Source organism: Coptis chinensis, chromosome 3, assembly GCF_015680905.1.
Source record: "Coptis chinensis isolate HL-2020 chromosome 3, ASM1568090v1, whole genome shotgun sequence".
NCBI lineage: Eukaryota > Viridiplantae > Streptophyta > Magnoliopsida > Ranunculales > Ranunculaceae > Coptis > Coptis chinensis.
Window position 1 is genome coordinate 102147483 of NC_141458.1, and position 72089 is coordinate 102219571.

The 72089-nt window shown below is 35.7% G+C and overlaps 2 protein-coding genes across 7 annotated transcripts; one reads left to right on the forward strand and one right to left on the reverse strand.

Annotated features, from left to right (window-relative positions):
• Positions 1–2166: 2166 nt before the first annotated feature.
• Positions 2167–29194, reverse strand: LOC147512276 (putative F-box protein At5g55150). Of its 6 annotated transcripts, none has more exons than XM_086595249.1 (2): positions 28940–29194; positions 2167–3572 (listed from the first exon to the last, which is right to left on the reverse strand). In XM_086595249.1, exon 2 carries the CDS (start codon positions 3570–3572, stop codon positions 2439–2441), a length of 1134 nt encoding a protein of 377 aa, XP_086451375.1. In that variant the 5' UTR covers positions 28940–29194; the 3' UTR covers positions 2167–2438. The 6 variants fall into 6 exon arrangements, with proteins under 6 accessions (XP_086451375.1, XP_086451376.1, XP_086451374.1 ...); XM_086595250.1 differs by having other exon boundaries at positions 2167–3575; XM_086595248.1 differs by having other exon boundaries at positions 2167–3657.
• Positions 29195–39023: 9829 nt separating this feature from the next.
• Positions 39024–39560, forward strand: LOC147512277 (uncharacterized). The gene has a single exon (XM_086598693.1). The coding sequence runs from the start codon at positions 39024–39026 to the stop codon at positions 39558–39560; it is 537 nt and encodes a 178-aa protein (XP_086454819.1).
• Positions 39561–72089: the final 32529 nt, after the last annotated feature.

A 72089-nucleotide genomic window follows, 5' to 3' on the forward strand; every position in this document is an offset into this window, starting at 1 on the left:
TACTTGGGATCACGGATCACTTTCGTGACGAAAAGAGTGGAAAGTTGTGGCTTTCTCGAAAGCTACATTGAGAAAGGTGTTGAAGAGATTGACATGGATCAAGCCGAAGCGGTCGGTTATCCGCTTGGTGGCGGTTTCGCATGACCAAAGAGATGTGTCCTAAGGGTGAGCATGAGCGGTCGGATGAAAAAAGATTCCTTATGCATCCGCGATGGGGCGGTTTGATGTATGCCATGGTGTGTACTAGGCCCAGATATTGCTTTTAATTCGTTGGGGTGGTAAGCGATTTACATCAAAACCGGGTAAAGAACATTGGGAAGGTGTTAAGTGGATATTGAGATATCTCAAAGGCACTTCCAAATCATGTTTGTGCTTTGGTGGAATTAAGCCCTTACTTGAAGGCTACACCGATCGGACATGGCGGCGGTGATGTTGACTTCGATGAAGTCCACCTCCGGTTATCCGGTTACTTTTGCGGGGAGCGGTTTCTTGGCAATCTAAGTTGCAAAAGTGTGTTGCCCTCTCCACTACGTAGGAGTATATTGCGCCCCGAAAGTGTTGCAAAAGAGTTGCTATGGATGAAGAGGTTCTTCGACGAACTAGGGCTAAAGCGTAAAACAGTTTGTAGTTACATGTGACGGTCGAGGCGCCATCCACTTGAGCAAGAATCCGAAGTTTTCATTCTAGATCCAAGCACATACACGTCGCGTTATCATTGGATTAGAGAAGTACTTTCGAAGACAAGCATTTGTGTATCGAGAAGATCCATACCGACAAGAACGGGTCGGATATGATGACCAAAGTCTTACCGAAAGGTAAGTTTGATGTTTGTTGTCTTTATTGCGGAATGGCGACACCCTCCCCGCTGATTGATTTAGCAATTGCATGGAGGTAGCCCCCTCACCGCTGTTCGGGGGAGATTGTCGAGTTATCCCTCACATGAGGAGAGAAAAACCGAGTCGATTTAAACGGGCCGAATTCGCATCGCGATAAGTCGCCAGCGCTCGAGATAGAAAGCGACTTCGCGCTTCGAGTTCTAGTAACATAGGGCGGCCAGCGCTCAAAGTGGCGCGCCAGCCTCGGCTTCCAGTCTTCAGCGACGACTTCAAAAGGGGCGCCAGCCAGCATAAATTTTGTGGGCCTTGCTACAAGATTCCATGAAATTTGGTTTTGGAGATAAAACCAAAAATCAAGGTTTTGGAAAACCTAACCTAACCTAACCGCACAAGTCGGGAAGGATTGGAATCCGGACTAAAACAAAGAGAGAACCTTTACGAGATACAACCCTCAGAAAAGAGATAAAGAGTGATCTAGTAAGGTGAGAGATAGTAAGGAGAGATTGTAATCTTCCTTCCCATTTTATTAAAACGGGCTCTTGTGGAAGTAGGCATCATTGGCGAACCACGGTAAATCTTTGTGTTGTGGTTTGTTGTTTAACCTGCTTTTACATTATTATATGTTGTTGATAGTTGTTTAGTGAGTTGGGCATGTTAGTATAGGTTGTAGTTGATATTTAGATTTTGTCCGGAGTTGAAGTGTGTTCATACAAGTTATCTGTGTAGTGGGGAACCGATTGGTATTGGTGTAATCCCCAACACTTTGATAGCACATCTAGCAGAACCATGTTTTCTAGTGTAACTTCACAAAATCTCATGAGCAAACAGAATGTTCTCTTGAATCGAACGTCCAGGAATAAATGCAGATTGACTAGGAGCAATAAGTTTATCCATGAAAGGTTGCAATCTCTGCGCTAAAAGCTTAGCAACACACTTGTAGATCACATTAGTACAAGCAATAAGTGGAGAACATTGTAAATGTGGAGAAGTTGATATAAGTAATACCAAAGATGAAAATTGTATATGTCGCTTTTGTCTAGTGTTCTTTTCTTGGACAAGTTGGTGACAAAAACGTCTAGGTAGCTTTTTCAGCTTTAATGGTTTCTGGTTCTTTACCATTAAAATGTTAGAACAGAAGAATTTGTTTATTTTCTTGTGGTTTCTTGGTGTTATTTCATTCTTTTATTTTCTGCGAGCTTATTCCAATCTAGCCAATAAGAGATGGGGCAAAAAGTGGAGGGATACCAGCAATTTCGGTTTGGCATAACAATTTATAAAAATCTTCCCCCAACCACGTTCTTAGCTAATATAATAAATCAAACATCTGTCATGGATTTTATCAAGATGTTTTACTATCATTAAAAACAATTCACCAACATAATGCATGTTAAAAAGAGCCCGAGAAAGACATCGGAGCAATTCCTAAACTCACCACGCCATGAACTTGTTTTCTAGCAAAATCATTGCATATGCTACCTTGGTTCGCTCTGCATTAATTTTGTTGCTGGCTTCGGTGGAAGGTGCCAATAATGTAGAATTTGTCAAGCAAAGGAATACATAAATGAAAAAATAAAAATAAATAAACAAACGCTAAAGTTTCCTCTAGAGCAGATGTGGAGTAATCCAAACTGGTGGAGAGTAGCGAGAAAGTGAATCATGACCCTCGTACAAGCGCTCAATTTCCACTGTATCCATATTAAAAATTCCCATATCATGACCAACTAAACGACCAGAAGCTTCATTGTGGTCATCGGTGAAGTAAATGCAACTAGGCTTGCATCCTGGGTAGTCCGAGGCCTTCAAAGAAAAAGAGTTATTACTACCTATGAAGATAGCATGGTCCCCGAGATTTTGCAGCTTTTCCCACTTGCGGGTGCAGAAATCACACTTGTAGACTTCAATAAGTTTGGTCTTCAGTAGATGTTGGAATTCTATAGCCGGCATATCAGTACCAAAATCCAGAACTCTTACAACCAAGTGCAACTCCCCTTGCAGTTCCAAAATGTAAAACCTATCAACGCCTTTTACATTAGGTGGGGGACGTGCAAAAATAGTTGACTGTGAACTAGGAAGACCATAGGTATCACAGAGATGAACAAACCCCCAACTATTGACTGCATAGAATTGACCATTGAAGTATAAGGCATCAAATACAGTTTTTGTATGACATAGCATCGGAGTCCAAGTTTCATCACCCGGTCTAGCAAAAGCCAGTGAGTTGCATCCTCCGTAAATTATTAAAACCAAAAATTGTTCCTCAGCTATTGAAGAAGAAGATACCTTGGCGACAACTGCTTTAGTTATGTAAGACATGCGATTCTTTCCAGGGGATTTAGCATCAAAGTACCTGTCATTAAATGCAGATAGTGGTGGGAGTGGAAGACTAGCACGTGAAAGAGGATTCAACATATGGACTTTGTGATCAAAGGCTACGGTGACCACCCAACCAAAAGGAGAACCCCAACAATGACATCCACTAGCCTTAGGCAAGTTTAGACGGTAAATTTTGTTCTCAAATGGACTAAAGAAACTTCGTATTTCTTCACCATCGTTGGCGGTAAGCATTAACCATGGCAGTGGCTTTAAAAACAAAGAGAAGTGACGTTTATCAAGCGTAACAGATCTCCAGGATTTACAAACGGCACCAACCCTTATAAAATCTACTATTAAATCGATCTTTTCAGCTATCAACCTCAGAATATCCTCGTGAAGTCCAGAAAAACTGTTTAGAGACATCTTCTTTCACAAGAGCAATAAAAGAATTCACCAGGTCAGCAAGCAACAATACAATCAGTATACAGCATTCAGTAAACTTTGACAACTGCAAGTACATACACTTTTCTTGTTTAAAAGTCAATGAGAGAACACGGAGAAGAACAAATCAAAGAACACATGCTTGTGTGATGAACTAAAAATCAACATTAGAATTAGTCTAGTCAATATTTACTTGGGCCATCTCCATACACACGAAGTTTAAAAAAAAAAAAAAGATGCGAATTCAATATTTCTGCTGGTGTGAAAAATCAAACTAAAATCAATTAGCATTGCACTGATTCTGCATGGGATACACAAATTATTTTAATGTGAAACAGCTTGTTTCTTCAATAAACTAACTTCGTAAAGTTTCAGGTGTTTTATTAATACCTGCTACAGAAGAAAATATAACCAAAATGTGATTATAAAACTGCTACTAAAGATGGATTTTTGAGGCAAAAAATGCACCAAAATTTTAAAGCAAAACCACCTAAAACCAGAAGAAGGAAAATAAATTTACCACGATCAGTTGAGTTTGAAAAAGATGAAAACAGTCGCATCCATTCATCCATCTCCTTTTATCCGTACAAGGCATTTTGAATTTTTTTCAGTGACGAGTCGCGGTAGACGGGATAAGTGGATTACTTAAGCAACCCAATAATTTTCCCGTGAACGAACCCTATGACCACACTTTTCTTCGGTTATGTTTCCAAAATAATTTTGGCGTCACATAGGCCAAAATTCTATGTATTTTACAAGATATCTTTTAAAATCAACGTAATTTATTATCGAAAAAATAAAAATAAATAAAATAAACGTAACGTGCACGGATCTAAAGTTTTGCCATTATCATCCTTTTTGTTGGGAAAGCATTATTTTAACTTCAATATCTTATCCAAACAAATTTTATCATTTCGGAAATAACGGACACTTGTCCCACATCCAAACATTCCCCTCAGAAAACCATACCTATGTCTCTCTAACAACTCACCATCTCTGGCAATGCCACTCGAGACACTACTGGTGCCTTAGCTTCGAGCTCATTTTGCCAGAAAGGTAACCCCTTTTGGGCTCTCTTCACAACCCAACGCCACCTCTCTCGATCTATCCCTGATCATTCTCTATGAAGCACCCTTGGATACAAAGCAAATCCCTGATCATTCTCTATTAATAATTCGCACGTACGTGGTGGAATGTCACTCTAGTATTCTTAACCGTGACTGTGAGTCCGTAAGACTTGAGATTATATTCCCTCACATGTACTATATCTTTACTTCCACTAGCTCTGTAACCACGATACACAAATTAACAAAGAGTTTTAGTTACTCTTGATTAAAAACTACTAATCCAACAGATAACCACTCATTTCAATCTGGTAAGGGCCTAATTTTCCAATTTGTTTTTTCAATCGATCAGTTCTTGGTAACAGCAATACATGTGAACTCAGTCCTAGAGTCTTTCAAATGGATTTAAAATTTCACAAATTTTCATGTGATCAGTCCTCCTTCATCAATCGTCATTCATCGAAAAAGACACTAACTAATTTTCTCCAGTAGTTAATAATTAACTGACATCTAGAGGCTATAGTGGATACAGGATCACAATCATATATTATTTCACAAAAGAATAACTACAGCGTTGCAGAACGAACTTGATAAAAAGGATTCAGAACAGAGTTTTATAACATAGACACGAATTTCTCGTGTTTTGGGAACTAGTCCAAAGATGAGGTTAGATACCATTATAAACTGATCATGTAGAACTCGTGAGCAAATGAAATAAACAGAAAGAAAACACAAAAATAAAACAAAGATTCTACACTAAAACAGATTCCGCGTTATCCAAACATCTAATAGAAACTGGGGTACTATTTCCCTTAGAATAATGACAGTATGACACCAGTGGTCGTTTGTTTTTTAGCGTCTGAATACTGAATGTTGAAGTGTTGAACTCTAAAATATAAATTATGTGGACCATTATATATTCTACCCTATGAAATTATATCCTCTTTTTAATAATAAGATCATTATATTTTGTTTGCAAATAACATATCATTAAAATAAATGTTGGAATAAATTGTGTAAACTAAAACTTGCCCGTTATATGAACTCTACTTATACGAACTCCAAAAAAACTCCACCATGAAAGACAATGAATTAGAAGTTGATTTTTGGTGAAGATGTTCTCCTCACAATATAGATCATCTTTAGAAAAAATCAGTGCATTTGAAGATGTCTAGACATATCAAAATTTGCTTACAATGTTATAAATAAAATATCCAACGGTCCAGATTTTTCAGATTACATAACAACTTTTGACAAAGTTAAATATTTTTGTTTTGTATGTTGGAATATTATACAGTGAGATGTGTGATGGGTTATCCAGTCTTTCTTCATTCAGGGTTGTTTACCTAGAGGATTGAACTCAAACTTTATTGCTTTGATCCCGATAGGATAACAATGCCAAGACACTCAGCCAGTATAGACACATATGCATGGGTAATTTTCTTTTTAAGATCATTACTAAACTTCTGTAGCTGCGGCTTAATGAGTTGGTTGATGATATTATTACAAAGGAGCAAACTGGTTTTGTTCCTACAAGATGTTCTCAAACCAGCATCTCCATGGCATCTGAAATGATGAATGAGTTGAAGAAGGATTGATTTGGTGGATCTTTAGTTATCAAGTTTGATATAACTCAGGCATATGATACAATGAGTTGGAGCTTTCTTTTCCAAGTTATGCAGATATTGGGTTTTGCTGACACCTGGATTAAATGGATAATTAAGGACAATTGTGAGTTCAACACAGATTTTAGTGCTAATCAATGGTGGACCTGTGGGCTTCTTTGGCATCAAAAGAGGACTCAAGCAAGGAGATTTCCCCTCTGTGGTTTGCTTTGGTTGAAGACACACTGAGTAGAGTTTTGCATTTTCTCATGGAAAAAAACCATCTCAAGCCACTGACTATCATTAAGAAATTGGCAACACCTAACCACCTCATATTTGCATATGATATTATTATATTTGCAAATGGCGAGATAAGAGGTATTAGAAAGCTCAGTCATATCCTTCAGAGATACCAAAAGGCAGCTGGACAATTCATTAGTCAAGCCAAAAGTAAAGTGTTCTTTAGTACCTTTAGTCATCTTAGAAAACAGGATGTACACTGGAACTGAATATGGTTGAAGGCTATCTGCCGGAGAAGTATTTGGGGGTCAGCTTACATAAAGGTAGAGTCACCAGGGCCTGTGTAACACCAATCTTGGACAAGATTAAGAAGAAACTCACAAGTTGGAAGGGAAATAAACTGTTTTTTCAAGGGAGAATCACTTTGATAAAATTAGTTCTCTGTAGCATACCAATCTACAACATGTCTATCTACAAATGACCAATGTTTATGGTCAAAAGAGCTAAGACTATTATGAAGAATTTCTTATGGTCGGGAGATCCTAATATAAGAAAAGGTGTGACTGTAAGCTTGGATAAAGTGTGCAAGCCTACTTGTGAAGGTGGACTTGAGATTAGAAAGCTCAAACATGTGAATACTACAGTATTGATGAAAATGAATTGGGAATTGAAATTTTGAATGGCGAAACTGTTTTTGCTTTGTTCATGAAAGCAAAATATTTCAATCTAGATGGAGATATTATTAAATCACACAACCCAACCTCTATATGGCCTGGGATCAAGAAAGCTCTAGAGGAAGTTACACACAGAACTCAGTGGGTGATAGCTAATGCAAAAAAGATGGACATCTGGAGAGACAGCTGGTTAGGGACTCAATCTCTCAAACACATGCTCAATGTCAACTCAATGAATCTGAAGGGATGCCGAGCTCGAGTGTGTGCCCTACTTGAAGGGGATAATTGGTGCATCCCTGATGTGCAGCAAGATGCTATGCTACATGCTTATAAAAGCTCATCATCTGTCCTTAAATGTAGCTCTTCTTTCGAAGACTATGCTATTTGGTGCCCTAATCTGAATGGCAACTTCTCGACTAAGTCAGCATATGAAGAAATTAGAAAAAGAAAGTCGGTGATTGAGTGGAGTAAAAGTATATGGAAGAGTTCTATCCACCCTCGTGTATCAGCTTTGGCGTGGAACATCATACAAAGAGGAGTGCCAACTGATGATAGGGTACATAAAATAGGTATCTGTCTACCCTCTTGTTGTAGATTGTGTGGAAATGATGTTGAATCCAACCACCATCTGTTTTGGCAATGCGAGTTCACTCAGAAGCTTTGGAACTGGATAAAACAAGTTTTTAAACATCACCACTGCTATTAATAACTTCCAAGACACAATGAAGATTAACAAGAATTGGAGCCCTATGTTACAAGATCTTTGGAAATCGTGTGTTGTCTCATGCTTGATAAGCATTTGGAAGGAAAGGAATAAGGTGCACTTTGATGATAGAGAGCCAAAACTCTGGAATTGCAAGTATTACATGAGATTGCAGCACAAGATCACAGGTAAACTCTCGAAGGGTCACTGTTACAACAACCCATTGGAGTTTGTCATTCTCAAATTTTGGAATATTGGTACAAGACTGAAAAAAGCACAACAGGTTAAACAATGTACATGGATTACCACCTGAGTCAAACATAGTCAAGCTTAACACTGATGGTGTGGCAATGGTAAATCCTGAACCCTCTAGGATTGGCATCTTTTTTTGAAGGAGTATGGGTCAATTCCTACTCACATTGAGCATGAATATTGGCTTGGGTGACAACTACAAAGCGGAGTGCATGGCTATCCTTATTGGGGTTGAGACTACAATTAGTAAAGGATGGATGAATTTGTGGGTTGAAACTGGGAATGTCCCATGCATGATGCAACCAAGGTGGTTAACATGTACAGAGAGGTTGACTAGATGGAAAATCACTACTATATGGAGGGAAGGAAACACCACCGTAGACTTGCTGGCTAAACAGGGAGTAACTTTAACTGAAGATGAAGTGAGCACCACGTATGGGCGACCAAGCTGGCTACGCAAATGGGAGGCTCCATTTCAAACTTTTTACAGATTTTTGTGAGAATTTGCTTCAGCATACTTGTTTAGGATTACAGGCATGTTTCGGAGAGCCATGAAATAGGGGGGCAACATGTTGTCCACCCTATACCAAAATCCTTTTGTATTTCCGTTAAGTTTTAATACATTCCAACTTACCAGGCAAAAAAAAAAAAAGGGCATATTTTTGTACTTTTTTTTTAGGGAGATTCTCCATTATGAGAATACTATCTTCACAAAAAATCAACTCTCAATTCATCTTACAAATCCACTTTTGGTGGTGGAGTTCATTTGGAGTTCATAACTAAAATTGTTAGAAACTATGTTATAATATATAGAAGCAATAAGTATGTAATTCAACTTCTTTTTCATGTACATAAAATTTTAAGCATAGAGGATATTATAAATAAATAGATTTAAAAATAATTAAATGAGGAAATCTTATATTTTAACATATGGTTGTACCGCCATATATGAGCATCAAATAAAGACTTCAAGTTAAGACATCAAAGTCATATTTTCAAGCCAAATCCATTGTCTCAAGCCAAAAACCCACCATACTCGATCTCTTTTACCTTGATTGAAAATCTGTAACGCCCCACCACTCACCACATGTTGTCAATATTGTCCCTACTAATTACGTCACCTAAATCCCCAAATCTAAAGCATTGTAATGCTCTTGGGGTGTGGCTCAAGGAGGAATATGATTAAAAGGCGCATATCCTGATGTTGGGTGATGATTGCACCATGGTGTGGTCTCACTTTGCTTAGGCAGCTAACTAAGATCCTGGGTATTAATTAGTAATTATGTGCCAAATCCTAACGTCGAGGTATTTTGAGTTAAAATATTACATCAATGGATGGGCAGGCTTGGGACCTGAGCCTTCGGGTGACATAAATGGAGACGATATTAACATGTGGTGAGTGGTGGAGCATTACAAAATCCATACTCGATATCTTTAATTCCTTATTAATTAAAAAAACTCATACTCAATCTCAAATTACTAAACAACCCATGCTTTGTAAATAATTGGTAACCAACTAGAACATAAATATAATCTTGGTTGACAAACATCAAATTCGGGTTATCCAAATATATGCCATGATGCCCATTAGATAAGGTGAAACTGTGAAAATACCCATAATTAACGGTCAACAAAATTCGAACTCATTGAAACATTTTTAAGAGAATTCATATACGGTTCAAAATAAAAGTAATGAAAGTCCTCAAATAAGGGCAAAGTTGAGAAAAGGTCTATCATAGGTAGGGCAGGGAATCGGGTAACCCAAACCCTAATAGGTAGGGTTTGGGTCTATTTCTATATCCGTTTGTGTATTCGGGTTGGGTTTGGGTTAGGTTTTTTCGGGTTCAGGTATGGTTTTTATTGTAATTTTTTTTTTTAAAAAATCAATTTTTAGTGTTACCCGTGATAAGTGCTCAAAAAGAGTATTTTAACCCTCAATTATTCCTCTTGTTTGTCCCTCTTAGTGGACTAATCATGCTTATAAGTTATGTTTTATGAATTTACAGGTGGAAAAAAAAGTTTTGCTAAATATTAGAGTTAAAAGGGCAAAATTGAGCAATTTGGATCATTAAATATCACATGGGAGCTCATGGATAATTATGGAGAAGGCCCAAGATTTTAAAGCAATGAAAAGATAGGACTTGGACCTGTTTTAAAGCTCGTAAGGAAGCCCAAGACAAAAGGACCTGTTACTTAAACCAAAGTCTGCAAAAAAAGAGCAAAAGATGGAGCAGGAAAGGAAACATAGACCGATGCGTCTGAGACGCATGGAAATACATTGTCCCGTGTGTCCAGACGCATGAAGCCAACATAACAGCTCCACCTTTTCTCTGTTTTAGAAATAAAAGTTGGAATCGAAAGGAGCTCAATATGTAATATGAAATTAGGTTCACAAGCCCATGTTTGAGATGCTTTTAGAGCTTATTGTAACCCCTATATAAGGAGCACCTCAATGCCAGTTGTAATTGCCAATTCACATTCATTCTTCTTGTTTCTAGAACTTGAGGCAAAGAGAGGTTAATAATAAAATATTCGGTTTTCACTAACCAAGTCTTAATAAATTAATCTCCCTAGTTTTATGTTCTTATTTTCTTCTTCTTCGTGTTTTTCCTTCTTCATGGAAGGCTAATATTCTCCTTCAAGGGAGGAGATGAAGTCGGTGGTTAGGGTTCGGTGATTCTTTTGGTTCATGGTGTTCTCCAATCAGGTTAGTTCTTTATGATTTTAGTTGTTAGTTTCATTGCCCACACCAGGAGATGAAAGTTTAGAATAAAGTTTATGTCTTGCAATTTAATATTATGCTAGTGTTCTTTACTTTTTTTTGTTTTTTTTTTAGTAGTATAGTTCCTTATAATTAGGGAAATATTGTTTGTGCTGCCTTAGAAGGGGTAGCTAAAGAAGTGGCTACCCAGGGGAAGTAGTATTCTTTGTGTTTGCCTTAAATAGTGATTCATTGAATGGCTGCCTAATTGAAAAGTACTCATTGATGTTGTTCTCGGTAATACTTTGAACGGCTGCTCGAGTTTACATAAAAGGAAAGAAGATATTAGTAATATAAACATAGGAACTACCTAAAGTAGAAGTAATAGTTAATGATGTTTCGTCTAAGAAATCATCAACACTCGCTTGATTGCCTAATTGTAGTCTACTTGAGAGAACAACTATGGAGCAAAAGGTCACAGATCAAAGGTATTGGTGGATTCGATTCTCTTGAATTCTCTCTCATATATTCTCAATAGTTTAGTCTAGTTTAGCTTAGCATTAGTTTAATTTACAATCTCTGCAACAATAGTTTTCAATCTGTTTCTCTCCCCATTCACTCACCTCCTTCACAAAAATGTGTATATCAAATGGCACCGCTGTCAGTCTAAGTTTGCTTTTAGTAAACATTTCTTTAAAGATCGAAACTTTAGATGTTGAGGTATTGTTAGCCACATCATCCATCTTTTTGTGAAAGACAGAAGCTTGAAGGACATCCCGAAGACAAGATCCACCTTTCATGATAGTCGAATCTTCATTATTTAGTATAATTATTATCATGTTAGTTTAGAAGCATATCATATTAGTTTAAATTGCATTTAGAAACCTTTTTAGTAGTTAAAGTTGTAAGCCAACACAGTGAAAATTCGTACTCTCTTGTTTCTTGCCTGAATCTTGACAAATAGACAATACATCTGTGGACCGTGGTATTTAAGCAATTGATTCACTATAACCCTAGCAGAGACAACTTTAGACATTCGAGCAGGATAAAAGCTACAAAGCTCAACTCGGTTGAAGAAAAGTAGTTTAGTTTTTTTTTTAAATAAATAAAAAAATTTATAAAATTCAAAATTCAAAAAAATTAGAATAGTTGCATATTAGTTTAATTTTAGAATAGTTGTATTCATTCATATAAAATAGAATAGTTGTTCGTCATTTTTCACATAGGATATTTTTTTTAGTATATGCCCTGTCGTCCCATTCGTCGTCCGATAAGAACACAACAGTAGACAAAGTCCAACAACCGACTCATAAGAATACTAGACGTGATTGATACAATGGCCACAAACAGAGAAGAAGGTGTTGTGAACCCAAACAATGGTGAAGTTATCTCACCCATGCAAGCACAACAGAAGAAGAAGCTTAGCGATTTCTATTCGCCAATCATTGGAGACCCACCAAACAGTATTGTTTTCCCAGAGACAGAATCTAACCAATTTGAACTTAGAGTATCAGTAATCTATATGCTTCCAAAGTTCAATGGCACAGACAATGTTCAGCTATATGTTCACATGAACAAATTTCTACCAGTCCTGAGAACCTTCAAAAACCAAAATATCAAATATGAGAGTATCAAAGTAATTCTTTTTCCACTCTTACTCAAAAGGTAAAATAGTTGAATGGTTAACTTCACAGTCGATCAATTCAATCAACAATTGGGAGAAGTTGAGAACGAAATTTATGAACAAGTTATACCCACCCCAGGAGACAGATGCCATGCAGCAAGCCATCAACAATTTCAAAAGGAAAGTGACTGAAGAATATCATCAAAGTTGGGAGACATTTAACAATCTGCTAGTCTTATGTCCACATCATCGTTATGATAAGAGCACACTGACTCATTTTTTCTTTCGAGGACTTTCTACTATGAACAAGTAGATGATACATTCAATGCATCAAGGCAAATTTACATCATTGGATGGAGAGAAAGCCTACAACTTTCTCGAGAATTTAGCTAAAGAAACTCAACAATAGAGTACTAGCAATGAGGACATAGCTAAAGTGGATGGGGGTGCCGAAGCAATTTGGTATCCAAGTTCGTGAAAACCCAGATCAAGCAATACTATCAATTATGGCAAGTCTATCAACAAGCCTTGAATCTCTTAACAAGAAGTTTGATTAGTTCTCTATGATTCCTCTAAAAGCGAGTACTTTCCAAGCCAAATCTCAACCACCTAAGCCTATTCATGCAGTATGCGAGCTATTTTCTAATGAAGATCACACCACTGAAGAGTGTTAATACTATATTGATACCAATGCAGAGGCATGCAGTATAAACTCTTTTGGAAGAAATAACCAGTTCAATCAAAGACAGGATTATTGGAAACCACAAAACACCAATCAGAGGAACTTTTCTCCTAGCGGTTTTGAATCGGTCCTAATCGGCCTCGAAATAACCCGATTACTAGCTCCAAAACATCCAGCAACCATACATAAATCAACAGTCATACCAGAACTAGCAAAACAAAGCCAACACCAATAGAGAGTTAATACTAGATCTTATGAGCGAATACACTGCACCTATGCCTCAGACGAGTAAAACAGTTATCCTATATATTGAAGAAGCTATCACCACCATTGTCAATGAGCTGAAACAGACAAATAAAAAAACCCAGAAGTTGGAGAATAACTTTAGTGTCATTCAAGACTAGATAGGGCAAATCGTTGCCACCTTGACCAAGATATCAAAAGGAGCATTACCAAGCCAACCAGAGCCAAATCCGGAAGGAAGAGGTGTCTTGCAGGTGAACAACCTGGAGATTACTCAGTCAAATGACCAAGTTAATAATGTCACCACTCTGAGGTCTGGCAAAAAGGTTGATAAGAAGATTGTCTATGAACTTGGAAAAGATTTTGTGGAGCCTGAGATAACTTATGTTCCCACCATCCCACCCAGTTCTAACATACCAATTACATTTAGTGTTGCACCACCTACTGAAGAAACTGTTGAATAAGAAGTTGAAGGAACTACTGTGGAAGTTAGTAAGAAAAAGCCATCATGAGTGACTCCATCTGACACTCCACTATTTGTTACCAAGCCAACTAAAGCTGAAAGAAGAGAACTTGTTTTGAAAAATCCACCAGCACCATTTCCTTCGAAGCTAGTAAACACCAAAAAGGAAGACCAGTACCAGGAGATTTGCGATGTCTTTTAGAATTTACAGAGTAATATCCCATTTCTGACCGCCATCAACCAAGTTCTCTCGTATGCCAATTTTGTGAAAGATCTAGTGAAGAAGAAGAAGACCAACATTCCGAAAGAAGTTTTTATCGCTCAAAGATGTTCATCGTACATACAAAATCTAGTGGTTGTAAAACTGAAAGATCCTAGAAGTCCCACTGTTACATGTAGAATTGGAGATTCTTTGGAAGAGCAAGCTTTATTAGATTTGAGTGCAAGTGTGAATCTTCTACCATATTTCATCTACGAGAAGTTAGGCTTGAAGGATCTTAAACCAACTGATGTTAGTTTACAGTTAGCAGATTGATCAGTTAAGATACCTAGAGGAATCATTGAAGACGTCATAGTCAAGATCGAAGATTTATATTATATGGTTGATTTCATAGTACTCGACACAAAACCTACATCTGGTAAGCAAATACCAATCATTCTAGGCAGACCATTCTTGGTCATTGCCAATGCACTCATCAACTGTCGAAACGGTAATATGACTTTATCCTTTGGTAATATGAGAGTCGAGACCAATGTTTTCCATATGTTATAACAATCACAGGAGGTTCATGTTGTGAATGAGGTATGCATGATTGAAGCGTTAGCTCGGGATCATCTTACTCATTCGTATCTTGAAAACAAATTATTGAAAGCTCTGACAGACTCAGACTGTGAGGAACTTAGTGTCCATGCAATCAAAGCAATATTGGATTCATCACATGTCATTGATGATAGTACGTTCAAAGTGAAGTTTGAATCACCTATGCTTAATGGACCAACTAAAGAGTTTAAGAAGGAGGCGCCTAAGCTAGAATTGAAGCATTTGCCGTCTACACTCAAGTATGTTTTCTTGGGATATTTGGGAACCTACCTAGTAGTCATTACATCAGATTTGACTGAGGATTAGGAATCCAGGTTGGTTGCATTTTTAAAGGAATATAAGAAAGTCATAGGTTGGATGATTGAGGATATCAAGGGGATCATCCCTATAATAGTCCAACACAAAATTCATTTGGAAGAAAATGCCAAGATTTCTAAGCAAGCACAGAGAAGCCTTAATCCAAAGATGAAGGAAGTAGTCAGAGAAGAGGTACTCAAACTTCTTGATGCCGACATTATCTACCATATTTATGATAGTCAATAGGTTAGTCCAGTTCAAGTTATACTGAAGAAGTCCAAAAGCACATTGATTAAGAACGAAGACAATAAGTTGATTCCAACCAGGATTCAGACTAGATGGAGAGTTTGCAATGATTACAGAAAGTTGAATAGCGCATCGAGGAAAGATCATTTTCCATTGTTTTTCATTGATAAGATGTTAGAGAGATTGTTGGACAAGCTTGCTACTGCTTTCTTGATAGATACTCAGGTTATTTTCAAATCCATATTCACCCTAAGGATCAAGAAAATACCACATTCACATGTTTGTTTGGAACATTCGCCTATTGCCGTATGCCTTTTGGTCTATGCAGTGCATCAACCAGTTTTCAGCGATGCATGATGAGTATTTTTGATGACATAGTGGAAAAATACATGAAAGTTTTCATGGACGATTTTTCAGTTTTTGGATTATCTTTTGAGAATTGCCTACACTATCTCTCCTTAGTCCTTAAATGTTGTTGCGATACCAACTTAGTTCTAAACTGGGAAAAGTGTCACTTCATGGTAAATGAAGGAATAGTGTTTGGTCATCAAGTTTCGAAGGAAGGTATTCTAGTAGATCGAGCAAAGATTGATATTGTAAAGGATCTACCCAAGCCGAGGACTATCAAAGATATATGTGTCTTCCTAGGTCACGCGGGATTCTACTGTCGATTTATCAAGGATTTCAGCAGAATAGCAAGACCAATGTCACATCTATTAGGGAAAGATGTTTTTTATTTTGATGAATCATGTGTCGAAGCTTTTATGAAGTTGAAGGAAGCACTCACTTCAGCACCAATCATTCATGCACCAGATTGGGACCAGCCGTTTGAAATTATGTGTGGTGCATCTGACTATGCTATAGGAGTCGTTCTAGGACAAAGAGATAAAAAAGTGTTGTATGAAATCTACTATGCAAGTAAGACTTTAAATGGAGCTTAGATTAATTATTCCACCACAGAGAAGGAGCTCTTAGTCGTCGTTTATTCCTTTGACAAACACCGTCAATATCTGATAGGTTCAAAGGTAATAGTCTATATTGACCATGCTGCCTTGCATCACTTACTTGCTAAGCATGATGCCTAGCCCAGACTGATCTGATGGATACTACTTTTACAAGATTTTTATTTGAAGATACGTGATAAGAAAGGGACAGAGAATGTCGTTGCTGATCATTTTTCAAGATTACTAGTGGAAAATGCGGAAGACAACGTACAAATCTGTGAGATTTTTCCTAATGAACAATTGTTAAGTATATCAGAAGTACCATGGTACGGGTACATCATGAACAATCTTGTGACCGACAAAGTACCATTACAATAGAGCAAGCAAGAAAAAAAGTTATTCTTTTCAAAGGCCAAATATTACTTTTGGGATGATTCATACTTATTCAATAAGTGGTCACATCAGATCATTCGGAGGTGCATCCTAGAATCGGATCAGGAATCCATTATATCATTTTGTCACGATCAACCTTGTGGAGGACACTTTGGTCCCCAACGTACTGCAGACAAGGTATTATAAGCTGGATTCTATTGGCCTACTCTTTTTAAAGATGCAAATGTTTATTGCAAAGCATGTCCAAGATGCCAATTTTTGGGGAAGACCTCAAAAAGGTTCGAGTGGTCTCAGCAACTGATCCTTATCTCAGAAATCTTCAATGTATGGGATATAGATTTTATGGGACTGTTTTCACCTTCTTTTGGTTACATCTACATTCTACTAGCTGTGGACTATGTTTTGAAGTGGATAGAAACAATTCTTACCAAGACCGTCGATCATAAAGTCGTCGTGGATTTTTTGAAGAAAAATATTCTACCAAGATTTGGAGCACCGAGAGCCATCATCGATGATAGTAGTTCTCACTTCTGTAACCGTGTATTTGGGAATCTTATGGAAAAGTATGGAGTGATTCACAAATTAGCTTTACGATATCATCACTAAACAAATGGTCAAGCATAAATTTCGAATAAGGAAACCAAGAGTCTTCTAGAGAAGATAATTAATCCTTCAAGGAAATACTAGTCTCTTAGACTCCAAGATTCATTATGGGCGTACCGAACAACATTCAAAACACCCATTAGAATGTCACCTTATTGTTTAGTATATGGAAATGTGTGTCATCTACATGTTGAGTTAGAACATAAAGCTTATTAGGCTGTGAAAGAAATGAATTTCAGTTTAGATCAAGCAGGAGAAAAGAGAAAGTTTCAGATCAGTGAATTAGAGAAATTGAGAAGTGATGTTTATGATAAGTCAAGGATTCACAAGGATAAGACTAAAGCATTACACGACAGAAGAATTTTGAGAAAAAAATTTGAACCTGGACAGAAGGTTATGGTATACAACTCTTGTCTAGAACTTTTCCCAAGAAAGTTGAGATCTAGATGGATGGGACCATTCATAGTGGGACATGTGACACCTTTTGGAGCAATTGAAGTGGAAGACCTGAAGAGAAGGACTCATTTCAAAGTCAACGCTCATTGACTAAAGCCTTTTATGGAGTTGCCTACTGGAGATGTGGATGCAATTTTTCCCAAGGATCCGGTATATCAAACTACTATTGAAGTGGAGAATTGGGGTAAGTTACCTAAACATCTTAAAGATTACATTATATATCTTGTTGAACCTGTTACTTTGTCTAGTTTACATTTCTTGCATGAGGAAGCCAAGCATCGTAAGCTTGACTCCTTAGAATCTCATTAGTATAATCACCACCGATAGCTGGGTTCTCAAATTTTATAACTTTATCTTTTGCTGAGAATAATTGCAAGTGTCGGAGTCAAAGTCTCATTACTCGAATAGACTGAGTATAAAATGTCTATAGGAAGCAAGTGTGTTGTTGAGAAAACAATTTTGAGATGGAAACCTAAGCGTTCGCCACCTATTAGTTTGTGGGATTTAATCCCCGTTGAACTTCAATAGAAGATTATTTCTATTGCTCATGTAGAGTTAGGTAAAAGTTCCTTCTTGCGTAAGAGAAGAGTGTGTAAGCTAGGTTGGTGTAAGAATTGTCATTCTGAAACTTGCCCTGGATTACAGCCATTAAGAGACAATTGTTGGTATAAGGTTTACTTTTGTCAATCACCTACTGAGAGAGATTGGATGGATTCATACAAAGTGAAACCTAGTGGATGAGAATAGCTAGTCTTGAGGAGCTGACTATAAAGGACTCAAAAATCTCGAGGATCTGACTTTAAAAGACTAATTTTTACGTCTTGGGGATCTGATGTAAAACGACCCAACTCCTAATCATTCTTTTGAAAAACGTTCGCTTTCATAATTCCAATCATTTCATTTCGTGTCTCATCTATTTCAAAAATTTCGTCACCTCTTGTCAAAAATTTCAAAATATCATGAAATTTTTATTTGGAAATCATGTTTTATGGTTGGATACGTTTTCAAAATGAATTTCAAAATTCTACTTTAACCAATAGTTTTGAAATAGTGTCTTTAGTCTTGAGTACAAATTTTGTCAAAATCCGAGTATTTTTGCAAAAAGGTTGTTTTTGTCTTTTCAAACTAGGGTTTGTGGTAAAATTCTATTAGGAAATTTTAACATCCTACCTTTTCTCATCCATTTCATTTACTTCTTTATACATTAAGGCCAATGCATGTATAAGTAGGGGGAGGGTGTACTTGAGAAATGAATTTCGAAAATTAGTTTTCACAACAAAAATCTTTTTGTTTTTATATCATTAGCATGAGAAAGACGAATTTTAATGATGAGTCTGGGATATATATTCTATAATGGCTAGTGTTGAGTTTAATAAATAGTTGATATTGTTGATTTCATTACCGCTTAGACTATTTATTATACTCAGACATAGTTCTTGTTGATAATAATTCATTATCAATTAAGACACCACCATAGTACTTAGTCAGTTTTGTATACTTCTGCTAGGAGAGAGATTTAAACCCCTAGTAAACTGGAAGTAGATTTTTTAGACTTAACCCATGAGACTTGAGCTTTTATACCCATTCTTTGGAGAGTTCTTATATAAAATCTGAGTCTGTGTGACTTAACCTCTTACAGTTCTTTATTTTGCTGTAATATAGTCTCATTATTTCTTGATTTAGTTAATCACAAAGTGACATCAATTGAGGAGATAGCTATTAGGTCTTGTAGTCTATTCAAAATAGAGTATCATACTGATAAGTCAATTAGTGAACCCATTCAGCCTTGTATCCCACCTAGCTAGTATGACCACCATGTTAAACCTTTTTTTAGCCTTACAATAAGGATTTTCCTTCATAAAACCTTCACCCAACTCCATACAAGGAGTACAACCCAAAACCTTGTTAACCATACCCATATGTTTATGAGAATATGAAGGGCACAAGGAGGAAGAAAGAGTCCAAAAGGAAGATTACAAGAAAAATACCATAGAGATAAAATGAAGACCATCATTCTGTTTTAAGTAGAAGAAGCTAATGGAAGACAAATATATCTAGTATCAATCACAGATATACCACTGAGCTAAAAATAAATAAAGAAGTTGAGCAAAATTGATGGAGAAGCCAACACAAATGAAGAATTTGAAGACATTTTCCAGGAAAAATGCAAAACCCTTAGTATTCTTCAGAAACCCTTTGAATCCTTTTTACCTTTCCTTCATAAACCAATCCCAAGCCAAGTTACAACCCATAGCTTATAACTACAGTATGCTACGAAGTCTAGAATAGGTGAGAGGATGCTAAAGCGAAAGACCCGACACTTCATATGTGATTGATATTCTTTCCATGAGACTATTTTCATCCAGAAGTTCATTTTTCAAGGTAGTATGTGGGATGTTCGTATTCCTTTGAGAGATTCTTTTATGAGAGTATGACTAGTGAGGATTGAAAGTTGAGATTATCTATCTAAATGTAGACTAGGGATTCCGTTTCTTGGATAGAAGAGTATATGAGATTGACTAAGTACACACATAAGCCTTGGCTGAGAGTTTTGTCAATTTTTACTATCTCCCAGCATAATCTATAAGTCTTTGCAGCAATGAAGTTAGCATGGAGACCCATCCATTGGATTGAACACAAAGTTGGTAAGGAATTTTTTCTCACTAAAAAATACTATCATTCTTGAACTTGCTATTGATTGATTTTGTGGGTATATCACCTGAAAACCCTCACGAGACTATAACTTGTCCTTTTTAGGGAACTTAAAGGTTTAAAGTCTTGTTGCATATGGTAAATGCAATCGTGATGCTTGCGAAAGTGAGTTAGTATTTTTATTTTGATTATTAGGTAGTGATTTTGATTACTTCTCTCTTTTTATCTTATTTGTTAAGACTAGTAAAAGGCTAGTTGGGGGTTATGATAAATTCTCAAAAAGTGTATTTTAACCCTTGATTAGACCTTTTGTTTGTCCCTCTTAGTGGACTAATCATGCTTGTAAGTTATGTTTTATGACTTTACAAGTGAAAAATAGAGTTTTGCAAAATAATATTAGAGTTAAAGGGTAAAAAAATAGCAATTTGAAGCATTAAAGATCACATGGGAGCTCATGGATAATTATGGAGAAGACCCAAGATTTTAAAGCTATGAAAAGATAGGACTTGGACCGGTTTTAAATAAGCTTGTTTGGAAGCCCAAAGTCAAAAGGACCCGTTACTTGGACCAAAGCCTGCAAAGAAAGAGCAAAAGATGGAGCAGAAAAGGAAAAATAGACCCCATGCGTCTGGAACACATGGAAATACACTATCTTGTGCGTCCAGACGCATGAAGCCGACATAACAACTCCATCTTTTCTCTGTTTTAGAAATGGAAGTTAGAATCAGAAAGAAGACAATATGAAATAGGAAATTAGGTTCAAAAGCCCATGTTTTAGATGTTTCTAGGGCTCATTGTAACCCCTATATAAGGAGCACCTCAGTGCCAGTTGTAATTGTCAATTCACATCCATTCTTCTTGTCTCCAAAACTTGAGGCAAAGAGAGGCTAATAATAAAAGATTTGGTTTTCACTAGCCAAGTCTTAATAAATTAATTTCCCTAGTCTTATGTTCTTATTTCTTCTTCTTCGTGTTTTTCCTTCCTCATGAAAAGCTAATCTTCTCCTTCAAGGGAGGAGATGAAAACGGTGTTTAGGGTTTGGTGATTCTTTTGGTTCATGGTGTTCTCCAATCAGGTTAGTTCTTTATGTTTTCAGTTGTTAGTCTCATTGCTCACACCATGGGATGAAACTATATAATAAGGTTTATGTTTTGCAATTTAATATTATGCTAGTGTTATGTACTTTTCTTTTAGTAGCTAGTGTAGTTTTTTATAGTTATAGAAATATTCTTTGTGTTACCCTAGAAGGGGTAGCTCAGGGAGCGGCTGCCCAGGGAAAGTATTCTTTGTGTTTGCCTTAAATTGCCTAATTATAGTCTACTTGTGAGAACAATCATGGAGCAAAAGGTTACATATCAAAAGTATCTTGAATTCCCTCTCATATATTCTCAATAGTTTAGTCTAGTTTAGTTTAACATTAGTTTAATTTACAATCTCTACAACCATCGTTTTTAATCCCTCAAACCCCCTTTCCAATCTCGTCATTCATAATTACTATAACTTAGAAGTGGAATGATATCTTACTTATTGAGGGATAATTAGGTTTTGATATGCATTTAGTTCTGACCAACGACGTCCATCATCCATATATTCATTCTATCATCTCTATTTTACTCACATTACATAAATGCAGATATCAAGCCGATCGGGTTTTGGGTTCAGATTCGAGTTCGGATGGAACATTTGGATTCAATTCGGGTTTGGGTTCAGATTCGGATATGATGAAAATAGTCGGGTTCAGGTATCATTTTTAATCCCTCAAATCCCCTTTCCAATCTCGTCCTTCATAATTACTATAACTTAGAAGTGAAATGATATCTTACTGTTGGGTCCCTCACCTCGTGAAGTATTGGAAACTGATTTCGTTTTGGAAACCAATTGAAGTTGCCTATTGGACTTGGGGTTCTAATTCTTTTAGGAAACCAAATTGGAACTTGGGAGTCTATAAGTACTCTCATATGTTAGTATGACAAAGAAGTGAGAGAAAACCAATTCTGAGAGTAACCAAAATTGAGAGAAACCCCTTGCAAAGAGATAAAGTTTGTAAAGAGAGAGACTTATATAAGAGAGATCTAGTAAGTGTTAGAGAGACTTGTGAGGAGTGATTGTAATCTTCCTTCCCAATCTTATAAAAGATTTGCTCTTGTGGATTAGGTATCATCGGCCTAACCACGTTACATCTTGTGTTGTGGTATGTTTTACATTTTTTGCATTATTATTACTTGTTTGTGATAGTTGTTGATTGCTTAGAGAGTTGGGCTTGCTAGGTTGGTTGTAGTGAAAGTTTAGATTTTTCGATTGGAGTATAGAGTGTTCATTCAAGCTATCTCATAGAGGATCGATTGGTATAGTTTTCCCAACAAGTGGTATCGGAGCCGTGGTTAGATTAATCACAAAGATAGTTATCCAAATGTTGCTCGGAAGGTGTTTGATAAAACTCCTGAGAGGAGGTTTGAGTTGAAATAGCTTGTTGAGATGGACCATTCTATAAACACTTGCATGACTAGTCTGAATAGAGGTAACTACACTATTTGGAAAGCCAAGATAGAAGACTTGCTCTATTGCAAGGACTTGGCACAACCCATTGAGATTGGAGGAGTAAAACCAAACGCAATAGCGGCGGCTGAGTGGAGCAAGCTTGATAGAAAAGCAATTGGGTACATTCGACATTGGATTGATGACAGTGTCTTCCACCATGTATCCCAAGAGACTACCACTTTTGGCTTGTGGAAGAAACTCGAAGACCTCTATGAGAGAAGTCGGCCATAAACAAGGTACTTCTCATTAAGAAGTTTGCTAACACTAGGTACAAAGAAGGTTCCTCAATGTCTGAGCATCTTAATGAACTACAGAATACCATCAATCAGTTGCACTTGATGAAGATTGATATGGGTGGCAAAGTTGAGGCTTTTTTACTATTAAACTCTCTACTTGACAGTTGGGAGACTTTAGCAGTTTCTCTTAGCGGAGCCGCTAAGGATGGAATAATTACCATGGAGATGGCTACCGGGGCATTGTTGAATAAGGAGACAAGAAGGGGTTCATGAAGCAGCTCCTATCACTTAGAGATCCTTGTCACAGAGAAGCGGGAGAGTGGTAAGAGCAGAAAATCATCTCATTCTAGAGGTGATGACATAAGCAAATCTAGGAGTGAAGCTAGAACTCCTAAGGCAGAGAGACAATGTTACTATTATGACACCAAGGGTCAGTTTAGGTATGAGTGTAGAATACTGAAAAGGAATGAGATGAATAATTGTGTACATGAAGACATGGTAAAGAGGAATGGAAGCACAGGCCGAGATACTACCGCACTAGTAGACGATGGCCTAGTGGGAATTATGTGAGATTGTGGTGAGTGATGTGTTAGCACCTCATCTCATGATACAGAGTGGGTGATAGATACAGGAGCATCGTATCACATCACACCACACAGTGGATTCTTCACTACCTATAGCTGTGGTGAATTTGGTGAGGTAAAGATGGGTAACAGTGGTGTCTAAAAGATAATAGGCATTGGGGATGTTCATGTATGTAGAAACTAATGTCGGCTACACCTTGACACTCAAGGATGTAAGACATGTCCCTGACATTCGACTAAGCCTAATTTCTGCTGGGAAGTTAGATGATGATGGCTTTCAAAACTAGTTTGGTAACAGGGTATGAAAACTGAGCAGAGGTTCCATTGTAGTAGCCAAAGGGAAGAAAACTTGCTCGCTTTACAAAACACAAGCTAGTTTGTGTAAAACGGAGTTAAATGCGGCACAAGAAGACGCTTCCTCCGAACTATGACATAAGAGACTGTGTAATATGGGAGAAAAAAGCATGGAAGTTCTTGCCAAGTAAAAGGCCTTGCCAAACATAAAAGGCACGCATTTAAATAGATATACTTATTATTTGGTTGGAAAGCAACACAGGGTGTCTTTCCAAAGATTCCCTTCTCATAGAAAAGAGAATGTCCTTGAGCTAGTACACACAGATTTATATGGTCCTATGAAAGTGAAGTCCCACGGGAGAGCTTTGTACTTCTTGACTTTTATTGATTATGCGTCAAGAAAGATATGGGCATATAGTCTGAAGACCAAGGATGAAGTACTTGGCGTGTCAAGACTTTCCATAGTATGGTGGAAAGAGAGACAGGAAAGCCTTTGAAGTGTATTCGCTCAGATAATGGGGGAGAGTATATTGGGCCATTTGAAGAGTATTGCAAGAGTCATGGGGTTCGTCATGAGCAGACCGTTCCCAGGACACCGCATCACAATGGTATTGCCGAGAGGATGAACTGTACCATTGTAGAGAGGATGAGATGCATGTTCTCTCACTCTAAGTTATCAAGGAGTTACTGGGTAGAAGCAATGCGCACAGATGTGCATGTGATCAACCTATCGCCTTTGAAACCTCTGAATAGTGATTATCCAGAGAGAGTATAGTCAAGTAGAGATGTAGATTATATAAACTTTAGGGTATTTGGGTGTAGAGCATTTGTTTATATTCCCAAGGATGAGAGATCCAAGCTTGATGACAAAGCTAAGCAGTGTATTTTTCTGGGTTATGGGGATGAGAAGTTTGGCTACAAACTTTATTATCCGATCAACAAGAAGGTAATCCGAAGTTGATATGTTGTGTTCTTGGAAGACCAAACCATAGCAGACTTTGAGAATGGTGAGAAGCTAGAAGCTTTCATTGATGATCTTGTTGACTTAGAACCAGAAGTTTCTACTGTGGAACGTGCAGAAGGCATTGAGAATGCAGAGAACTATGAGTTTAAAGCTCATGATGATGACCCTATTGCTAATGATGGGATAGAACCTATTGATATAGAAGATGCAGATGAAGTGCATGAACCACCACCAGAGCAAGCAGAAGTACATCCTCTTAAGCCACAAGAAAATGGGGGTAGGAGATCGATAGAGAGAGACAAGCTTCAACTAGGTACCCACCACATACGTATGTTTTACTATCAAGAGGCTCTTGAAGGTACAGAACCTATATACTATCAAGAGGCTCTTGAAGGTACAGAAAATGAGAAGTGGTTGAAGACCATGCATGATAAGATAGATTCTTTGCATAAGAATCACACTTATGACTTAGTTGAGAAACCGAAAGGAATGAAAGTTCTCAAGAATAAGTGGATCTTCAAAGTCAAGCATAAGGAGAATAATCCACATCCAAGGCACAAATCTCACCTTGTTATGAAGGGATTCGGTCAAAGAAAAGGTATTGAATTTGATGAAATTTTCTCTTCTGTAGTTAAGATGACTTCTATCAAGGTGGTATTGGGTTTGGCCGTAAGTATGACCTAGAGGTTGAGCAACTAGATGTCAAGATAGCTTTTGTTCATGGAGATCTTGAAGAAGATGTCTACATGGACCAGCCATAGGGGTTTGAGTTCAAAGGTGAGGAGCACCTGGTATGCAAGCTAAAAAAGAGCTTGTATGGGTTGAAACAAGCACCGAGATAGTGATACATAAAGTTTGATTCCTTTATGGTGAAGCATGGCTACATGAAGTCTGCTTCCGACCATTGTGTGTTTGTTCAGAAATTTTCAGATAGGGATTTCATAGTGCTCTTGTTGTATGTGGATGATATGTTGATAGTTGGCCAGAACATTAACAAGATATCCAAGCTAAAGAAAGACTTGAGTAAGTCCTTTGAGATGAAGGATTTGGGTCAAGCAACAGAGATACTTGGGATGCGGATCACTCGTGACAGAAAGAGTGGAAAGTTATGGCTTTCATAAGAAAGTTACATTGAGAAGGTGTTGAAGAGATTCAACATGGATCAAGCGAAACCAGTCAGTTGTCCGCTTGGTGGCCAGTTCCACATGACCAAAGGTATGTGTCCAAAGGGTGAGCATGAGCAGAATGAAATGGAAAAAATTCCTTATGCATCCGCAGTGGGCAGCTTGATGTATGCAATAGTGTATACAAGATAGGAAATTGCTTTCGCCATTGGTATTGTAAGCCAATTTCTGTCAAATCCGGGTAAAAAGCATTGGGAAGGTATTAAGTGGATATTGAGATATCTCAAGGGTACTTCCAAAGCATGTTTGTATTTTGGTGGGAGTAAGACCTTACTTGAAGGCTATACAGATACAGACATGGCAGGTGATGTTGACTTGATGAAGTCTACTTCTGATTATCTGTTTACATTTGCAGGGGGAGCAGTTTCTAGGCAATCGAAGTTGCAAAAGTGTGTTGCCCTCTCCACTACAGAAGCCTAGTATATTGCAGCCACTGAGTTTTGCAAATAGATGTTATGGATGAAGAGGTTCTTCAATGAACTAGGGCTAAAGCAGAAACAATTTGTAGTTCAGTGTAACAGTCAGAGCGCCATCCATTTGAGCAAGAATCCGAGTTTTCATTCTAGATCTAAGCACATACATGTGCGTTATCATTGGATTAGAGAAGTTCTCAAAGAGAAGCAATTGTGCATAGAGAAGATCCATACCGACAAGAATGGGTCGGATATGATGACCAAAGGCAAGTTCGATACTTGTTGTGCTACCGCCGGATTGGTGGCACACTCCTCCCACTAATTTGGGAATGCGTGAAAGTTTTCCCCCTCATGGTTTGGGAGGGGGAGATTGTTGGGTCCCTCACCTTGTGAAGTATTGGAAACTGGTTTCGTTTTGAAAACCAATTGGAGTTGCCTATTGGACTTGGGTTTCTAATTTTTTTAGGAAACCAAATTAGAACTTGGGAGTCTATAAATACTCTCATATGTTAGTATAACAAAGAAGTGAGAGAAAACCAATTTTGAGAGCAACCAAAATTGAGAGAAAACCCTTGCAAAGAGATAAAGCTTGTAAGGAGAGAGATTATTAGAAGAGAGATCTAGTAAGTGTTGGAGAGACTTGTGAGGAGTGATTGTAATCTTCCTTCCCAATTTTATAAAGGATTTGCTCTTGTGGATTAGGTATCATTGGTCGAACCACCTTACATCTTGTGTTGTGATATGTTTTACATTCTTTGCATTATTATTACTTGTTTGTGATAGTTGTTGATTGCTTAGATAGTTGGGCTTGCTAGGTTGGTTGTAGTGAAAGTTTAGATTTTTCGATTGGAGTATAGAATATTCATTCAAGCTATTTTAGAGGGGATCGATTGGTATCGTTTTCCCCGACACTTGCTCATTCTTTACTCATTAAAGGATAATTAGGTTTTGATCTGCGTTTAGTTCTGACCAACGACATCCATCATCCATTATCATCCATATATTCATTCTATCATCTCTATTCTACTCACATTACATAAACGCGGATATCAACCCGATTGGGTTTTGGATTCAGATTCGGGTTCAGATGGAACATTTGGATTCAATTCGGGTTTGGGTTCAGGTTCGGATATGATGAAAATAGTCGGGGTTCAGGTATGGCTAATTTCGTCCAGTCCCACCATAAAACCACTATGTCGTCTCTCTTTTGCAATTTGCCATACCCCATTATTTATTTGTGTTACTTTGGGAATTTTCGCAATATAATGTAAAACCTATCATTTCCACTATGTTCCTCTGATATTGAAGAAGAAGATACCTTGACAACTAATGCTTTAGTTATATAAAGCAATCATTAACTGCGGCTAATGGTGGGAGCGCGGAAGACGAGCATGTGAAAGAGGATTTAACAGATAAACTTTTTGATCGAATCCTAACGTGACCAGCAACCAAAAGGAGAACTCCAACAGTGACATCCACTATCCTTAGGAAAGTTTGGACAGTAAATTTTGTTCTCTAATGGACTAAAGAAACCTCGGTTGTCTTTACTATCGTTGGTGGTGAGCATCAACCACGGAAAGCGCTTCAAGAATGAAGAAAAGTGACGCTTACCAAGCGCAACAGATCTCCACGACTGACAAACGGCACCAAACCTTAAAAAATCTGGTATTAAATCGATATACCTAGGGAGATCCTCGGGAAGTTCAGACCAAGTATCTAGAGACATCTTCAATTCTTCAACTAAAGAATAGAGGAAAGAGACCAGGTTATGCAACCGACAATTTAACTAGCGATCACAATTCATGTGAAGGCCAATGGTAGGGATTGGTAGGCCTTGGCAATACGAATACAACACGACATGAATTAATTTAGATTTAGTATTTGGTATCAAGGACAAAATAAAAATAAAAATAAATAAATAAATAAAAATCAATAACCAGCAAAAGGATTATTGTCGGTCGTCTTGTTTTTTCAAAGTAAACAATATCATAACTAATTATCTCTGGGCTTAAAAATTTAAAACTCCATTGAAATCAAATTGTTGTCATGCATTATATCAAACAATTTTACCAGTACCAGAAACATCAGCTGTATAATGTATGTTACGTAGAGAACTCCTAACAAGAGTGATGACAACCTTAATTTCCCAAAGAACCAAAACAGTATAATATTCGACACAACCATAAAAGACAACAGTTAAATTAAAGGCAAGGGAAAAGGGAGAGAAAATTCTACTGTCATTGTTTGGAGAAGTTGTATACATGCCTTTTTGAGAATACCCATTGATTATACAGTTCCATGAAGCAGTATATGTCTTTGTTTTATATTTGAGATGTGTAGTGTGAGAGCTGGACAGTGAGAGATTGTAGGAATAACAGTGTTGTGTGTGTGTGTCTCAGTGTCTATGTTTTACTTGCAAAGTTCATAATGTTGCAAACTTAGAGAAAGAGAGAGAGAGAGAGAGAAAAAGATACCGGGGTGGAGTTGCTGATTTGAGAGATTGTTTTTATTCTTGATCTTGCAAACTTGAACAAGAGTGTTGAGTGTCACAGGTTAGACAACGTGAAAGATGGCCTGCTCTGTTGAATTTTATACACTGCACTTGGCCAGGAACCCATCACAGATTATCTTATAGAAAGCGTGGAAGGAGGGCCTGGCGGCCTGCTCTGTTGAATTTTATTCACTACACGATGGCCCGGAACCCATCACAGGTTATAGTCTTATAGATAGCATAGAAGGAGAGCCTGCTCTGTTGAATATTATTCACTACGCGATGACTCGGAACCCACCAACTTTTTTTAGAGTGATTTTTTACTTTTCCTCCTAGAGCTCCAAACGAAATTTGGACCACACACGGGTACACTAAATTCCTACCGAACAGGAGTGAAAACTGTCACAAATTTCTTCCTTACGCAATTGCCCTAGACTGAAATTAGAAATTCTTTCACTTTCACCAACATTGGCGTCAAATTGTGCGTGGGTTTTCTATGTCTTTCTCGTTCCAAACATATAAAACTAGGAGAGCTAAAATATAAAGAGGCCCGTTTGGTACATGTGATTGCTTTCATCAGTATTTCTCTATTTTCTCAATCTATTCTCGTCACTCTAGTCGATCCAATTTTCTTGAAAAGTTTAATTGATTGTTAACCGTATGGGTATAGTGCATTCTGTATAGTCAAATGTCTCTTATCGTTTCTTGGTTAAAAGTTTCAATTGATAAAAGTTGAGTTTGTCCGAAGCAGCAGTACTAAACATAATTCACATTGATTTGGGGTAATCTCTACTACTTATAAGGAGCGTGAGTGAGTGAGCCGATAGAGTTGTCGATCGATTTTAACAAGTGCTATTTTACTTTTATCAACTGAAACTTTTGAAACTTCCCACAAAAGAAACGATAAGAGACAACTAACTATATAGAATGCACTATATCCATACGGTTAACAATCAATTAAACTTTTCAAGAAAATTGATTCGACTAAAGTGACGGAGAATAGATTGAGAAAATAGACCATGTTAGCCAAGTACAACCTATTTGAGCTACAAAAAACATAAGAACAAAACTCAATACAAAAGTCCATCTGTTTTTTTCTGTTTGTTTGAGAGAGAGACCCTACTACTAAAACAGGGTACACGTTAGGTTCTTTATTTTTGGCTATTTTTGTTTTTTGAGGAAAACATGGTGGGCCAAAATCATAAACACTTATAGTGCTTAGATAATGTAAGGTTCATTTTAGTAGTAAATTTGACGCTAGTAGTGAAATATATTTGTAGCAACTAAAAGAAAATCAAAATCGATGTTCGTGCACAATATCGGCGAGCTATGTCCTTTTTTAATACTTCTAACTTCTTCTCAAACTTGAATGAATCCACGAGACTCCCGCCGCACGATTAGAGTTTAATTTTAGTAGTTGATTGCTATTTAATTATCATTGTCAATTTTAGTCGCAACTAATTTTGTTTGCATATTCTTATAATAATGTGAAAGCAATATATAGCGAAATGAGGTTGATTGCAACGTAAGCGTAACGTTTTTAAAGTCTTCTCCCCACTATGAAGTGCTTTAAGCGACCTATTTAGAACTTCAATCTATACTGGTCCCTCGGGTCCATGCTTTAACGTTTTTTCGGTAAAGATGGTTATCTATGCTTTGACTGGTGATGGTGTGTTTCTAGCGCGCAATTTAATTCGTAAATTGTACTCACTCCGTAGTTTATCTTAATAACATGGGAAGCTAAGTACTTGAAATTTATAATTCCAACCTTCAATTCAAAACTTTCAGGACCAAAAGACTAGAAGAGTGACCAAAGTAGAAAGTAGAAACCAGAAGGGACATCTATCGGTATCTAATGTACATAATTAATTGTTTGCATGTAATCGATTTAAGTATTCAAATGTTAGGAAAATATGTGAAGTTCTTAATTGTAAAGTTTGAATGTTGTAAAATAAAATCCTACTGCTTGCTAAAGCATTTGTAGAGTCACATCAACTAAGAAAGTGCATGCTTACATATCAAGCAGTGGTGTTGAGGTGCTCACCTCGACACTTATTGGGTAAAGTTGTGGACAGAACCTGACTATGAAGTTGTAGCCATGGCCCAAAATATCGCCGAAATATATGATATCTGATATCTCGCTGATTTATCTCGGTAAATTGGTACACCGATATCGATATTTTCGACATATATCTACCGAATATTGAACCCCTTTTTTCCGAAATATATCGGAATTTCCGATATGAAAGTTTATATCGCCGATATAATCGATATTTTCGAGATAATCGATATATATCAGTTGACTTTTTGACCAATTGTTAATAACTTAATATTGAAATATCCGAGATATATCGGCGAGATATCCGAGATATATCGGTGAGATATCTGATATTTTAGAAACTTTGGACTAGTCACCAAAAAAACCGAGATATCCGATATATTTCGGTTTTTTGGTACACCGATATATTAACCGATATCGAAATTTTGGGCCTTGGTTGTAGCTATCTATAGCCTTGAAAATAAAATATGAGCCGTGATATAGAAAGATCGATCTTTTAGTATTATTTTAGTATTAGCGCACAGTCTAAAACAACAACAATGTTACAACGTCAACGTAAGCTTTTCTCATAACACCCTTAGTTAAAATTACATTTGTCAAGATTATCTAAATTCATTTAATAAAATGTTAGAATGCAAAAATAAGGTTGGCAAACTTTAAAAATACAGGCGTTCTTTTAAATGATGTTTAGTGTATCTACTATTTATATACTAAAGCAGAGACTTCTAATGAAGGATCTTCTCTCTCCTATGTGGCACTCTAATATGAGAGTTAGTTTTTTTTTTTTTTTTTATATGTGCACTATAATATGAAAGATAGTCTTTTCTAATAGCCTACAATCTCACGTACATGGAACTTCTTTGGAGAGTTTAAGTGTATTTCTAATTCTTATATTTTGAGAGTTTGAATATATTTCAAATTCTTATATATTTTATCAAATAAAAAAAATTGTTAAAAAATAGGTGATTTGTAAAAAGTAATCTCCTATTACGAATCAAACACTTTTAGTGTTCTAATTCTTATATATTTGATCAAATAAAAAAAATTGCTAAAAAATAGGTGATTTGTATAAACTAATTCCCTATTACAAATCATACAATTTTAGTGTCTATGATAAAGCACCGACTTATTTCGAATATATCCTTAACATGGCCCCAAAACATAGTTAAAAACAATTATACAAAAAATAACATCACAAAATATATATATAATAGAAAATGAAAAAAATAAAATATTAATATATATATATATATATATATATATATATATATATATATATATATATATATATATATATATATAATCTTGAATGAAACTAACGTCAAAAAATAATTAATGGGGAACCGAAAACTGGATGCAAATACATCGAACTAATCTCAAATAATATTTAACAGAAAATCGGAAATTGGATGCAAATGCAAGCATTAAACTAATCTTAAAAAATAATTAATAGAAAATTAGAATATGGATACAACTGCATTAAACTAACCTCAAATAATAATTAACGGAAAATCAAGTGGATGCAAATACATCAAACTAACATAAAAAATTAATTGTCGGAAAATCGGAAACTAGATGCAAATGCATTGAGCTAACCCTCAAAGATTAAATTAACAGGAAATCGGAAACTGGATGCAACTGCATTGAACTAACCTTAAAAAAAAAAAATTATAAATTGGAAACATGATGCAAATGCGTTGAATTAATCTTAAAAAATAATTAACGGAAAATCGGAAACTGGATGCAACTGCACTGAACTAATCTCAAAAAATAAACTGGATGCAAATACATTGAACTAACCTCAAGAAATAATTAACAGGAAATCGGAAACTGGATGTAAATTCATTGAACTAACCTTAAACAATAATTAACGGGAAATCAAAAACTATATGCAAATACAACTTTATCAAATAATAAACGAGAAATCAGAAACTGGATGCAAATACATTAAACTAATCTCACAGAATAATTAACGGGAAATCAGAAACTGGATGCAAATGCATTGAACTGACCTCAAAGAACAATTAACAGGAAATTGGAAATTGGATGCAAATGTATTGAACTAATTGAAAAGAATAATTAACATGAAATTAGAAACTTGATGCAACTGCATTGAAGTGATCTCAAAAAATAAATAACGGGAATTGAAAATTAGATGCAACTGCATTAAACTAACCTCAAAATATAAATAATGAAAAATCATAAACTGAATGCAAATGCATTAAACTAACATCAAAACATAGTTAGGTTATATGTTGTAGGAATGTCTCGATAAGTATAGTTTTACATTTAAAATAGAGTTTATCTTATCTATTTTCGTATGATTGGGAACTCTTTGCAATTCAAGTAGCTTCAATATATATGAATTTCACCTTATTAGGCAATCTCACAAAACTTCAATCAAACTTCTATTATTAAACAACAAAATAAAGTTGAAGGGTTTTATCAAAGGTGAGTTTTTTTTTAATGGAGAGTGAGGTTTTCACGTTATAAGAAATTTGGTTGAGTTATCAATATAATATTAATATATAATAATTCTGCATATTTGCAAATATTTTTCAGAATAATTAATATAACAACACTCATTCGTAGATAATCTTTGAAGATTCCACATAGTGAGTCATGCATAATTTAAAGAATAATTAATGAGAAATCGGGAACTGGATAATCTTTGATGATCCCACATAGTAAATCAAGCATAATTTACTTTTTATGTCATGTTTGCAAGGACACTACAGATGGATCGGTAGAAGTTGGTATTACACACCACATTGGATAATTAAGGGTCGCGGTATTGGCACCCCCATAAATGGGACTAGCACCCCTTTGACCAATTCAACGGTACTAACACCCCTCCATTAAACACACAAAAAATACTAACGGCAAGCACCTGCCGCGGGATCACACAATCCACGGCATCAGGTTGTCACGAGATCCCATATCCCACGGAAGGTGGCTGCTGTGGGTCTTTTTAAAAAAAATATTTTTAATAGCCACCATAAAAAAAAGTTAGTTGTCGCGAGATGATTTTCTTTACTAAAATGGAGTCTTTGCTTGTGTTAATTATCAAAACTCTTCTCCATTAATTTGATCACAAAATTTTCTTATAGCATATGAAAATATTTGCCGCGAGATAGCAAAATTATGGCTCGATTGTATACTTTTTTTGTCATGATTTTGGTGTTGTTCTTGGAGTGTATAAAGAAACTTTAAATAAGAAAATGAGGTATCCATATGTCGTGTGTGTTCAATATGCAAAATTTGAAGTGAAAAAAAAACAAAAAACACAAAAAAAAATGCCGCGGCAATTGCCTGCCGTGGGATATGCGATCTCGCGGCAGTCTGATGCCGTGGATTGTGCGATCTCGCAGCAGTAGCCTGCCGTGGGATATGAGATCTCGCGGCAACTGCCTGCCGTAGAACTATGGACATGTGGGGTGTAAAAGGACATATAAGGAATAACCATTATTGTTTTACTTTTTGTCAAAGGGGTGCTAGTCCCATTTATCGGGGTGCCAATACCGCGCCCCATAATTAAAAGGAAATCGGAAACTGGATTCAAATACATAAGTGAGCTCAAAGAGTAATTAACGGGAAATTGGAAATTTTATGCAAATGCAATAAACTAAACTCAAAAAGTAATTAACTAGAAATTGGAAACTGGGTGCAATTGTATTAAACTAACGTCAGATAATAACTAACAGGAAATTAGAAATTGGATGCAAATCCTTGAAAAATGTTTAACGGGAAATCGGAAACGGTATGCAAATACATCAAAAAAACCTCAGATAATAATTAATGGGAAACTGGAAACTAGATGCAAATGCATTGAACTAAACTCAAACAATAATTAACAGAAAATCAAAAACCGAATGCAACTGCATTGAACTAACCTCATAGAATAATTGGTGGGAAATCCGAAATTAAATGTAAATGCATTGAAATAATCTCAAAGGATAATTAACGGTAAATCAGAAACTGGATATAATTGCATCGAACTAACCTCAAAACATAAATAATCATAAACTAGATGCAGATGTATTGAACTAACCTTAAAGAGTTATTAACGGGAAATCGGAAACTGAATCCAAATGCAATGAACTAATCTCAAAGACTAATTAATGAAACATTGAAAAATGGATGAAACTGCACTGAACTAACCTAAATGAATAATTTACAGGAAATTATAAATTTGATGTAACTGCATTGAACTAACCTCAAAAAATAATTAACGGGAAATCAGAAACTTGATGCAAATGCATTGAACTAACCTCAAAGAACAATTAACATAAAATTGGAAATTGGATGCAACTACATTGAACTAACCTCAAAAAATAATTAACGAAAAACCAAAAACTGGATGCAACTGCATTAAACTAAAATCAGAGATTAACTAATGGGAAATCAGAAATTGGATGCAAATGCATTGAAATAACCTCAAAAAATAGTTAACTGGAAGTCGGAAGTCGGATGTAACTGCATCGCACTGACCTCAAAGCATAAATGTTCACTTTTTTAGCCTTCTCACATGAGTAATTATGAATAATTAAGAACCCAAAACGAAAGTGAGTTTATAAAAATAGACTCTTACATGTATGCAAACTATATATAAATTATAAACTATCGAACTAACCTAAAAAAAATAATTAACGGAAAATCAAAAACTGGATGCAGATGTATTGAATTAACCTCAAAGAGTAATTAACGGGAGATTGGAACCTTGATGCAAATGCAATGAACTAATCTCAAATACTAATTAACGAAACATCGAAAACTGGATGCAACTGTACTGAATTAACCTTAATAAATAATTAACGGGAAATCATAAAGTGGATGCAATTGCACTAAACTAACCTCAAATAATAATTAACGGGAAATCGAAAACTTGATGCAACTATATTGAACTAACCTCAAAGAATAATTAATGGGAATTTGGAAACTGGATACAACGTACTATATTAAACTAACCTCAAAGAATAATTAATGAAAAATCAGAAACTTGATGCAACTGTATTGAACTAATAACCCTAAAACATATTTGTATTATATGTAAGGGGAATAAATGTCTCGACAAATATTGTTTTGCATTTTAGGTAATATTTATCATAATTCATTTATTGTGATTGGGAATGCCTTGCTATTCAAGTAGCTTCAATATTATCTTAGCCACATTGGGCATTCTCACAAAATTTCAATCAAACTTCTATTGTTAAACCTAACAATAAAAAGAAATCGATGAGTTTTATCAAGGTTTAATGCTTCCTTTTTATAGAGAGTGGTGCAAGATATTTAAATGAGTAATTAATATAATTTTCATATCTCATAGCTATGCATAGTTGCTAATATTTTTTAGAATAATTTAATATAATGACACCCGTTTGTAGGACACATTCATGTGATAAATCTTTTCAAGTGGGAGTAGTGTATTCTTTGAGGATATGGAAACAATCAATCTGTTTTAGTGATTTGTACACATTAGTACGTAAGCTGAGCGGTGATGATTTACCGCTAAATTACTATAAATCTAATAAAACTATTATACAAGCTAGACTGAGTTTAAGATAATTCCATTTGAAAATTACAGATTAATATCCTAAACCACAAAGTGAAAATGCTATCTCAATTTGATCTCTTACTTTCCAAGTACTTATGCACCATAATCGCTGCTCATTAACGTATTTTCGATTTATTTTCAATAAAAATATATTTTGATTCGAAAATTTGTCGCTAAATCACTATAAATATAATAAAACTATTATACAAGCTAGATCGAGTTTAAGATAATTATATTTGAAAATTACGGATTAATATCCTAAACCACAAAGTGAATAGGCTATCTCAATTTGATCCCTTAGTTTCCAAGTATTTATGCACCATAATCGCTGCTCATTAACGTATTTCAGTTTATTTTCAATAAAAATATATTCGGATTCAAAAATTTGCCGATAAATCACCATAAATCTAGGAAAACTATTATACGAGCTAGATCGAGTTTAAGATAATTCTATTTGAAAATTATGGATTAATATTCTAAACCACAAGAGGCTATCTTAATTTGATCCCTTAGTTTCCAAGTACTTAACCATAATCGCTGATCATTAACATATTTCGGTTTATTTTCAATAAAAATATATTCTTATTTGAAAATTTGTGTAAGACATTTTGCAAAGCCTTTTCAGCACACAAAATATTTAATAGATCCCAGGTGTATGCCCAGGTCCAAAATCTAGTTAATACTAAAGTGAGATATCTATCTAATAGGAATGGTGTGGGCCTGCATGCAATGGCTATAGGTTATAGGTTGGTGACCTATAGATCCGTCATTACCTATATATATATATATATATATATATATATATATATATATATATATATATATATATATATATATATATATATATATATATATATATAAGTTGACTCGTTTCACAAGTCACCATCCTAGTTCCCAGCCCAGTGACCCACGTTTCTCTTTTTTTTCGCTAATGCAATCCCACGTTTCTAAAAAAAAAACAACAACAACTGGAAGGTCAAAACAAAAAACAAAATAGCAATTTATTCTTATCTTCTTCTGCAATTCGAGTTCCGCTCCACTGCTCCAATTCCGCAAAGTTCCACCAAGGCCCAATCCATTTATCATTTTATTCCCTATTCATTATCTAAGGTAAATTGTTTTGCATTATGTCTATATATTTTTTTTCGTTTTTGTTTTCCAATTTTCAAATATTAATGTGTTCTCTACTTGACCACTTGACTTATTGCCTTGTTAACTTATAGTTTATGTTGGAATATTAGATTGTCATTTAATTTTTGGTCTTATTTAATTAGTTAAATATTATTGTAGTTATTATTGTGATATATATATATATATATATATATATATATATATATATATATATATATATATATATATATATATATATATATATATATTTTTTAGTATAGAACAAACTATTGATTACGAAATTGTTATGATTTATCTTAGGTAAGAATGTCTGAACATCAAGCTCATAAGAAAATGAAAACCATGTTTTCCTTCTTTAAACCCAAAGATGTCACCCTGGGAAATGATGTAACTTCTACATCTAGTCTTGATATTTCAAGACTTGATAGAGATAGCCAACCTCCTTCACAAGTTTAAGTTGTTGAAATTGAGCAAGTTGAACCTTCTTCTCAAGCCCAAAGAGTTAGTGTTGAAGAAGTTGACTCCACATCTTTATTTGAACGTGATCCAGGTAAACGTATTCCAATATATAATTACCTGGTTAATCAACAAAATGATGTTCGGCGAGCTTTTCTTGGAAAGGGGTGTTGGCTACTTGAACTCAGTGAGAAAGAGTATCCATCCACCATATTCGAAAAACAAACTCGCCAGTTCAACTCCTCTTAGTTCACACTCTTTCCTTGGCTATCTAGAGTACTCACTCTATACGGATACAGCTTATTGTTTTCCATGTTTTATATTTGAAACAAATCCGCCGAAGCATCCTGCATTCACCATTGAAGGTTTTAAATGTTGGAAGAAGATTAATAATGGAAAGAAGTGTTCCTTTTTGCAACATGAAGGAGGTCCATGCCTACCTTATAGGTCGGCGATGATAGCTTGTGAAAATTTCATGAATCCTTCTCGACATATAGATAATGTGTTAAATATATTATCTAAAGAAGAGATTGTTAAGAACTGTTTGCTAGTCAAAGCTATTCTTCAGTGTATTCAATTTCTTGCACTACAAGGGATTTCTTTTAGAGGTCATGCCGAGTCCAAAAAATAAAAAAAAATGGTGAAAATTTCAAGGGAGTGTTGGGATTTGTAGCGATGTTGAATGACAAGATTGCAGAATTATTAAAAGATGCTCCGAGAAATACCACATATACCTCACATTCAATTTAAAAGACACTTTTGCATATCTATGCCGATAAAGTAAGAGAGAGAATTCGTGAGGAAATTAGTGATGCAAAATTTTGTGTCCTTGTTGATGAAGCACAAGATAATTCAAACAAAGAGCAAATGGCGATTGTCCTAAGATTTGTTGATAGAGGTGGTTTTGTTAGAGAGCATTTTCTTGGTATTGTTGGTGTTAAAGACACTTACGCTTTAACTTTGAAAGAAGCTATATGCAATATCCTTGCTCGCCATAATTTGCAAATTATAAATATGAGAGGTCAAGGTTATGATGGTGCTAGCAATATGCGTGGTCAATGGAATGGATTACAGGCATTGTTTCTGAAGGAGTGTCCATATGCATATTATGTGCATTGCTTTGCACATCGTCTACAACTTGCTTTAGTTGCGGCTTCTAAAGATGTTTATGATGTTTGGTTGTTTTTTTCCAAGTTGGCTTCCATTGTTAATCTTCATGTTATGCCTAAGTGTAAACAGGAGTTGGAAGATATTCGGAAAAATGAAATTGATAAGCTGGTAGCTAGTGGTGAACTTGTTATTGGAAAAGGAGATAATCAAGTTTCTACTTTGCAACAAGCAGGAGATACTAGATGGAGTTCTCATTTTGCTTCGGTTTGTAGCCTGAAAGATATGTTTGTATAGTTCTTGAAAGCATCATGAAGAACGGGTCAAGCAACTCTATGCGTGGGGAAGCTAAATGTGCTATTCTTGCAATGAAAAGTTTTAAGTTTGTTTTTCTTTTTCATTTATTGCATAAGACTATGAGAATTACTAATGTCTTATGTAAAGCCCTGCAAGAAAAGTCCCAAGACATTTTAAATGCTATCAGCTTAGTCTCCAGTAGGGGTGGAATTTGAGCCGAGTAGTTTGGGTTTGGCTCGGGCTTGGCTCGTTTAAGCTTGGCTCAAGCTCGTTCAATTAACTAAATAAGCCAAGCTTGAGCCCATATTATAGCTCGCTTAATAAACAAGCAGGGTGAAGCTCGGCTCAATAAGCTCAAATACCATCATCACAGTGTAAAATAGCCGAGCTACTCGGGCTTGGCTCAGGCTCGGCTCATTTAAGCTCATCTCGGACACGTTCATATAATATATGAGCCAAGCTTGAGCCTATATTAAAGCTCGTTTAAATAAATGAGTTGAGCTGAGCTTAGTGAAACTCGGCTCGATTAGCTCGAATTCCACCCCTAGTCTCCAGTACAAAAACACTTCTTTAAGAATTAAGAGGATCTTCTTGGGACGCTTTCCTTAGCGATGTGATTTTGTTTTGCACAAAGCATGACATTGATATGCCTAATATTGGTGCTTGACACATGGCGGGTACAGGTTGTTCTTGCCAGTAGAAAGATTACATTACAGTTGAGCATCACTACTGCGTCGAGTTATTTAATACTGTAATAGATTACCAGTTGGTGGAATTAAAGAACAGATTTCCAGAAGAAACAATAAAGCTTCTTTATCTTAGTTCTGCTTTGGATCCGAAAGATGCTTTTAAGTCCTTTTGCATTGATGACATTTGCAAACTCGCAGAAAAGTTTTATTGTGGAGACTTCACGAAGCAAGAGATACATCATTTGAGAAGTCAACAACATTACAAACTTGATGTGCTCAAGCATCCTCTTTTTCAGAAATTGTCTACCATCTCCGATTATGTCAAAGACTAGTTGAAACAAGAAAGATAAAGATCTATTATTTGATTAATAGATTGATTCATCTTGTCTTGACACTTCCTGTTTCCACAGCAACTACAGAACGAGCATTCTCAGCTATGAAATTGCTCAAAACACGACTTCGTAACAAGATGGGGGATGAATTTCTTGCAGATTGCATAGCTATTTACATTGAACGGGAATTTGCTAAAGAAGTTGATTTGGATGTAATAATAGATGTATTTGATAAGAATCCACTCAGGTAAAACTTCACTAGTGTGATGCTAATGTGTTATGTTATTCTTGCACATTTCTTTGTTATGTTTGTCTAGGTCTATAGTGAGAACACTCGTTTGTCCATTTTGGGTAAGGTAATAAAAGTGATAACTCTCTTGTTTATCAATGCTAGCTAATTATGAACTCAAATAGATATTCAAATAATTTTCCGTAGACATTGATTATTGGTTCCTAAAAAAATCTTTAAAGGTTAACTCCATGGCAGCCCCCCCTGATTTAAAATTCTGGATCCGCCCTTGCCCGCATGGCCTCCATCCTGCGGCTCATATATCATTTCACAAGTTGTGACATGGAAAAAAGAACGACTCTCACTTGGTATGCTACTTCCATCCATAACGTTTGGATCCATGAGATCAGACCTTCTTTTCTAATCTCTCTTCCAACATCTGCCATAACCGCCGCATCACTCCTTCCCACTCCCACAAATACTCAATGCCCTTTTCTCATCCCGCTCTCATCTTGCTCTTTTACAGGTGACTTTGAGCTTTTTGTAGTAAATTAGTTGGTGAGTACACTTTATATTTTCTTTGATCTGTTTGTCTCTCATCTTGCCTGATACATATTTCGAAGTCAATGTCGACCAACCTCTTTCTTGTCGCTGATCTGCCTTATTTCTTCGTAACATCGACAATTTATATTTGTAACATCGTTCTGCCCTATTTCTTGTCGTCGCATCGCTCCCACATTTTTAAGAGTTGCTGGTTCATTAAAAGTGAGTTGTAAAGAGAGGTTCATTGAGATTCATCCCTTAAAAGTAAGTTCCATGATCCCCCCCCCCCCCTCTGTTATGGCTGCGGAACTAATGAAGTTGACCTTTTTGAATATATGGAACCAAAAAGAAAGAACCAATGTTTTTTTGTATGTACTACCCCACTATATGTGGTCCTTTCTGTTACTACTTCCGCCTGCTACTGTCTGACTTTTATTTCCCCTTTGTTTTATTTACTTCAGTTTGATTTGCTACCGTCTAATTTTTTTTCCCTTTGTTTTATTTAATACCGCCTGATACATATTTCGAAATCAATGTGGACCAACCTTTTTCTCTTTCCTTTATGTTTTATATGTTCTCCGCTACCCCACTATCTTAATTTTTTTTACTGCCAAAAAGGACAGTAGTGCTACTTCGTAATTTTTTAAGACGCACTTTCTTGTTGTGAAGTGCAACTTCAACTTTCCATGGTGCGTACTTCAGTCTCACTATTGTTGTGCATGTTTTCATATTTAGTGTTTACTGCCACCTGCAACTACATATTGCGTCGCTTAGTACTTCTCCATGTAGGAAAGCAAAGTTTCAGTTTTGCTGCGTATCTTTTTATGTTCGTTATTTGTGCTGGATAAGGGTAAATGTCATCCAATAAACCCTTCTAGGAATCCTTTGAACAAGAAAACAAATATTTTTGTTCCAGTCCAAGATAGACTCTACCTTCAACCACCGTACCTACTCCTCAACAATCTGCTCACTCCCCAGTACTACTATCACCAATAAATATTAATGATAGCTTCTGTGTTTGAATTTGTAATCGTTAAGTTATTGTATTCATCTCATATTTGAACTCTCTTTGGTTTATATAGCTTCAAGCGCGACCAATTCTTGACATATATAGGGAAATGCCCTTTGGACCCATTGATCGAGGAACCTTCAAAGTAAAATAAACACGCTTCCACACACACACACACACACGAAAGGCTCTATCTTCAACCACCTCCTGGCCTCCGGGTATTTTTTGCTTCCGACTTTTATTGGATTGCTAAGTTGCATTGTCAATCCACATAGTATTTATTTCTTCTTTTAAATTAATTATAAATGTGCAACGCCCAACTGATAATGTTCTTCTATCTCATCTCCCGCCATCCAGTTCCCACGTAGATGAGGTTTAATTAAACTTTGCTTATGATTACCAATTAATGATCTGATGCATTGTCCATGAAGTGTTTCACTGCCATTTATTTTTCTACATGTACTCATGCTTATATACATAATACATATTATGTTGTCATAAAATCTTGTTCTTGTGTTATGTTCATAGTATCCATCAAGTTTAAATTATGCTTCATAGATATATATACATCAATCTATTCATTAATAATTGACCCATTTCAGCTTTTTGCTTTGTTTTTTTGTATTCATTTTGTTTTTTATTTCATATTTTCATAGTATCTATTTTGACTTACCAATTATGCTTCATAGATATACATTTATTGTGTTGGATTTGGACATATACTTCTTTATAGATATACATATACATTCTCCTAACACTCTTTAAATTAAACTTCTTTAGCGTTTTTTAACTATCTTTCAAAATATTTGGTTTATATAGATTGCAATGCGACCAATTCTCAACAAAGGGAAATGCCATCTGCACCTTTCTGTCGAACCTTCAAAGCAGAACATACGTACTTTTGTTGCCCCCAAGATAGGCTCAATCTTCAACCGGCCTCTTGGCCAATCCAAGGGGTATTTATTTCCTCTTTTGTTTCAGGAATTCATTGTTGATGCATTAGCTGCCACTGAACAAAATAAATTGCGGTAATACATATTCATACAATATTATAGAGAGCATGAAGTTGATAATAAGGATGTGATTCTATACAATCCTTACATTTTTAAAATGATTGACTGCACTGGGATACGTTGTGTTAAATACATTGTGACAAGTACATATTCAAAAGACACGACAAAACAACAATGGTGTTGAATTTAGCTTTTGTTGGTAAGTCATTTGCTCCACTACACCATAACAATATTTTTGTGACGCCATTTAGGCATCTCAATTTGTGTCACTAATTTTTGTGATGGCATTTTGGCGTCACACATTTGTGACAGCAGTTTCACATTTGTGATGGCATTCTGGCGTCACTTTTTTTGTGACGAAATTTTGGCGTCACAAATTTGTGACGGCATTTTCACATTTGTAGCATTTTGGCGTCACTTTTTTTGTGATGGCATTCTGACATCACAAATTTGTGATGGCATTCTAGATTTGTGATGTTATTTTGGCGTCACTTATTTGTATTAATATTTCAAAAAAAAAAAAAAAAAAAAAAAAAAAAAAAAAAATTGTTGACCACACTCTGAAACTACCTGCAAGTGCTCCAATCACTAGGCACTACTATAAATTTCTTTCCATTTATCCATAACTCATTACCATTTCATAAACGAAAAAATAATCTTATATTAAAAATACTTTATACAACATTGTATTATATTCTCAATTGCCAACAAATGTAAACTGGCTACATGCTTAAACATGAAAACATAACCATACATTAAAAGATACTTATCTTGTTGATGGTTGCTTTGTAGGAAATTAGTATTTGCCCGTGCCATATGGTACAGATACACGTGCCTTCGGCGCCCCACGCGCATCCCCCCCCCCTCGGTAAAACACAGATACGAGTGCCTTCGGCACCCCCAATGCGCATCCGCCCCCAGGCACGGCACAAATACGCGCGCCTTCGGCTTCAGTGCCCCCGATGTACATCCGCCCCCTCTACTCATGTTTCCAGAGTACGGCACAGATACTCAACGCATCCGCCCCCTACTCATGTTTCTAGAGCCCAACAACCCATAAAAGTAACAGAGAGTGGTGATTGCATTTAGCTCACCTACATTGATATTTTCATTACTAGGATTACCGGTTACTTCAAAGGCTGTGTTTGGCATTTTAGGATTAGGTATGGCTTGACCTGGAAACACACCTTTTGGTTGGGTTTTCTCTTGGGCTAATTGCTGGATGGAAAGATTAATAGCTTGGAACATCTGTTGGTTAGATTGATTAATGGATTGTAACATCTGTTGGTTAGCCTGTATGAAGGCTTCAAAGCGATCCGGTTGTGAAGGTGTAGTGGCCACAGGTGGTGTGACTGGAACTATCTCACGTTGATTGTTAATGGGTGGGTTGCGATAGTTATTAGTAACCGGAACGATACCTCTATTAGCATTATAATTATTATTATAATTACCTTGTCCTTGTCTCGGTGGAGTTTGGTTGTAACTTGGCGCTGGCCTAACATTTTGATTATTAAACCCTGGAGGTGTAACTTGATGATTATTTCTCCAATTGAAGTTAGGATATTGTCTCCAAGGTGCGTTAGGTTCGCTATTAATGGAACAAACATTGTCTGGTTGAGCGGATGGTTGTTCATATACTAGACACTACACCATAATAGGATATTTGCAACACGCACCTTTTTTACTTTGCAACGCTTATTTACCGTTAGTAAATTGTCAACGCTAAATAAGCGTTGGCAATGTTGTAAAGCGTTGGTTTATTTGAGTGAATTTCCGGAATTAATTGCTAACGCTTAAAAAGCGTTGGAGAAGTGTTACAAATCCAAAAAACCAAAACAACTTCGAAATTTCAAAAATAGGGAAACAAAAAAGAAATCGCCGTCGGTATGTCAAAATAGAAAACCTCAAACCTCTCTTTCTCTCTCACAGCCGCTGGGTTAGGTTAAGGTTTTTTTATCTTTGATGGTGACCTTTGTCCCTCTTTCTGTCCTTCAACCCCTCCTCCTCTTTCTGAAAAGCACAAATTATCGAAAACAAAGAACCCAAAACAAAATAGACCTAACTATTTTCTCTCTTTTCCAAACTAAACTAGGCGGCTGTAATCTCAAAACCCTTTTTCATACCTTTTACCGAAAGCAAAAGATTTCAACATACTACTAATTCACAACCAGGTTCATTGTCTTTTTTCCTTCTAAAAATTCATTTAATTTGAAGTGGAGATTCCTCATTGTTTTGGTGTTGTAATGGCAGTCGGTGGAGAGCTTTCCAAAATTTAAATTTCTACTACTTTATCGGTTCAGGTATTTGAATCTCGAATTTTACATTTCTTTGCTATATGTTTGTCTCATGTGTAGAATTTCATAGAATAAGGCGATGCAATTTTTTACTTGAGTTTAAATGTTGAAAGCAAGTTGCTTTAAATTTTGGATTTTAGAATTTTGATGAACTTGAGTTGAATTTGCAGATGTACTTAGAATGTTTGGATAAATGTTTATATATGGGACTTATTGCATCTGTTTTCTGGGAAATTATTCTATGTTTGATAATGCATGTTGGTAAATAGTCAAACTCATGTGTTCAAGGATGATTACTATCATGATGCTTTACCTCTATGTAAGGAAGTTAAAGAACTGTATTGGTGTCATAAACATGTTTGGAATGAAAATCTTAGAGTTGGTACTTGAGAAATTGCAAAAAACATTCCATTAATTTTACAGGGGTATGGCAGTTCCAATACGAAAACGTGTATTTATGTACAGGGGTCCTTAAATGTTGGATTTGGGGCTCACATAGCATCTTACAACAACATAGGCACAGCTGCATTTACTTAGTACATGCTTATTGCTCTCGCGTCTAGTCCATTCAAACATGTGACTAAGCTTGTTTTGATTTAAACCATAATATAGTAGAAACTAGAAAGTGTGTGGAGTTTTCTCTCTTTAAAGAAAATGGTTTTAGCTATTTTTTTTTCAAGTCTGCATTATTTACTATAAGCATGTAATTATGGTGTAGTGTATATAGCTAGTGCGTAAAAACCAAAAACAGGTCGACATACTTCTATATAACAGGAGACAGCAAGATGAGTCCCCTTTTCAAGATTGGAAAAGAACACACATACAAGTATATGACCATATTTGCTATAATAGGAAACTAAATATTCAATTAGTTCTCCTGCAATTCCTCCTAATCTCTCCATTGGAACCAGTTAATGGTCTGATGTCTCCCTTCTTAATCATGGTTGCAACAAAATCGGCATTAAATGTGCTAGGATTGTTTATGTAAAGTCTCACTTGGGAATCATTTGCATCTGAGATTTGTGGATGTGCATGCATCTTTTGGCTTTTATTTTCTTAAATTAGGTACATTGTGAAGGCTAAAGACTACACTAGCTAATTTAACATGTATATATGTACTTGTAAAATTGATTATTTGTAATTTTCTAGATAGAGTGTGTTTGATTGTTTTTTGCTTGTTTTTGTGTTCAAGTGTTTCTGTTTTCATTTGTAATTTTGTTTGTGTGGTTGGAATTTGAATCACCCATGCACTAAATAACAATTGTTAAATACAATTTGGATGTTATGGATAAGGAAAAAGTAAGAAAGAAATGTCAAAGATGTGTTCTAGATAATCTTTAAACAAACTAAAGGGAAATTTTGTTTCTTTTTTTCGTTCTTTTAATTTGTTTCTTCCTGATGTCATAATTTATTGTAATCAAGGCGGCTTTATAAATGACATTAGTTCGACAAGATCTCGAGGTGGGGTTTTTTGTTGCCGGTGCTAGTATTGGTTAGACGCTCGAAAAGGTAAAACAAAATTTTTTCTTTTGCATTAATTAGTCTAGTAGCATATCGGTTTAACAATGCTGTTTTTTCTTCTTTTTTTTGTTAAATGATTAATTTGTTTTAAGATCTTGTGAGTATTGTAATTCATCATCTATGATTATCACCCATTTGCAACATGTACCAAATTAAAAATCAGCATGTCATTTTATATATGAGATATCAATATGCATTGCGTGCTTTTTGTTTGGTTTGATTGATTTGCTTGCTTGCTTTGGTAGGAATGTCTAGCTTGCTCTAGTGTGATATTTAGCATGTGTGTCATCTTATTTTATTTGTTGCCTACTAGGCTACTACTACACCATCTTAGGGTGATTGGTTCCCTATTCACTGAGAAGTTGCAATGCCGGATTTGCATCTACTTGGTTTATTGGACTCTTAATATGCGTTTCCATCTCATGTTGTATTTCCCCATTGCTTTTACTTGTTATGAAGTTTAACATGCTTGGGCTGAGATAGTAAAATGTGTTAAATGCTTGTGTTTTGTAGCTATAAGCATACACCCCGTTAAGTATGATTAGCGTAGGTCTTTGAGAAATGAATGCCCTGTACGAGTTTTCTTGTTTGATTTAATTTTAGTAACTTATCATCCTTAATGGATTTTAATATTAATTAGGCTACTTGTGTCTTAAGAATGGATTTTAATATCTGAGGAGTGACTTTCAGCCCCTGTCAAGTTTCTTTCCGAGTCCCAAATGAATTTACTTGTTTACTCCCGCGACTCCAAACAGGTAACTCTAAGGTGGTGACTGTTAAATCTGTAAAAGTAAATACCCCCGTGATGAGTTACCTGAATTTCTACTTTCTATTTCTGAAGTTGTACAGTGTTGTTTTTGTTCTTCCAAGTTTCAACTCTGTCATTAAATCACCCTACTTGTAGTATTGTGGTCGCTTGATTTAGTGGTGTTGACCTCATCACGCTTTTGTTTTTCTACACTTCATGAATGCTTTGGTTCAGCTCTTGGTGCGATGGGACCAAAGCATTTCTTAGTTCTTCTACCCCTTAACCTCGAAGCTAAAGACCCATCTAAAGCCAATGTGTGGTTGTTTCCTATAATGGGCAATATCGTTGGTGCTAGTTTAAGCTTCTTTGGGAAGTCCATCTTGGGCAAGGTTGGACAGTTAAGACAAAAGTCTCGGATGGTATAAACCTTATCATTTTAGATTGATTGCGTTTTCTTTCTTTTATGTGGCCTAACTCAGATGCATCGTATGCTTGATTGACTTGAGCAAGAGGGACAGATTTATTCTTCAAGGAGTGCAGATGCACTTATATACCCTCTATGGTCCTTGTTACCTGCCTATTGTAATTATCCTTTAGACACTGCTAGTAGTTTCAAGGATCTGAAGAAAGGATTGTGTGATGCACTTTGTGATGAGCTTGATGTGCATGGCATAATCTGTTCGAGTCTACAGATTCTCATTCAACAGAACAAAAGTTTGTTGGAAGAAAAAAATGATATGCTCAATGATGACATAAGCATTGTTGTACAAAGAGCTAAAGCAACTTATACCCCTCAAGTTGCAGCCGAGAATTTGAATGCACCGAAGTTAGCGCTTTCGCTGAATTTTTATCGGTATTATCCGGCGCCTTCATGAAATCAACAACCGATAGTGGTGGATGTGTGCGTGGTATTTGCATATGCTTGTTACCTGCTTCATTGAGATAGATGTATTTATTGCATGGATTTCCCTTGTTATTTTTCTTAGTTCAAAGTCTGCTCACAAGTTTCATTGTATCTTTAGTATTCACACGTTCATATAGGTATGTAGTAAAGTGTATTTCGTGATACCCCTCAATTGACCCACCTGGAAATGTTGATAAGAGCTGATCTTTGTGTGGGGCAGTCTCATCACCTGCATATAGACAAAATCACATAGTTAACAGTGAGGATTGAAATTTTGGACATTGTAAACTTTTATCCATTCATCATATTTTTTTGTAGTTACTAAAAAAAAGGATTTCCGATGATCCCCATGGCTGTGTTATCCTTAAGAACCATTATTTTGGCTTTGAGAAGTTTAGTAATTCTATTTGTACCGCTTGCAGTCCACAATCGGTCGGTTTTTGCTTCAATATCGATAAGGAAGTAGTCGGGGGACTTTTTAAAGCATAAATGGTTAAACTTCAAGGTGACTCAAGGAGTCATTAAAGCGGAGTCGTCCGCAAACTCCACTTCCACGAAGATTGAGAACTTCGGCAAATGGAAGTTCTCCGCTGCCAACTTTGCAACTTTTAATTAATAATCTAAATTGAAGCTATTAATTAGGATTGTCTTGATTGGTGGGCAAAACTACTTGAATTGGCGGAACCGAGATATCAAAACTTAGAACTAATGTTCTCAAATTTCAAAATGTAATCGACTACTTGCTCAAACAAATGCACGATAACAATAGTCGGATGCTTTACCCCTTTTTTTACTATATGTGGCCGGATTACTACGCTTTGGTGATGGATGTAATTCTACTTTTATTTGATTTTGCAGGAACGCACTCGTGATAAAGACAGGGTAAGCATTTAATGTTCTAATTTCTCTTTCTTTGGATCACATGCTTTTAAAGAGATGGGTTTATTAATTTTGTATTTTTCATTTACGATAAAAGTTCTCCAAAGATGAGCTTGGTCTGTAAAGGAGCTTTGCTTATAATAAAGGATGTGGAACTTCAGTCGGTCTTGCTTATTATACCCCTCGTTTTATGCTTTTCGGGATCAATGCCAATATTGTGTAGTCCCATTAACATAGAATGCTTGTTTCACAGAGAAAGTAAAGAAAGAACCAGTCAAATGCCTCAAACAAACTAAGGTATTTGTGATTTTAATAGAAACTAAAAGTTGCAACAGCTCTACGGGTCGATATAAACACCGGTGGAATCATAGATACATTTGCCAACTTTGTATGGGAACCTACTGTTGTTAAGGTATTCAATGTTCTTTCCCATGTTGCTTTGTTTAGTTTCCTTTTACATTGGTCGTGGATTGCAAATGTCTCGGATAAATGCTATAAATGCGACAACAGAGGCAGCTTGCCTAATTCTAAGTGTGGATCGAGACCGTGAAGAACCCAAAGGTAAGGTGTTCTCCAAATTAGTTGTATGGCGTTTGTAGTGTTATCTATCAAACATGTTACACTCGGCCAAAAGTTCAGTGTCTTCATATCCCAAGAGTTCAGTTGTTCAGCCTTTTGTTATTTCTTTTTTCATTCCACTGTGCCATCCTTGGTAGTCACAAAGTGTTTTTTAATTTTTCTTTGCATTGTTATTTTCTAATGGCTATTCATTGTATTGATAATCCAGTCGGAGAGTGCACAAGGAGATGCTACTGCTAGAGCGATGGGTTGAGGGCGCATGGGCAGGTTTCGGGTCGTGGAAGGGGAATCTTGGCGTTGAGCTTTTGGGTTTGAAGATGCCAAGGACTTCCTAGAGTGAAAGGAAGATTTTGAAAGCAAGGGTGGTTTGTTTCGTGGGAAGTTTGTTTTTTGTCCTTAATTTTGTTTGCTTCAGTTTGGAGTGAGTTTGTAGCTATATATATATTTGTCTAAACCATTCTTGTATTCATTGGTTATTGTAGGTTTAGCTGGTCTCGCTACAAAATATGAGAAATTATTTTTTTTTATTAGCAACCCATCAGCAACAGTTTATAACCGTTACAAATGAATTTTAAATTATTTTTTTAAATTAACTAACAACTTTGCAACGGTTACAAACCGTCGGTAAAAATTTTAACAAATTACCAACGCTTAAAAAGCGTTTGTGAAATTTCTGTTTGCAATGCTTTGAATTTCTGTTTGCAACACTTTTTAAACGTTGGAAATTTCTGTTTGCAACGCTTTGAATTTCTGTTTGCAACGCTTTTTAAGCGTTGGAAATTTCTATTTGCAACACTTTGAATTTCTGTTTGCAACGCTTTTTAAGCGTTGGAAATTTCTATTTGCAACGCTTTTTAAGCGTTGCAAATATTTCCAACACTTTACCGACGCCATATTTGCAACGCTTAAAAAGCGTTGCAAAAATTATTAGCAACGCTTTTTTGTCGTTGCAAATAGCCTGTTATGGTGTAGTGAGAGGACAATAGGAGTTGGGATGCTTAAGGTTGTAACAGAAATTACATGGAAGAGTGTTGACGTTCATGACAGGTAGGTTGTTATTGGACAGAAATGGCTTCTACCTTTTTAGTGAGAGATTCGATTAAAGTTTTCAACTCAAGATCAGATTTAACCTCAAACATACATCTTTTAATCGTAGAAGAAGAATTATCGAGCGGGGATGTCATTACCACCCCCAATTACTATTACGCTTAGATTGATCCTCCAAAAACTTATAAGCCTCTGAGGCGCCTTTACTAAGGAAACTACCCCCAGTCATTATGTCAAGAACCTCTTTATGGTGATGTAAAAGCCCTTTGAAAAAGGCACGAACAAGTGTATCTTTCGCAAGGTTATGGTGTGGACACTCGATGAGAATATCAGTGAACCGATTCCAGGCCTCTGAAAAGGATTCATGAGGGTTATGGCGGAAGAAATGAATCTTATATATTATTTCATGTCTTCAAAGGTGGGTAAAACTGTTCCATGAATAATTAAACCAATTTGGCCCATGAGTCCACAGAATTAGGCGCTTGGGCAGTTAACCAAGATATCACCTTATCGGCGAGGGTGAAAGGAAACACCCTCAATTTAATTTGCTCCGAACCAACAGTAGGATGATGAAATGTGGTAAGAACTTGTTCTATCCTACGCATATGCTGATAAGGCTTCTCATGGTCTAACCCATGAAAAACTGGTAACAAATTAAATATATTCAGGGGGATTCGAAAATCCCCCACTGGGTCTGCAAGAACAATGCAAAACTTAGGGCTATCGTTAAGGGATTTATAAAAATCAAATAGAGGAGTCTCTGTTTCGTCAGCCATATGTGCAGGTGTAGTGTGTGGTATTTTAGATAGGCTTGTGCGTTGACGTTTACGATAAATAACCGAAGATGGTTTACTAGTACCGGACCTTAGTCTCATACAAGGCTAAGGCCAATATAAAACAAACCACGAACAAACAGTCAACAAACCCTGATATGCTAGAAAAAAATCCTCTAACAGGAGAGGCGAGGAGTGGAAGAAGGAGTACCTGAATGCCTCCTTGCTACGCGTTTGAATAGCATCTTGTATATGCGATCACAGTGTATTCACAAAGTTAGAAACACTGAATAACTTAAATGAAATGAGTTGGAAACTAACCTGTGAAAATCAGGCAAATTTAGAAGTGGGTGCGGGAGCGCTTGGAACTAGGCGTAGAAGGGCGCGTGCGCGCTCTTGCCTAAACCAATGCCCAGTGTTTTTAGGGCATGCGCGCTCCGTGTAGAATTCTTTTTTTTTTTTTTTTAACCAAACAAACACAGTCATAATCAAACAAGGGTGGCTGGGTTTAATGGGATTTTGGTAAGGACGAAAATAATAAAGGAAACGAATTTAAACAGAACTAAGATGGCAGCGGCGCCATTTGATAAACGTAAAAAACTATGTTTTACTCCTACTTAACTAATTAAACTTAAACAGAAGTAAAGCTATAGTAATTTGCTTTATGTTATCAAAGTTATCTACTCTCTTGAATCATGCAACAAATGGAGTAGAAAATTCGTTCCACTCCTAGTCCTTTAAACGTAAGTTTCCACTAATTTAATCGCTACTAACAAAATAGTTGAGAGTAATGATTTAATTTGAAATTATACTACGATGGCAATTGAAGTTAAATAAGATGTTTAACTTATACTATGATAATAGAATATTGAAATGTGAATATGGAGAAGGGATTAGGGAGATTTGAATCTACTTGATGTGTTCCTAATATGCTAGTGTAAATTATTGCAGTCCTAATCAAATAAGATTAAGTGTTGATCCCTAATTACTCATGACAATCTCTGCTAACTAATAATTAGCATGTGAGGAAGTCCAACCCATTCTCATGGCGAATCAACTATCCTTCTAGAGTGAAACTCTTAACAAGCAATAATTATAACTAACATATCAAGTCTTCATTAAGCTTCATCAAACCCCTCTAATGGAGGTTTAGCTAGATGTCATTAGACTATCATAAATAGATATATAAAAATGAGACATAATGAAGAACAATAATGAACTTTTATTAATCTATTGAATACTAAAGAACAATAATTAACTAAGGTTTAAACTAATAACTAAGTCTAAATCCTAACTATCTAGCTCTAATTAATTATATATATCTAAGTCTAAGTATATCTCCTTATATGCTTTAGTCCTCTTTATATGAGAGAGGCTAGGTCTACATTTTCATGCATGGGCTTTGGACCCTTGTTTTGGGCCTTTAAATCAAACCCAAAACCTAATTACATAAGTCCAAAAAGGATTTCTCTGTTAGAAATTACTGCAACAGTTTTTTTGTCTACTTGTGCTCCTCCGATTGGGTCAAGGCCTAGACCGTTAGAAATCTCTTTCCGAGCCGGTCGTTTTGACATATAATAGGCCTAATTCCGAGGTCTGAGTCCAAAGATATGGCTTGTGGAAGTTCTATTGACTTTTCTGCTCTATTTCTGCCCGCGTTAACTTTGACTTTTCAGCTTTGACCGGGCTTTAAAAAGGCTTTTTCTCCTTGAATCTTGGCCTTTAAGCATAGAACTTCTTAGCAACCAACCTTTGCTCCTTTATCTCACAAAAGTGATATGTTTCTTCACATATTTGACTCCAATGCCTGAAATACATAAACGCACGTAAACAGTACTAACTCATATTTATTATACACATAATTAGTCTAATTGTAATGATATTAAGGGGTTAAAACTACAGTTCTTGAATATGAGTCAAACGTGTGGCTTGATTTTATGGCCCAAAACATGGCTCCAAAGCCCATGCACAAAATTGTAAATCTAACCCTCTCCTATATAAAGAGGTTTAAGGCTAAACAAAATTTGGTTACTCCATTCTATTAGTTTAGTTTTAAATTAGGGTTCTCTCTCTCTCCCTTTTTAGTTTTAGTTAATAAGTTTAGCTTGTAGCCTCCGTTATAACCTATTAATAAAAGCTTTAGTTTATTCAATTCAATTACTTCTTCTTTACATTATGTCTTCCTTTCATTATTATGTTTATGATGGTCCCACGAATCAAAGCTAAACTCTCATTAGAAGGAGTTTGAATGAAGCCTTGAGAGGACTTGATTTTTTAGTATAGATTTGTTGTTTAGGATTTTAAGTTTAAGTTTTTCTTGACTTAGAGATAAGAAGAGTTTAACCTAAACTAGAGGATAGTGAGTTTGCCATGAGAATGGAAACAAACTTTCTCTCATGTTAATTAGTTTATGACTAGAGATAGTATAAAGTAATTAGGGATCATTAAAGGTCAAGTCTTTATATTTTAACCTTGTGTGAGAATATCTAGACTAGGGTTTTCTATACAAATCTATGCTAGCATGTTAAGAAATTAAAAAGTGGATTTCAATCTCTCTCTAGCTTTCTCCATATTTGATTCATCTATATTTCATTACTTTAGTTAATTTTAGTATAAGATCAATTAATAGTTTTATCTCGTAGTATAAATTCTCAACATAATATTACTCTCACCATTGTTTCTTTGTGTTTGATTAGTTAAATTCCTTAAGTCTTGGTAGTTTAGGAGTGGAACAAATCCTGACTCTTTATATTACTTCATTATTATTTGAACTCATTACTTCATGCATTTTCTCAAGTTGATACCGTAAGAATAAAATTATGTCAAATGAATATACATGTGAGCCATGGCCTGCCGTAGCAATGACTATAAGACAGGCGTGTATTTTGTTAAGGAATACATTTTCTGTCATTTTGGCATTCCTAAAGTAATCATTAGTGATGGGGGAATGCATTTTTGCAACAGAGTTGTTGCTTCTTTAGTTAAAACGTACGGAGTTACCTATAAGGTGGCAACTCCTTATCATCCACAAACTAGTGACCAAGTAGAAGTCTCTAATAGGAAAATAAAGAAAATATTAGAAACCACAATAAATCCTAATAGGAAAGATTGGTCTAAGCGTCTTACTGATGCCTTATGGGCATATCAAACTGCTTTTAAAACCCTATAGGTATGTCTCCCTTTAGACTTGTGTTTGGAAAACCTTGTCACTTGCCCGTTGAATTAGAGCATCGTGCTATGTGGGCTATAAAAAACCTTAACTTCAATTATGATGAGGCAGATGTTAGACGCAAATTGCAATTAAATGAGCTTGAAGAAATCCATAGCGATTCTTATGATCTCACGAAGGATTATAAAGCTAACATAAAACGTGTTCATGATAAACAAATTTTGCGTAAGGAGTTTATGGTTGGTCAAAAGGTTTTGCTTTACAACTCCCGTTTGCACATTTTCCCTGGAAAATTAAAAACCTGTTAGTCTGGTCCTTTTATGGTTACTGAAGTAACCCCTTACGGGACAATCACCTTGTTAAATCCTAAGGATAACAGTATCTTTAAAGTTAATAGCCAACGATTAAAATATTTTCACAAGTTAATGTCCCCAGATGTGGAGGATGTCCTTTTACAGGACCTTGTCTATGAGGACTGACCTTTGTTGTTGGTGTACTTCCTTTCAATTGAATATATTGGTGAGTGCACCATTCAGGTAACCGGGCCCTCCCTTTGGAGTGTGTGGCTGTAAATACCGAATCCTAAGTCCACGTACATAATTCACGTTTTCCACTCTTGCATATTTTCTTGATTTTTTAGTCATGTTTCTCTATGGTGTGAATTATGTCTTTATTGCTTTATTGTTTTTCTTTATTTTAAAATTTATTCATAAAAAATAGAAAATGTTAAAACCATTAAATTTGTAATCTAGCAAGTCTTGGGAATCTAACTTTAAAAGACCCACGTGTTTAAACAAATTTTCTTGTTTTCAAAATTTGTTTAGGGGTGGGGTGTTGGTCTTTCCATTCTTGTTCACTCAACTTTCTATTCTTGTTGTTTAGTCATATTTTGATTCGGGTTGACACTATCTATGAATTTAGATTTTTTATACACACATAACTTATGTCATGCACGCACTTTGAGGTATTTTTCATTTTCTTATATATCAACCACGGTTAGATTTGAGTTTTTTTTATAGATCATTGGATTATACTCTCTTTGATGATCGTTTTCATAGCTCATTCGCAAAAATCGGACCGTTAATGAATCAGGAATTTTAGTTTTAATTTCACGCGCGACATAGGACGGAATGGGTATTCCGAAATTTGTTCTGGGCTTGGGCCCAACAGGTTAAACCCACGTGTTTAAACCTCTTCGCATTCTTCATCTTCTCCCCACCTCCAAGAACAGCATAGAACCATAAAAAAAAAAAAAAAAAAAAAACCCAAAACCACCTTGACCCATTCCAAATTGTTTCACTAGAGTTTCAATTAGAACTCTTCCCCACCTTACATTCCACCTAAATTTGAATTCTAAACCCCAATGGCGACCCAAAACCAAAAAATTCTTCCGGAACAAGCTTTTGTTTCTAAACAATTTTCACCATTTTATGATATTGAGATGATTAGTAGGAGGTGGAAAGGGTTGTGGTATTCGATGAATGATTTTATCACACCGATTTAGTGTTGAATTTCTATAAGAAGAGGGAGATTGAGGGTAGGAAGATTTTTGTGAAAGTGAATGGTACGTGGAGAGAAGTGTGTACGGCTATATTGTCTAGGATTCTGGGCATTGAGGGTAATCACAACCTCGTAATCACAATGCAGGAATCGCAGTGGGGTGGAATCGAGGCATTAATGAAAGAGACCGTAATGGAAGGACAATACAATGCAAAATCGCATTGTGTTCGACAGTCGTCTCTAAGAACCAACCAGCTGGTTGTAGCTCAGTGGCTTGGTAAGAACATCATTGGCACCTCGAAAATCAGTGACATCAGTTCGTCTTGTCTGCACGTTCTTTGGGTCCTTTAAGAGAAGAGGTATGAGTTTTGCATCCTCGACTTTTTGATTGCTGAGCTTAGAAGCGTTGGAATATATATTGCACACTTCCCTGTTTTGATTACTAAGATCATACTGCATTTTGGAGCTGTTCTGAAAACTCAGCGGATTATGTTGAAATTGCATACAAATGCAAAGATTTATAAATACTGCATTCAGAGGAAGTGGAAATTGCCTGAGGATAGGAGTGTTGAGACTGAGTCGAGTGATGATGATAAGGAAGACACGGCACGTTTTGAGGCCGATGCCTTGGAAAAGGCTACTTCTGATATAGAACGCATGGCATTGCTTCATCGTGGCCTGCGTTCTCTTAATACCATTTGTGAATATAAATTGTGATAAATTATTATAATATATAAATACTTTTAAATTTATATTTGTGTGCTCGTTGTTAAGTCACTTATAATTCCTTTTATTTACACCGAATATCAAATTCATCTTGTTAGAGAACATTCGTTTCAATTTGGGATTTAGGATTTCTCTTTTTTATTTTTTATAAGGAAATTTTATTAATGTATAGCAAGACCAAAAAGACCACTACAAGTGGAGTAAGATCCTCAACTATGTCAAAGACAATATTACAACGCCTGACAAAGGTCATAAAACATACAACCTAGAAAGCATGAGAGAAGAGAGAATTAAAAAGTTTGAATCTCATATGAAATCGATCAAGCAACTCAAAGTAACAACATTAAAAAGTTTGAATCTCATGAAATCCTCTCTCAATAAATAACAAAAAATTAAATTAAATTAAAAATGCAATGAGAGAGAATGTGATTAAAATGAACTTGTTTTTTCACTAAATTAAAACTTTCAAAACACCGAATATGCCTCTAAGTTTTCATCACCAATCTGTCCTGGTGCGTATGTTAAACAAATTTATAAAACTGGAAAATAGTTGACGATAGATCTTTGGGTTAGTTTTTGGTTTCAACCTTTTTTTGTTTCACACCAAGAGTATAAATATTATGAATGTGTTAGTAATATCAGGTAAACAATAATTTTGTAGTTTTGTTAGATTTTATTTTTGTACACACTAAATAACTATATGAGCATTTTTTTTTTCTTCCAAAGTATAGTTTAGAAGTTAGCAAATTAGTGGAGGGTCTCATTTGTTTATTCCAAATCATTTTTTTTTTTTTTTTTTTAAAAGTTAAACAAAAAACTCGTCAAGAAACTTGAGAGAACACAATCATAAAGCTCACTCATGCATGTTCATCATTAAACTTCTGAATGTTATCCAATATTGTTACATGTACAACACACCCAAGAAAATGACGATCTTGGTTCAATATTTGGTCGACTTGTTCCCTTTATGACATTGCATTTAAAACTTGTCCCCTCAACAGTAATATAACACAATAAATAATTACCAATTCAAAGTATAATTATTACCTCCAAAATTGTGAGTTTCATCTGTCCCATTTTGGATGGACATCTAACAATATCTTATGAAAAATTATATGTAAAAGCATCATCTAATAAACCTGTTGAAATAGTTTATTTTAAAAGAATACTCATCTCAAATAGAATACTAGAAATAAAGAGATTGGTTACTGGATTGGTTGGTGAAGAGATGAGAGAAAATGAATATATGTAAAACTCTAGCTCTCTAGATATTTATTTTCACGTTACAAATTAGGTAGAGATAATACTAAAGGTAACCAATTAGTAACCAAGAGTGTATTAAATTTAGACATTACTCAAAACGAATTTGTTGATGAGTTGGAGAGGCCCATAAACATATTTTATTTTACGTAAGGGTTCACATATCTTTTATGCGGCTAAACATCTCAACAAAATTATATTTTTTTTGTGCTAGCTCATTGTTAAATTGCCCACTATTTATTGAATATACACCAAACATCGAATTAACGTTGTTAGATCTTGTGAGAGAACATTTGTTTGTTTATTTATGGGTTCCAGGGTTTTTCAATTTTCTGAACACGTTAAATTAATAGATCAAACAAGTAAAAATAATAAAAACAATAACTTTGAATCTCATAAAATTTCACATTTAAGAACAAAATAATCGGAGCAATAGAATCAAAGAGAGAGAGAGATTATAAACCATAACAATGTTGTCAATGGCAAACCACATCCTTCAAGTATTTTATCAACTTAAATACAACCGTTGTACCAAAAAAGACTCCTCTTTTTTTCAGAAAATATATATATAGACATCAAACCGACTGATTCATTAAACGACAAACAGGCAACAAAGAAAACTTTTAAAAAAAAATAGCATTGTCTTTAAATAAGCTCAACAAACCTGCCTACACCAACAATCCACAACCAATAACAAAACTATGTTCAATAATTTAAAGAATAAAGAACCTGAACTGTCACCTTGGTGTGTCAGAGAAACTCAACAATAAATCTGTGATACATATTGTATTTGTACCTTCTCATTAACTTTTTATTGGGCACTTCATTGAAAAATCTACTTTCATGGCCTTATAGAATCAGTATACGTTATTGAACTTATAATGTCTCATTCTAGTGCCCTTGCAAAGTTGCAATAATATTGTCATGTTCTTTAGAAACGTGTTTTCTCATTGTGTCTGTGTTCGTGTCCTACATACTCGTGTTTGTGCTTTCAAGGTTCAAATCCATATTTTATGTTTCTCTTATTGTATATCTTCTTTTTTTTTTTGCACTATGTATGCTTTGTGTTTCAGACAATGAATTACTTCGCTCTTCTGCTACTTACCCCTCCATTATGCAGTTTCCCTCTTTAGGCAACCTGGCACGATTTTGCAATACCTGCTCGGCTAGGCTCTCCACTACTCCAACTAAGAGGCTCTTGAGGATTTAAGGTCTTTCACCAATAGGAAATTTAGTTCTAACTTGGTAAAACAGGATTTCCAACCCATTCACAAAATCAAGCACGGTCGTGAATTTAGCAACGATGTGACTACACATTGTACATGTGCAATAGTCATCATTCTAATATATCTCAAGAACTCATATCAGTATCCACATGCTATAACATCTTAATTATTAATAGGATTCACAATTTCACATCAAAGCAATATTGTAAAGGATAACCGGATGCAATTTAATGTGGTCGTAACTATGTTACCAGTCACCACATACAAAGAAAGAGAAGCTTACCAAAATCAAAGCTTCTCCTCTAAGCTTGGACTTGATTCTTTGTTGCTGACTTATAACACTTCTATTTTTATTCTCCTTTTTAATTAAATATATATATATAATTAAATAATAATAATAATAATAATAATAATAATAATAATAATAATAATAATAAAAAGGATAAAGATTAGAAAGAGATAAGGTAAAGAGGATAAATCTTATTCCCTATTTTAAGGGGTTTTTGAAAAAAGAGTGTTTACACAGGAGTTTACACGGAGAGTTTTAGACAGGGGAGAGAGTACAAAAAAGAGAGAGAACTTACTTTAAGGTTTGGGAATGAACCAACGAATAGCACCACCGAAAGTGACATCTCCTTCTCAAAGAATACAAGTCAGCAAGTATCATTCTCTTATATTGGATAACATAGCATGAGAAACAATACCTTTGGTGTGTTGGTACGTCATCAAGGGATAGCTATTATTTTATGGAATCAACACCTCCTGCTAGTTGGAAAATGGAGGGGCGAATTCGGGTAAGTATGTTTTCATTAAATGAATTTAATCATCTCATTATAAACAGGAAATTAGAATAACAAAGTGTAAAAGGGAGGAAAACAAAGACGTGGGTAGTAATCATTTCTTTCTATTCATTTTGTTGTCTTTTTTAATTAGAATGATTTGGTATATTTCTTGTCTTATACTAGACCTCCTCTTTAGCTAGTTATTATATGTGCATGGGAATTGTTTTCTTCATGACCGTGAGGGGTGAGTATTATTTGGTATTTGTTTAGTTTACAGGTTTGTTACTAACTAATTATTCCTTTGATGTGGTGAAGTGTATGATTAAATCTTAAATTGGGGTATGTTACTATGCATATTAGGTATTTTAGGTACTTGTATTAGAATTTAATTATTTATCACGGGTAGTTTCAGTTCAATTACAAGAATTCCATTTAATTGAAGTATGTTATTGGACTGATTTCATTGTTGAATATGAGGAACTTATTTTATAGTTATAATAATCCTTCTTATTCTCTAAAAAAAATAAGTTATTATAGTTACTGTTGACATGGTCAATTCGATGTATTTGACTAAACAGGTTCGCTGTGTGTGTTATGATCCATCTCTAAAGCTTAAAATATAAAATTTAGGGTGTGAAAACCATGTGGTAGCCCCATATTAAGAAAGAATAATTTTGGAGCTTTTGGATCAGATATTTGGATGCTTTGATATGCTACCTTTGCCTTGTTGTAAATCTCAGGGAATTATATGCGTTAGAAATTCTATTCGTTAGAAAATAGTTTTATGCATTGGGTTTTGATCACAAATTGCATAAAGCTAGGGGGAGAATTTGAGTTTTTGTAAAACATGAAAATGTGCGTTTTATGAGTCTTCTTTCTAACTCAATTAGCCTCGTCACATTCCGAGTTCCATGGAATTAATTATGATGTCTGGAAGTTTGACTAGCAGAAAACAGTGCATCAAAAATCAGTTTCTGTGCACTGTGTTCAAGCCACGTTTTCGCACATTTAGAATGAGATTGAGTATTTTTATAAAACATAAGAAAGTAAGTTCTGTGTGTTAGATTTTCAATGCAAAAAGCCTCGATGCATTTGGATATCTGTGGAAAGAGTTGTGTCATTCGGAAGATAGTCCGTTAGAAATCTAGTTTGCTGAAAATTAGGATTTTTACCGTTTTCAACCTAAGTTTTCTTTTAGTTGGGCTTGGGCCTAGTTATAAGACTTGTGGGCTTAAGTTTTGTTTAAGTTAGTTTGGGCCAACTAAAGGTTTTGGGCTTTAGACTTTGGGTTTTGGTTAGATGGGTTAGAACTTGTTGACTGCTGTTGACCGTCGACTTTGATTGTTGACCGTTGACTTTTTATTATTGACTGTTTAGACTTTTAACATATTGATCACTTTGTGGACAAATCCAATAATAGGATATTGTCGAAACTTGTATAAACATGTTTGTAATTATCTAATAAAGATTTGACGTGGTTTTATGCAATTATATATATTGGCATTGATGGACTTTGATTTTGACTATGTGGCTGATAAGAACTACGAAGGCTTGATTCCAATCTTGAAAGATTTGGATACGTAGGTAACTTTGAGCAAAAGTGCAGCCACTATAATATATTATATAGTAGTTATTATGATAATTATATATGTACAATGTTAATACTTAATTGTGTACGTGCTTGTGGTGGTTTAAAAGGTATTCACGAGGCATTTAATTAACGTGTTAATCATAATTGAGAATCGGGATATCTATGATTTATATAATGGATAATGAGGTGAGGTGATTGGTTATTGTGTTTAGAATCTTTATTAATGATTATATTGCTTGAGACGATGTTTATTTTATGAAAAAATGGACGTTTTGTACCATGAACTTTGCTGGTTTTATCAATTTGGGTCAAGAACTTTTTTTTTTGAGCAAATTGGGCCATGACCTTTCTTTTTTGTATCAATTTGGGCCACCAGTGTATTTCCATTAGAAAATTTGCCTATGTGTACAAATGGCTGCCTATGTGTACAAACGTCTACTTATGTGTGCTAACGGAAGATGGCATGTTGGTATTGAAATTGACAGCTAACAAAATTTGATGTGGCACTTACGTGACAAGCACCTGAAATTTCAAGGGAGACTGCTCGTGAAATTTCAAGGACTCGTGAAAATTTCAAGAACTCGTGAATTTTTTTCTTTCTTTCTAAATCGTCATCTCTCCATTTTTTTTATTCTGGACTTGTGAACATGAAGAAATAACCCCGTCTCCTTCATTTGTCTCTTAATCAAACCCCTTCTCCTTCATTATCTCATAAGTCTTCTAGTTGGTATTTTAATTTAGGGTTTTGATTTTATGCAATTTCGAAAATGTCAACTACTGGAAATCTCTGTAATAGGTGTGGTGAGTCAAATCATTCGTCTAACAATTGTTGTTGGTTATCGACACCGTGTTGTTTTCGAAAATGTGGTGGAAGTAGGATCCTGAAACAGTCTTGCCAAAGCCATTCTCTTGGGCAATTTTTTTTTACATGCCGCGTTTGTGGAGACTTCCAGTGGTTGGAAGACACGAGAGCATCGTCAATAGTATCTTTGGAGAGTCTAAGATGCAGAAAGGCGAACTGCCTAGGGGTTAGAAAAGTTAACACATCAAAAAAGAAAAATGAAAATGAAGGCAAGAAATTTGTGAATTGCACCGAGTGCGGGAGTGATTTCCAATGGTATGAGGAATTGTTAATGAACAACATTGAGTTGGCAGCGAGTTCAAGCTCTTCCCCAACCAGCTCTTCATCATCTTCAAAAATAGATGAAATCAAAAGAGAAAAAAAAAAAAAAAAAAAAAAAAAAGTCAAGATTACATTTGAAATTGAGGACGATGGTTTGGCGAAGGAGTTTCAATTCCATTGTAAAATTAGATGAGTGCAATGTGATTTCCAGTGGTATTGTAGTGGAAGGAGTTTGAGTGCACTGTCATTTCCAGTGGTATTATAGTAGTGGAAATAGTTTGAGTTTCAGTGTTAATTTAGTTTGAGTTGTTTGGTATTGTAGTAGTGGAATGAGTCTGTATTAGTGCACTATTTGTACTAGTGGAAGGAGTCTATATTAGTTTGAGTTGTTTGTTAATTTAGATGAGTGCACTATCTGTAGTAGTGGAAGGAGTCTATTAGTGGTATTGTAGTAGTGGAAGGAGTCTGTACTTGTCACACCCTGAATTTCGACAGAATTCGGAAAAACAATATTTGTTCCCGACTCTTCGATTTTCGAGGTGTGACGCACTCTCAACTACCAAAAACCCATAAACAGTTTAAATATGCAGATAATTAAAAACCAATAAAAAAAATTCAATTAAACAAAAGTCCTCTTCATTACAAAAATTCACAAATAAGATTAGGTTACAAATCTCTTTTCAATAACTCTTTATTTAAAATTACAAATAAAAATACAAATGACATTGTCTCAACTGAAAATCTATTTCACCTCAAGAGAAAACAAAACCTATCTTGAAATACGACACTAATGCAAACCACAAGCAGCAACCAACCTTCTTCAACATAAAACCTGTCAAGACTTATCAACTATGTTCATTTAATGAATACACTCGATAAGCAAACGTGCAAATCGGGTCAGCATTATAAACAATGCTGGTGTGAGTAGCTCTAAAATACAATATATACTTATACATATACATACATCATCCATAAGGCAGTTAGTTCCTCCACCGAGGCGCCTTAACTTCCAACAACTAATACGACATTCTTAACTACAATAAGTAAGGCAGGTAGTTCCTCCACTGAGGCGCCTTAACTTCCCACTAACCACACAACAAACCATACGCATAATAAAAAGGCATTTAGTTCCTCCACGAGGCGCCTTAGGTTCTAACTAAGCTAATAACCAGTCAAGCATATTCTATACTTACCGCATGTCATGCTCAATTACAGAGTGGTCGTCTCTACACAAGTAATTAGTTTGACCCACACTTCTGCAAAACTATATACAATCATCTATCTAAAGATACATCATTAACCAACATATTACCATAATTATATTAATTAAGGCTTTCTTTGTGTGTCCCTAAAATCACGTCGTATCTATGCCTTACCTAGTTTCCCTAGCTACCACAATCGTTTCCCAACGCCGAACATGTACATCCACATGCCTCCCCTCACATAATGAACCACTCCGTGCATAACTACCCTGAGCGGGATGCCGCACACCAGATAACCCTCACACGAAAGCCATTATACAAGTACTGCCACTATTCGGCATAAAATATCGCGCGTCTCGTTCTAGTTTTGTGAACGAAATAATCAAGCCACCATTCGGCTACTCCAGAAGGGCCATTCAGCTTCCCTGAAATGCCAAAAGGGCTAATCACATTACTTACGCCAGAAGGGCCATTCAGATTCACTGAAACGCCCGAAGGGCCAATTATATCACATACACCCATCACAAAGGCCAAATCATATGAGTTGTGGTAGCTAGGTTCTAGGATTTTCGTTACGTAATTTATTTAGGTGTCATACATTAGTATCTCATAACCATTTCACTCTATCACATGCTAAATAAATTATTGCACTAAGCCACCATATTTGGAAAATCTCAATAATAATTCTTGTTCCATCTCATGCCAGTATACTTAATTGTACTGAAGCTCAACGTTTCTCGTTATAATACAATCCACATTATCACGTGCCAATACTATTCATTGCACGATATCCAAATATCTCTATATCAAATCTCGAAACTTATTATTTCAGGTGCCAATTATATATTGCACTACACCATATGAAATATCTCAAGCCTTCATAAATACTACAATCCATTTAAGTAGCAACTCATAATAATAATCAATCATGACATGTATTCGTTCAATATATTTATGTGAACTCCATTCACCATCAAAGCCCAATACTAAAGTCCATGAATCTAAGTCTATGTGTAGTTTAATACTTATAAAAACATATATATCTAAGTCTTATAAGAATTCCCCTCTTGTTACGTGCCAGTACTTATATTCTTTACACACTACTCACGTCAAATCTGAATTAGATAATGACAAACAAAGTTATACAATTTTCGATAATATTTTATTACTACATTTGTCCATAATCTTAAATATGTGAAAAATGGGAAAAAGTCAACATTCTACAGTCAACGGTCAACGGTCAATGTCAAAGTCAAACTGTCATTTCCATGTTCAACAGGTTCAGGGTCATAGCCCTGGTTCATGGCTAAGGGCAAAGGTGCATGGCTCATGGGCTCATGACTAAGGAAACGGTTCGGACCCAATTAGCCTAGCCCAAACCCAAACCTTAGAACCCGACCCCAAAAGTCTAAACATTTAAAGACCCAATTAAATCTATTTTAAGTTATATGGACCGGCCCAAAACCAAATTAGAAACTGGCTCAAAACACAAATGGGTTCGGCCCAAAGATTTAAACTGAAACCGGCCCAAAACTTAAACTAAACTAGTCTGAAACAAAAGATTAGTCCGGCCCAACAACTAACTAGTGTTTAGGCCCAAAAACTTAAATCAAAACCAGCCCAACCAAAACAAAATAAGATCGGTCCAACCAAAACAAAATAAGGCCCAAGCCCCACTAATAGGTTTCGGCCCAAGGCCCAACCACATCAACAGAACCAGTATCGCCATTAACGCCCCTTCCTTCTTCTTCCTCCACCACCAGCCACAAACTAACCACCCACCGGCACTCCAACCTAACCGAAACGGTTCGGTTTTGATCCCTTAGAAAAACCTCCTCTTTTGATACCCTCAAAACCCAATTCCCTCATACTGCGAAAACTCAACCTCGACCGCCATTGACGCCTATCGAAGCTTCCTCCGCACCACTGTCCAGCCCACACTCACCACCAAACCGTTGGGTTTTGATCCCCATCCACAACCAAATCTTTAGGGTATACTCAAAACCCAAAACAAAACTCACTGCTCACCAATGGCGTTCGACGCCATTAACACCTCCAAGCTTTGACAACACCTTACCACCCATCGAAACATCACTAACCAATCCCATAACAAAATACAACAGTTTAACATCACAAAAACAGAGTTCAAACAAATAAGAACAGGATGATTCCGTTCCTTTGGCTGGGCGACGCCATTGACGCCCTCTCAAGCTCCAACAGCACACCCAAATTATAATCCCGACGTCCAACCAACACACCACATACAAAAATAATAACAGTTCAATAATTATAATCCCAACACAAAACCAATACAACAGTTTCAACGATATACAGTACGAATGTTAGTTTAGGGCTCGCCATTGACGCTCTTTCGAGCTTCAACAGCCCCTTTCCCCGAGTTTCAATAATGCTACCATTAACAAGTTTTAACAACGACATTAACAATAATAATGACGACAAAAGAATGCACAGAAATCATGAACGGAAACCTTGGACAGTAAAATTAGACCGTGAAATATAAAACTAATCTACTCACCTATATTAAAACTCGACGAATCCCTCATCGTCCGAATCGTTGCGCTCCAACCCTTTAGCAAACTAGCTGCCTCCATTTTTATTTTATTTTATTTTTATCTCTAAACCCTATTCTCTAGAAAAATATGAATATATACTTGGGTTTGAAACCTAAGCCTAACACAGACTCGGGCCCAGAAATAAAGCCCACATATCCCAAATCCAATCCAACGAATTTTAACTAAATAATTAAATTAATTAATAAATACGTATTTTAAATACGGGCGTTACAGTATTGGTGCTTGATCAATTCTGACAACAAAGATTAGTTGTTTCTTTCTTATTGCTTGGTGCTTGTTTCTTAGTTGTTTCTTAGTGCTTACAATAACTGAAAGAAAGTTAGAAAATACACTGCACTGAACAACACAACATACAAAAAACCTGAATATAAGCACTGACCCACTAAACAACATAACATACACTGCATACAATAACTAAAAGAAAGTTAGAAAATCAATGTTGTACATAACATGACACTGAACCACAAAAAAACCTAAATATAAGCACCAAGTGTTTACATAACAGCATACACCAAGTGTTTACATCAGTGTTTACACATCACAGCATACACCAACAAAAGGAAAAGATACTACAAAAGGAAACAGACAAAACAAAAACTGACTACGCAAAAGCCCAACAGAAATCCCAAAGCATGTACTGCATCACCAAGTCTTCAAACATGAACTATTTCCAAACTTTAGTTTTGGCTTTGGCAGCTGCAAATCTAGTTTTAGGTTTGGAATTTGCTCTTGTTCTCATAGTCAAAGCAGCTATTTTCTGCTTAGTCTTGGATGGTGAGTTTCTAGACTTGCTGCTTGATGCTACTGCATCAGTTGTCAGTGATTGTGAGTTTCTTGATGCCACTACTTGATGGTGAGTTTCTTGATATTTAGTTTCTAGGGAAGCTGTAGATCTAGTTTTATGCTTGCTGCTTGATGCCACTGCATCAGTTGTCAGTGATTGTTTGGAAGCAGTAGTAGAAGCTTGTGCAGAAGCAGTTGTCAGTGATTGTTTGGAAGCAGTTGTTGAAACTTGTTTAGATGCACTTATTGAACCTTGACTGCTAGGTACTTGAGCTTCACTTGAAACTTGATTTGACTGTAAACTAATAACTAGAGCTTTACTAGATCGTCTGGGAAGTGGAGGTCTACCTTTTCTTTTGTTGTTTGCTTCAGAAATCTTTGCTTCATTTATAAGAATAGGTGCTCCAGTAGCTGACATTTATCATAAGAAGGACAAAAGATTAGGTTATGTTTATGAAGTATGTAAAACAACTACCTCATTTCAAATGGAAATCTTTCAAATGCAAAGTAGTTTCTAAAGTAGCATTACCTTCAAGTAAGAGTTTCCACTGTTAGCTGTAAAAACTCCAACTCCCTCAGGTACATGATCATTTCTTCCTTTTACTCCTGTCTTCCTCTTTGAAGCTCCCTGAGATACATCATCAGCTGCCCTTTTACCTCTCTTTGACACAGTTAGCGTGCCCTCACCTACATTAGATGAGGGAGCATTATTCTCCTTCCTTGCCTATATCAAAATTCAAACTTATTTCATAAACTTAAAAAAAAAAATCTAAAATTTATGATTTCAAAACTTAGAAAAAAAACTTATTTCATAAACTTACAGTGGTGGCAGCTGCTACTTGGTTGGCTTCCTGGTTGGCTTCATTGCTGACTTCAGTAGTCCTACTCTTAGTCCCACTTTTAACTGTCTCTTTACCCTTCTTTGTTGTCCCACTCTTAGTCCCAGATTTCTCAACAGCTACCTCCTTACCTCTCTTCCTCACCTATATCAAAATTATAATAATTATAAAATGCTTAGTTTCAAGAATGCTTAATAGTTTCAAATGATTTCTAAAACTAATTTCAAATGCTTAATATATATCTTAAAAGCTTTCTTGTTAATATATATTGATTGAAACCAAATACAAAACAAAACAAACTTAAAAACAAATCCCACTCTTCCCTATGTATGCTTATGTAAGCCTGTGAACAAGATATTCCAGACAGCTCTTTTAAGACATCTAGATTTACAGAAGACGCTATGGTTGGGTCTGTTTTCTTCAAAAAGATTTCCACTTAAGTTTTACATATACCAGAAAATTTAATAGTCCAGAAGAAAGGACCCTGAACCATTCTGTACATGCTATTTCCAAGTTTTTGTAGGGCAATCTGATGGTACAGAACCTTGCATTGCATCCTTACATTCTTACCTACAACTCGAACAAAAGATTCTAAAACTAACCTGACAAACAAAAATGATTTTGGTTCTGTTACTACTTACTAGGGACTCTAGTTATTTGTTTCACAAAAATGATTCTGTATAAATCTTAATAGGAAACTAGCTGCAAGGCCTTGTTGCCTCAACACTAGAGCAAAGAATGCAGAGAAGAAAAGTTAGGAAGATAGTAGGGAAGAATCAAAGAGGAAATGAAAGAGTATTGGTGATTGTTTTTGGTACAGATTACAATCTGACAACTCCATTTTATTTGCTAACAGAACAAACAAATGTTGTTCTCTCTGAGACAATTTTATTCCTCAAACAATGTTGTTAAATAAGTCCTAACAATGCTGAATTTACAGAAGGAGAGAAGATATGTAGAGAATAAAATGAGAGTTTTCAACATTGTTTATGATACTTATTAGACTCTCATTACGCCTATTTGAAAACAAGGGAGGCAGTGAGCAAAAGAAAATTTGTTGACATTTCAGAGAATTGCTACATCTGAAATAACAAACTAGAACTTTCACAAGTCATTATCAGCTTGTAACCAACTCTTGTTGGTCTATTTAGAACTTCCAATACAATACCAAACAACTAGAGAGACATGATTAACAACTTTCAAGCATGTAAAACATAAATCTGACACTAATATTACCATTAACAAACATCAGCAGTTCAAAACACTCAGTTATATATTAAAATTCAAATAACCTGACAAACAAATAAGCTTCAAATAACCTGACTCAGAAATAACCTGACAAAGTGATAACCTTCAAATAACCTGACAGACAAACAAATAACCTGACAAACAAATTGACAAACAAATAACCTAACAAACAAATAACCTGACATACCACAGATTTTTTTTTGAACTTCAATACAAAAAAATCAATGTGAGGATAATACAAAAAAATCAATGTGAAACTTCAATCTTTTTTTTTTTCACTCTACAACTCAATCTCATAAAAAAAAACAATATAAAGGACAATATATAACACAGATTGCTAATAAACTTAGTATATATGACCATAAACCGATTTCTAAAACTGATTTCTAATGCTTAGTATATATCTTAAAACTGATTTCTAATGCTTAGTATATATGACCATAAACTTACAGTGGTGGATTGTGGTACTTCCTGGGCTACTTCCTGAGCTACTTCTTGGTTGGCTTCATTGTTAGTTTCACTGTTGACTTCTTTGCATGTTCTCTTATTATGACCATACTGAAGGCAGTTTGAACACCTCATTTGAACTCCTTTTCTACTTAAGGTTCCTAACTTCCTTGGCTCTTCATGCATGTCCTTCCTTCTAAGCTTGCTTGGCCTCCCAGGCATCCTTCTATAAGGTGGAGGCAGGAATACCTCTCTAGGAGCCTTTGGCCACAGCTTTTCACCATTAAGTGGCTGCAAGTAGTGATCATAAGTCTTTCTAAATGTTTCCACCTTGTACCAATGATCTACATAATCATCTGGATTGTGCTTACACATATAAATGGCAGCTAGTGCATGGGCACATGGGATACCAGAGAGCTGCCACATTCTATATGTACAAGTCTTATCCTTGACATCAACTTTGTAACCTTCATCACCATATTTGGCCTCAAACGTTGACCCTTCACAAAAGAAAGACTCAAAAAACCTTGAGTCTAACTTGTTCTTCTCTAACTTGTTAACAATAGTTGGACACAAAGTGCCTTGCCACTTGGATTGACTCACCAATAAATCTCTTCTCTTCTGCATCCTTCTCATCATGGCAATCCTTATTTCCTCAAGCATTGCAATGATGTGCTTCTCTTTTGCATCAAGAATTGTACCATTAAATGTTTCACATATATTGTTTTCTACTACATCAGAACTTGTGTAAAATTCGAAGAATGCTCTGGACTAAAACTTGGGGTTTTGGATATGTAACATATAGTCAGCTGCTACATCACATACCTTTCTCACCTCATCAATAACACGATAAAATTCTTCTAGTGTTCCACTTTTGGATGCTTTCCAAAATAAACCCTTGAGTTGTGCACCTGCTCAAATAACATAGCTACATTACATATGAATATTAAATCACATTTAGAATACAAATAAAAAAATAGACAAATTAAGTTATATACCTGAAAATTTCCTCCTGAAGTTAGCATAGATGTGCCTTGCACAACATCTATGCTCTGTATTAGGAAATCTTTCTGAAATGACTTTGAGAAGACCCTTTTGTTAGTCTGTAATCACTATCAAACCAAGCCCATCATCCACATTGAGATCATTAAGGAGCAAGTTCATAAACCACCTCCAACTTTCTGTGTTTTCACCTTCAACAAGTGCCCATGCAATAGGGTACATCTGGTTATTTCCATCCCTCCCAACTCTAGTTAACAATTCCCCTTTACAAAAAGATTTAAGAAAACAACCATCAAGACCAATGACCCTTCTACACCCAGAAAACCAACCCTGCTTCAAGGCATCAAAACAAATGTACATTCTCTGAAAGTAACCTAGCTTATCTATCAATGGCCTTTTAACATCAATTTTACATGTGCTTCCAGGGTTTGACTTCAGTATCTCAGCTGCATAGTCTCTCACTTTGGCATACACATC

Excerpts from the sequence above, each read along its gene's own strand:
- LOC147512276 (XM_086595245.1), bottom strand. The coding sequence starts at position 4,185 with ATGCCTTGTACGGATAAAAGGAGATGGATGAATGGATGCGACTGTTTT. Across the intron at positions 3,576-4,110 it reads TTCAAACTCAACTGATCGTG|AAGATGTCTCTAAACAGTTT; the intron begins GTAAATTTATTT and ends CTCTTGTGAAAG.
- LOC147512277 (XM_086598693.1), top strand. The coding sequence starts at position 39,024 with ATGGCGATTGTCCTAAGATTTGTTGATAGAGGTGGTTTTGTTAGAGAG.